We start from the raw sequence: 69,236 nt of genomic DNA, 5'->3' as shown, positions 1-69,236 counted from the left end.
TGTTCAATTTACCAACATACAGAATAACCCCCAGTGCCCATCACCCATTCACTCCCACCCCCACCCTCCTCCCCTTCTACCACCCCTAGTTCGTTTCCCAGAGTTAGCAGTCTTTACGTTCTGTCTCCCTTTCTGATATTTACCCATTTTGTTAATTCTTTCAAAGAACCAACTCCTGGTTTCATTGATCTGTTCTCTCTTATTTTTAATTTCTGTATCATTGATTTCTGCTCTAATCTTTATTATTTCCCTTCTCTGGCTGGACTTAGGCTCTATTTGCTATTCTTTTTCCAGCTCACCTAGGTGTAAGGTTAGGTTTTTATTTGAAACTTTTCTTGCCTCTTGCAGAAGGCCTGTATTGCTATCTACTTCCCTCTTAAGACTGCCTTTGTTACATCCCAAAGATTTTGGACTGTTTGCTTTTATTTTCATTTACTTCCATACATTTTTTAATTCTTCTTAATTTCCTGGTTAACCCATTCATTCTTTAGTTGAATGTTCTTTAATCTCCATGTATTTTGGTCTTTTCCAATTTTTTTCTTGTGATTGACTTGATGTTTCATAGCATTGTGGTCTGAAAGTATGCATGGTATGATTTCAATCTTTCTGTACCAGTTGAGGCCTGATTTGTGACCCAGTCTGTGATCTATTCTGGATAATTTTCCCTGTGCACTTGAAAAGAAAGATTCTACTGTCTTAAGATGAAAAGCTCTGAATATATCTGTTAAGTCCATCTGGTCTAGTGTGTCATTCAGAGCCCTTGTTTCCTTGTTTATTTTCTGCTTAGATTATACATCCCTTGCTGTGAGTGAGATGTTAAAGTCCCCTAATATTATTGCATTATTATCAATGAATTTCTTTAAGTTTATTATTAATTGATTTATATATTTGGCTGATCCCAAGTTAGGGCCATAAATATTTACAATTGTTAGATCTTCTTCTCAGATAGTAATTCCAGCTTTCTTTTGATGTCCATTAGATGGACATTAAATGGTTCTCCACCCTGTCACTTTCAATGTGGAGGTGTCTTTGGGTCTAAAATGAATCTCTTGTAAGCAGCAGATTGATGGGTCCTTTTATTACCCATTCTGATGCCCTTTGTCTTTTTATTAGAGCATCTAGGCCTTTTATATTCAGAGTAATTATTGAAAAATATGAATTTAGTGTTATTGTATTACCTATAAAGTTACTGTTCCTGTAGATTGTCTGTGTTCCTTTTTAGTCTGTATTGCTTTTGTTCTCTTTTTCCCAGTGTCCCCTTTAATATTTCTTGCAAAGCTGGTTTAACATTCACAAACTCTTATAGTTTCTGCTTGTCTTGGAAACTCTTTATCTCTCCTTGTATTTTGAATGACAGCTTTGCTGGATAAAGTATTCTTGGCTGCATATTGTTCCCATTTAGCACTTTGAATACTTCCATCCACTCCTTTATGGCCTGCCAGGTCTCAGTGGACGTGTCAGCTGCTAACTTTATGTGTCTATTCTTGTAAGTTAAGGACCTTTTGTCCCTAGTGGCTTTCTGAATTCCCTATCTTTGTGTTTTGCAAGTTTTACTATAATATATTATGGTGTTGACCTGTTTTTGTTGATTTTGAGGGGAGTTATTTATGCATCTTGGACTTGAATGCCTATTTTCTTACTCAGATTAGGGAAATCCTCAGCTATAATTTGTTCAAATATACCTTCGGCCCCTTTTTCCTCCTCTTCTTCTAGGACTTCTATGATACAAGTTTTTTGTTTGTTTATGGAATTGCTGAGTTCCCTAAGTCTACCTTCATGATATAATAGTTTCCTTTCCCTCTTCTCAGCTTTATTATTTTCCATAATTTTATCTTCTATATCACCTATTCTCTGCTTCTTCAGTCCTCGTGATTATATCCAGTTGTTTTTGCATCTCAGTTATAGCATTTTTTAATTTCAGCCTATTTTTAGGTCCTTTATCTCTGTAGCAGGGGCTTCCAGAGAAAACAGAGAAATCCCTGGTGTCTTCTGTGCTCTTTTTTCAAGCACATCTAATATTCTTATGGCTGCTGTTCTAAATTCTTATTCAGATATATTGCTTATATCTGTTTTGAGCAAGTTCCCTGCCTCTGATTTCTTCTTTAACTTTCTTTTGAGGAGAGTTCTTCCATCTTGTCATTTTGGCTAAGTTTCTGTCTTTTGCATATTATGGAAGCTTGTTATATTTTCTGCACCAGAGAGTAATACTATATTAAAAAGGGGTCATATACTTTCCAGGGCCTGGCACTTCAGCAAATGCTTTTGGTATATACTCTTTGCACTTTGCTGTTGCATTTTGGGTCTTATTTCCCACGAGTTGTCCTCTGCAGAGTTCCTCCTTGCTTGCAGTGGGGATAGTTTGGGCCTTTAACTAGGTATGCTTTGATTTGTTAAAATAAGCCTAAGAAAAAAGAAATAAGAAAAGAAAACGTCTGATCAAAAAAAGATACAGAAAAGGAAAAGGTAAGATAAAAAACCCAAAGACTATAAGCCTGATTTCAAAGAAAAAAAAAGTAAAAACAAAAGCTTTATTGGAAGGAAAATGGAAAAAGGAATGAAACAAACAAATAATTATAAGCCTGATTCTAAAGGGGAAAAAAAGAAGAAGGAAAAGAAAACAAACATCTGATGGTATTTCCAACAGAACTGAACATGATGCTTTGAAGCACTGTATGATCAGTAGGCTTGGCGCAAGTGGGGTGCTATCTGTGCTGCTGTTTGAGGGAGAGGCCCATTGTACTGGCTCAATCAGTGCTAACCAGGGAATATGCACTTGCGAAGCACGGGGCATGAGGACAGGCTTTGAAGTAAGCAGCTGCTACCTCCATTGGGGCCCACTGCATTGTTCTTTGAAGTCTGACCCTGTTGGTGGTGAGGGGAATATGGGATCACCCCACTCTGTTGTCATTAGACAGGGTGTCTCATATCCCCTGCTGTTCAGGAAGCCCTCACAGAAAACCAAGGACCATCAGCCTCCTACATTTTCTCTTTGGCACGTGGCGGGGATTCAAATCTTCACATCTCCTCTGCATAGATCCACTGCCTCCACTGAAGAAGAGCTCCCTACCAGGCTGTATCTAGCTCCCTCAGTGCCAGAAAAGCAGTCGCATTCCTGCACAGTGTGTGAAATCTGTGAGTAGCAGCTGAAAAAGCATCACCAGGTTATCTACCCTGTGTATACATCTCATCACCAGTGAGAGACAGGCTACTAGCTACCACCTGCAGGATCATTTGTCCTTAGAGAGGCAATATAGCCTCTTTCACATGTATTGCAGAAGGGGACCAAGCCCACTGAGACTCGGGAGATCCCGACAACACTTTAGGCCTCTACAGCTGGTGCCTTCCTTTTCCCCAAAAGGATATGACAAAGATCCAAAAGTAGACTCCCATAACATCGGAGAATGAGATGCACAACTGAAAAACACTGTGACACAAAGAAAACTTGGTTCCGAAAGTTGAGAGTCCACTAAGATTACATCATTTTTTATAGTTAAATCCTATTTATTTATTTGACAGAGAGTAAAAGAAGAAAGAAGAAGGGACAGAGGGAGAGGAGGGCAATAGCAGACTCCCCATAGAGCAAACACTGAGGGAGCCTGATGCTGGCCTCAGCCCCAGACCCCAGAGACATAACCTGAGCCAAATTCAGACTCTGAACAAACTGAGCCACACACGTGCCCCAGGGACTTTTCCTCTTGTGTGCACCCAACACACGACTCTCTCAACCTCTCTCTATTTGTCTACCTTTCCTCTCCCCACAGAAACGGCCCCCCTCCCCTCCGTGGCACAACAGTTTTCCTCTCCCCCAATTCACTTAAACACACCTCATACCTGCAGGGCCATGTGCCCCCAACCACACAGGTCCTTCTTCCCACATTCCTATCAATTTCCTGGGTGTTCCAAGTGACCTGACCTCAACAGAGCTGTGTTGGAGGGATCAGGAAAGCCCATGGCCCCCTCCTTCTCTGCCACTTAACTCCTCCCTCCTAATCCTTGAAGGAATTCTTAAAGTACATCCTAAGGTTCCCATGGTAGAAGTGAGGAAATCAGGACAGAGATAGGTAATGTCAGAGTTTGGTTTTTCCCAGAAGCTACTCTGAAGAACAGCATTCAGGCATGTGGTTTCTTGCGGGAGGGAGGGCAGATCCCACTGGTTGGAAGGTGGGGAAGTGATACAGGATGGAGGCCAGCGTCACAGTTTTCAACTGGCTCAATCCTGAGAAATATATCAGAAAAAAAAAAAAAAGAAAGAAAGAAAGAGCCATGTCAGGATTCTCCTATTTCAGGAGCAAGGACAGCCCTGTAGTCACATAAACCAACTCTGCAGAAGCATTGGTTGAGCGTTTCTGTCAGTGCGGCACACACCCAGGCAACATGACATCCTGCTGTTGCATGAAAACAGCCAGCCCCGAGGCATAGAGATGCGGATCTGCTGCTGCATAGAAATTGTCCTGAACACAGGAAGATCTGAGTTCTATGGCTGGCGTGTGTAAGGCATCATCTACAGTCCACGATTTTCTCCACTCAGACCCCACATTTTCTCCTTCACGATGGCAGGCAGGCAGGCGGGCACAATTTGTGTTAAAGGAAGACAGAGGAGAAAGACGAGGGAAAAGAGGAGGAGAAGGGATGGCACGGGGGGAGGGAGGAAGAGAAAACAGTAACTGTGGAGTCAGTGCCATTAAATATCTCACTCTGCTGGTTAACAAGGTTAGGACTAGGGTCACCGACTCACCCCAAAATGCCCCGCTTATACCCACAGCCTGGGAAAACACTCATTTCTGGGTAAATCAGAGCAGGACTGCTGGTCACTGAGGAAGTATGATCATGGATGCTGGTTTAGTCCTGTTTCTATCCACCTGCTCGATTCGGCCTTGACATATGGAAGACATGATGCCAGATGTCCTCCACCCAAGTTTCTTTGAATGCACTGCCCTATGCAAACGAGGTAGGGTGCTCCAAGAGACAGATGCCTGCGGGCCTCTGGAATGAGGCACTTTGGGGAAACAGACTCGGGCTCCAGCATGATTGCAATTCATCACTATGAACATATAACCATCAAGCTCCCTTCACCTCAGGGATACTCCCAGTCTGCATGCAGCCAAACTACCAATGCTGGGCAAGGAGCACGAAACTGACTCACCAACCACTTCCCAGGAACTGCATCACGTGATCCCACGGCCCCGGAAGCAAGAACGAGGCTGCTAACGTGACCACCTTGCTTCCCTCTGACAATCTTCCTATGAGTTACTCTCAATTAAAACATGTTAAGCACCCATTCTCTAGGGATTCCTAACACTTAGGGAACTTCCTCTTCTACCAGCCGCCAGTGACTATGGAAAACGGTATAAACAAGGGAAGTCCTGCCCATTGGTCCATACGTTGGGGGTGAGGGGGTCCAGTGTATAAAAGCCCCAGAATGGAAGGAGGCATCAGTCAGAATCTGAGAACGTCACCTCAGAACAGAAGCCCACGCCTCCACCTGCGACACCATGAGTGAATCGTGCTGCTCCCCGTGCTGCCAGCCCACGTGCTGCAGGACCACCTGCTGCGAACCCAGCTGCTGTGGATCCAGCTGCTGCGAGCCTTGCTGCTGCCGCCCAACGTGCTGTCACACCACCTGCTGCAGGACCACGTGCTGCAAGCCCGCATGCTCTGTGTCCAGCTGCTGCCAACCCAGCTGCTGTGGGTCCAGCGGCTGCGGGTCCAGCTGCTGCCAGCCTTGCTGCTGCCGCCCAACGTGCTGTCAGACCACCTGCTGTAGGACCACGTGCTGCAAGCCCGCATGCTGTGTGTCCAGCTGCTGCCAGCCTTGCTGCTGCCGCCCAACGTGCTGTCAGACCACCTGCTGTAGGACCACGTGCTGCAAGCCCGCATGCTGTGTGTCCAGCTGCTGCCAGCCTTGCTGCTGCCGCCCAACGTGCTGTCAGACCACCTGCTGTAGGACCACCTGCTGCAAGCCCGCATGCTGTGTGTCCAGCTGCTGCCAGCCCAGCTGCTGTGGGTCCAGTGGCTGCGGGTCCAGCTGCTGCCAGCCTTGCTGCTGCCGCCCAACTTGCTGTCAAACCACCTGCTGTAGGACCACCTGCTGCAAGCCCACATGCTGTGTGTCCAGCTGCTGCCAGCCTTGCTGCCACCCCAGTTGCTGCTGCACTCCCTGCTCCCAGCCAGCTTGCTGCACCCCCGTTATCTGCAGGAGAACCTGCTACCAGCCCACCTGCTGCTGCCTGCCCGGGTGCCTAGCCCAGGGCTGTGGATCCAGCTGCTGCCAGCCTTGCTGCTGCTGAGCAACTTGCTATAGACTCAGCACTCACCGGAATATATATCCTACGCCATTTTGCCAAAGTTCCTGTCTTACAAGAAGTTGCTCCCTCGGCTTTCCTGGGAACACATGCTTACACTGCCCCTGTCATCTTTCTCAGCAATGCTTATGAGTCTATGGAGGGAATGCAATCTACTTCAATTTGATTGTATTCTAGTGTCTCTGGCTTACTGTAGCAATTGCTGAGCCACAACATTTGGTCAACCCCAGATGCTGGTCAACATCCACTGATTCACACTCTCAGTCTCCGAAAAGTGATCATCACCTTTCACTTCTACGGCATAGAAACACATTCTTATGAGTGCATAGTTAGCTCTCCGCAGTGATCAGTACTGATCATCTTTTTAGATAGATGCATTATAGTTAGTAAGTCCTGCCAGGTTACTAAGCCCTTTGCAATGGCTTTGAACTTTCTTCCTTCCGTTCTTTCCTAATAAAATCTGTGTCATCCTGCATCCAATGTTTGTATGTTCATGTCGTTTTTCCTGTCTGTGTGTGTGTGTGTGTGTGTACGTGTGTGTGTGTTATTACAGCACTTCCTTTATGAAGTCCTTCTTGAAGTTTTACTTTAAGTATATGTATATGTATATATACATATATATGTGTATATATATATATGTATACGTAGATATGACGCCCAAAAGTAAATTGTAGCTTCAATATATTTATTATCTCATTCAGTCATCACAATTGTCCCACAAATCAGGCAGAGCCAAGATTATCATTCCATTTTCATTCTCACTTAGAGAGCAGGAAATGCTTGACCATACAGCAAATAATTGACAGAAGCAGGTCCTTTGATTTCAGGTCAAGGACATTTTTAGTTACATCTTTCTAAAAATAGAAATAATCCTGGTGATGGGGCATACATTTTGAGTTGTTTCAATAACAAAGGAAATTATTATATCTTTCCTATAGAGAACCATTTCAGTCTACAAACGTCTTCCTAAACATTCTTCTCAGCTTTATGACCAATATGCCTTTAAGAGTTCTGGCTAATGAAAAGGGGCTTTGCATCTTCTCTGACATGAGGTTCATTGGCACATATAGTGTTCCTGGCCCCATTCTTGCCGAGGGGAACCTGTTCTTTGTTGTCATGGATTGGCGTACTGGTATCATTGCATTTATCTCTTTTTTTAAGAGTTATTTATTTATTTTTTTATTCATTCATTCATTCATTCATTTATTCATTTATATTTTGAGAGAGAGCATGAGTGGGAAAGGCAGAGGGAGCTGGAGAGAGAATCTCAAACAGACTTCCCCCATGAGCATAGAGCCTGACCCAGGACTCAGTCTCACAACCCTGAGATCATGATCGGAGCCAAAACCAAGAGTGGATGCTTCACTGACTGCGCCACCCAAGTGCCCCTCATTTCATTCATCTTAAAGAAATTGGTAGGAAGAATCGGCCTTGCAAGCACACAAGCTCAGGCCACAATCCAAGGCTCTCAAACGTTGAGGCAATTTGATCTCCTGACCTGGACATTGTTCAGAGAAGAGAAGTTTGTAGAGTCCTGATAGTTGAGGTACCTATGCAGTAGGCATAGACAGCTTTGACCAATCACAGTCCTCAGGCTGTAAACAAAAAGAGAACGATTTCCTGTGTTCCTTTCTTTTAAGATTTTCTGTCTTTCTTCGTGAGAGACACCGGGAGAGAGGCTGAGACATAGGCAGAGGGAGCACAGGCTCCCTGTTGGGGGGTCGATGTGGGACTCCATTCCAGGACCCCAGGATCACCACCTGAGCTGAAGGCAGATGCTCAACCACTGAGCCACCAGGCTTCCCCAACTTCCTGTGTTCTGTCAGATAAAGACACATAGGCTACAGGAAATTCACATCCGAATTTTCAAGAAAAGGAGGATAAAGGAGAATGAAAACAAAAACGGAGCAGAAAGGATGCACTCTTCCAAATCAAGACGGATGTTAGTTAGGTGACCTCCCCAAAGGTTGAAACCTTGATCTTTGGGTGAAAAGCTGAATAATAAAGACAACTGCCAAGGCACCCAGCAGGACAAGGATTAGGAAGGCTCTGGGCAGAAAATAAGAGGTTTTGATCATGGCCACCTTCTCAAGAGATATAAAAATGCTTTGGAATAGTTAACACACTACATGTGACAGAGAGTATCCTCTTCCTAGAGGACGTATCTGGAATTCTCTGCCAGAGTACTTAAGTTTCCAAGGCAGAGAACGTATGGGAAGAATTCCTGACATTTCCTGAGGACCTGCCACACACTGGGCACTCAGAGAGATGCTTTACCTGCACAGTCTTTATTTGTCATACAATCCTGGAAAGTGAGCATCACTACTTCCATATTGGAGCTGAGGAAACCAGTGTTGAGGAAAGTAACTTGTTCAAAATTGCATGTGCACTGAAACTCCATCTTGGTTTCAAAAACAGAGCTGTTTGGTGGGCTACACATGAAATGATGAACATAGAAATCAGTGCAACAAAACCGAGAGTCCACAAATAGACACACGTTGATTAGGCATTGAATTTTGCAGAAAGGTGCCAAGTTTATAGGCAGAGAAAGTGTAGTCTTTTAAACAGATGGTGTTGGAACAATTAAACAGACATGTCCCCCCACTCCTCAAAATAAACTTCAACCCAACCCTCATATCATATACAACATCCGACTCAAATAGATTATAGCCCCAAATGTAAAGCCTAAACCTATAAAACTTGCAGACAGAAATCTAGGGAAAGGTTCTATAGAGCTTCTAGCTTCCACCCCCACCCCATTTTGGGGCCTACGTCTGTTTGTGCCAACTTCAGAGGATGATGCTAGCTTGCATTATCCGTTTTCTGTACTACTCTCCTTCAATAATTGTGCAACTCTTCATCTCCAATTTTATGTTCAATCATTAGTTTCTCTATCAGAGATTACGGTAGATCTTGGTTATGAGAATTGGAATCGTTAAGAACACTATTCAAATTCCTCTTCTGCTACTCACTAGCTACATGTGTTGGGCAAAACATAAGCTGTATTTACGTTGCCTCATGAAAATCTCTCCTACATTTTGTGTCATCCATCTATTTTTTTTTTTTGAGAGACAGAGAGACAGAGAAAGAGAGAGAAAGCGAGCATTGCAGGGGTGTGGGACAAAGAAGGAAGGGACGAGAGGTCTCTCACTGAGCTCCCACTGAGAGAGCCTGATGCTGGCCTCAGCCCCAGGACCCAGAGATCATGACCTGAGCCAAAGTCAGACTCTGAACAAACTGAGCCACACACGTGCCCCAGGGACTTTTCCTCTTGTGTGCACCCAACACTGGACTCTCTCAACCCCTCTCTCTTTGTCTCCCTTTTCTCCCCCCACAGAAACGGCCCCCCTCCCCTCCGTGGCACAACAGTTTTCCTCTCCCCCAATTCACTTAAACACACCTCATACCTGCAGGGGCCATGTGCCCCCAACCACACAGGTCCTTCTTCCCACATTCCTATCAATTTCCTGGGTGTTCCAAGTGACCTGACCTCAACAGAGCTGTGTTGGAGGGATCAGGAAAGCCCATGGCCCCCTCCTTCTCTGCCACTTAACTCCTCCCTCCTAATCCTTGAAGGAATTCTTAAAGTACATCCTAAGGTTCCCATGGTAGAAGTGAGGAAATCAGGACAGAGATAGGTAATGTCAGAGTTTGGTTTTTCCCAGAAGCTACTCTGAAGAACAGCATTCAGGCATGTGGTTTCTTGCGGGAGGGAGGGCAGATCCCACTGGTTGGAAGGTGGGGAAGTGATACAGGATGGAGGCCAGCGTCACAGTTTTCAACTGGCTCAATCCTGAGAAATATATCAGAAAAAAAAAAAAAAGAAAGAAAGAAAGAGCCATGTCAGGATTCTCCTATTTCAGGAGCAAGGACAGCCCTGTAGTCACATAAACCAACTCTGCAGAAGCATTGGTTGAGCGTTTCTGTCAGTGCGGCACACACCCAGGCAACATGACATCCTGCTGTTGCATGAAAACAGCCAGCCCCGAGGCATAGAGATGCGGATCTGCTGCTGCATAGAAATTGTCCTGAACACAGGAAGATCTGAGTTCTATGGCTGGCGTGTGTAAGGCATCATCTACAGTCCACGATTTTCTCCACTCAGACCCCACATTTTCTCCTTCACGATGGCAGGCAGGCAGGCGGGCACAATTTGTGTTAAAGGAAGACAGAGGAGAAAGACGAGGGAAAAGAGGAGGAGAAGGGATGGCACGGGGGGAGGGAGGAAGAGAAAACAGTAACTGTGGAGTCAGTGCCATTAAATATCTCACTCTGCTGGTTAACAAGGTTAGGACTAGGGTCACCGACTCACCCCAAAATGCCCCGCTTATACCCACAGCCTGGGAAAACACTCATTTCTGGGTAAATCAGAGCAGGACTGCTGGTCACTGAGGAAGTATGATCATGGATGCTGGTTTAGTCCTGTTTCTATCCACCTGCTCGATTCGGCCTTGACATATGGAAGACATGATGCCAGATGTCCTCCACCCAAGTTTCTTTGAATGCACTGCCCTATGCAAACGAGGTAGGGTGCTCCAAGAGACAGATGCCTGCGGGCCTCTGGAATGAGGCACTTTGGGGAAACAGACTCGGGCTCCAGCATGATTGCAATTCATCACTATGAACATATAACCATCAAGCTCCCTTCACCTCAGGGATACTCCCAGTCTGCATGCAGCCAAACTACCAATGCTGGGCAAGGAGCACGAAACTGACTCACCAACCACTTCCCAGGAACTGCATCACGTGATCCCACGGCCCCGGAAGCAAGAACGAGGCTGCTAACGTGACCACCTTGCTTCCCTCTGACAATCTTCCTATGAGTTACTCTCAATTAAAACATGTTAAGCACCCATTCTCTAGGGATTCCTAACACTTAGGGAACTTCCTCTTCTACCAGCCGCCAGTGACTATGGAAAACGGTATAAACAAGGGAAGTCCTGCCCATTGGTCCATACGTTGGGGGTGAGGGGGTCCAGTGTATAAAAGCCCCAGAATGGAAGGAGGCATCAGTCAGAATCTGAGAACGTCACCTCAGAACAGAAGCCCACGCCTCCACCTGCGACACCATGAGTGAATCGTGCTGCTCCCCGTGCTGCCAGCCCACGTGCTGCAGGACCACCTGCTGCGAACCCAGCTGCTGTGGATCCAGCTGCTGCGAGCCTTGCTGCTGCCGCCCAACGTGCTGTCACACCACCTGCTGCAGGACCACGTGCTGCAAGCCCGCATGCTCTGTGTCCAGCTGCTGCCAACCCAGCTGCTGTGGGTCCAGCGGCTGCGGGTCCAGCTGCTGCCAGCCTTGCTGCTGCCGCCCAACGTGCTGTCAGACCACCTGCTGTAGGACCACGTGCTGCAAGCCCGCATGCTGTGTGTCCAGCTGCTGCCAGCCTTGCTGCTGCCGCCCAACGTGCTGTCAGACCACCTGCTGTAGGACCACGTGCTGCAAGCCCGCATGCTGTGTGTCCAGCTGCTGCCAGCCTTGCTGCTGCCGCCCAACGTGCTGTCAGACCACCTGCTGTAGGACCACCTGCTGCAAGCCCGCATGCTGTGTGTCCAGCTGCTGCCAGCCCAGCTGCTGTGGGTCCAGTGGCTGCGGGTCCAGCTGCTGCCAGCCTTGCTGCTGCCGCCCAACTTGCTGTCAAACCACCTGCTGTAGGACCACCTGCTGCAAGCCCGCATGCTGTGTGTCCAGCTGCTGCCAGCCTTGCTGCCACCCCAGTTGCTGCTGCACTCCCTGCTCCCAGCCAGCTTGCTGCACCCCCGTTATCTGCAGGAGAACCTGCTACCAGCCCACCTGCTGCTGCCTGCCCGGGTGCCTAGCCCAGGGCTGTGGATCCAGCTGCTGCCAGCCTTGCTGCTGCTGAGCAACTTGCTATAGACTCAGCACTCACCGGAATATATATCCTACGCCATTTTGCCAAAGTTCCTGTCTTACAAGAAGTTGCTCCCTCGGCTTTCCTGGGAACACATGCTTACACTGCCCCTGTCATCTTTCTCAGCAATGCTTATGAGTCTATGGAGGGAATGCAATCTACTTCAATTTGATTGTATTCTAGTGTCTCTGGTTTACTGTAGCAATTGCTGAGCCACAACATTTGGTCAACCCCAGATGCTGGTCAACATCCACTGATTCACACTCTCAGTCTCCGAAAAGTGATCATCACCTTTCACTTCTACGGCATAGAAACACATTCTTATGAGTGCATAGTTAGCTCTCCGCAGTGATCAGTACTGATCATCTTTTTAGATAGATGCATTATAGTTAGTAAGTCCTGCCAGGTTACTAAGCCCTTTGCAATGGCTTTGAACTTTCTTCCTTCCGTTCTTTCCTAATAAAATCTGTGTCATCCTGCATCCAATGTTTGTATGTTCATGTCGTTTTTCCTGTCTGTGTGTGTGTGTGTGTGTGTACGTGTGTGTGTGTTATTACAGCACTTCCTTTATGAAGTCCTTCTTGAAGTTTTACTTTAAGTATATGTATATATGTATATATACATATATATGTGTATATATATATATGTATACGTAGATATGACGCCCAAAAGTAAATTGTAGCTTCAATATATTTATTATCTCATTCAGTCATCACAATTGTCCCACAAATCAGGCAGAGCCAAGATTATCATTCCATTTTCATTCTCACTTAGAGAGCAGGAAATGCTTGACCATACAGCAAATAATTGACAGAAGCAGGTCCTTTGATTTCAGGTCAAGGACATTTTTAGTTACATCTTTCTAAAAATAGAAATAATCCTGGTGATGGGGCATACATTTTGAGTTGTTTCAATAACAAAGGAAATTATTATATCTTTCCTATAGAGAACCATTTCAGTCTACAAACGTCTTCCTAAACATTCTTCTCAGCTTTATGACCAATATGCCTTTAAGAGTTCTGGCTAATGAAAAGGGGCTTTGCATCTTCTCTGACATGAGGTTCATTGGCACATATAGTGTTCCTGGCCCCATTCTTGCCGAGGGGAACCTGTTCTTTGTTGTCATGGATTGGCGTACTGGTATCATTGCATTTATCTCTTTTTTTAAGAGTTATTTATTTATTTATTCATTCATTCATTCATTCATTTATTCATTTATATTTTGAGAGAGAGCATGAGTGGGAAAGGCAGAGGGAGCTGGAGAGAGAATCTCAAACAGACTTCCCCCATGAGCATAGAGCCTGACCCAGGACTCAGTCTCACAACCCTGAGATCATGATCGGAGCCAAAACCAAGAGTGGATGCTTCACTGACTGCGCCACCCAAGTGCCCCTCATTTCATTCATCTTAAAGAAATTGGTAGGAAGAATCGGCCTTGCAAGCACACAAGCTCAGGCCACAATCCAAGGCTCTCAAACGTTGAGGCAATTTGATCTCCTGACCTGGACATTGTTCAGAGAAGAGAAGTTTGTAGAGTCCTGATAGTTGAGGTACCTATGCAGTAGGCATAGACAGCTTTGACCAATCACAGTCCTCAGGCTGTAAACAAAAAGAGAACGATTTCCTGTGTTCCTTTCTTTTAAGATTTTCTGTCTTTCTTCGTGAGAGACACCGGGAGAGAGGCTGAGACATAGGCAGAGGGAGCACAGGCTCCCTGTTGGGGGGTCGATGTGGGACTCCATTCCAGGACCCCAGGATCACCACCTGAGCTGAAGGCAGATGCTCAACCACTGAGCCACCAGGCTTCCCCAACTTCCTGTGTTCTGTGAGATAAAGACACATAGGCTACAGGAAATTCACATCCGAATTTTCAAGAAAAGGAGGATAAAGGAGAATGAAAACAAAAACGGAGCAGAAAGGATGCACTCTTCCAAATCAAGACGGATGTTAGTTAGGTGACCTCCCCAAAGGTTGAAACCTTGATCTTTGGGTGAAAAGCTGAATAATAAAGACAACTGCCAAGGCACCCAGCAGGACAAGGATTAGGAAGGCTCTGGGCAGAAAATAAGAGGTTTTGATCATGGCCACCTTCTCAAGAGATATAAAAATGCTTTGGAATAGTTAACACACTACATGTGACAGAGAGTATCCTCTTCCTAGAGGACGTATCTGGAATTCTCTGCCAGAGTACTTAAGTTTCCAAGGCAGAGAACGTATGGGAAGAATTCCTGACATTTCCTGAGGACCTGCCACACACTGGGCACTCAGAGAGATGCTTTACCTGCACAGTCTTTATTTGTCATACAATCCTGGAAAGTGAGCATCACTACTTCCATATTGGAGCTGAGGAAACCAGTGTTGAGGAAAGTAACTTGTTCAAAATTGCATGTGCACTGAAACTCCATCTTGGTTTCAAAAACAGAGCTGTTTGGTGGGCTACACATGAAATGATGAACATAGAAATCAGTGCAACAAAACCGAGAGTCCACAAATAGACACACGTTGATTAGGCATTGAATTTTGCAGAAAGGTGCCAAGTTTATAGGCAGAGAAAGTGTAGTCTTTTAAACAGATGGTGTTGGAACAATTAAACAGACATGTCCCCCCACTCCTCAAAATAAACTTCAACCCAACCCTCATATCATATACAACATCCGACTCAAATAGATTATAGCCCCAAATGTAAAGCCTAAACCTATAAAACTTCCAGACAGAAATCTAGGGAAAGGTTCTATAGAGCTTCTAGCTTCCACCCCCACCCCATTTTGGGGCCTACGTCTGTTTGTGCCAACTTCAGAGGATGATGCTAGCTTGCATTATCCGTTTTCTGTACTACTCTCCTTCAATAATTGTGCAACTCTTCATCTCCAATTTTATGTTCAATCATTAGTTTCTCTATCAGAGATTACGGTAGATCTTGGTTATGAGAATTGGAATCGTTAAGAACACTATTCAAATTCCTCTTCTGCTACTCACTAGCTACATGTGTTGGGCAAAACATAAGCTGTATTTACGTTGCCTCATGAAAATCTCTCCTACATTTTGTGTCATCCATCTATTTTTTTTTTTTGAGAGACAGAGAGACAGAGAAAGAGAGAGAAAGCGAGCATTGCAGGGGTGTGGGACAAAGAAGGAAGGGACGAGAGGTCTCTCACTGAGCTCCCACTGAGAGAGCCTGATGCTGGCCTCAGCCCCAGGACCCAGAGATCATGACCTGAGCCAAAGTCAGACTCTGAACAAACTGAGCCACACACGTGCCCCAGGGACTTTTCCTCTTGTGTGCACCCAACACTGGACTCTCTCAACCCCTCTCTCTTTGTCTCCCTTTTCTCCCCCCACAGAAACGGCCCCCCTCCCCTCCGTGGCACAACAGTTTTCCTCTCCCCCAATTCACTTAAACACACCTCATACCTGCAGGGGCCATGTGCCCCCAACCACACAGGTCCTTCTTCCCACATTCCTATCAATTTCCTGGGTGTTCCAAGTGACCTGACCTCAACAGAGCTGTGTTGGAGGGATCAGGAAAGCCCATGGCCCCCTCCTTCTCTGCCACTTAACTCCTCCCTCCTAATCCTTGAAGGAATTCTTAAAGTACATCCTAAGGTTCCCATGGTAGAAGTGAGGAAATCAGGACAGAGATAGGTAATGTCAGAGTTTGGTTTTTCCCAGAAGCTACTCTGAAGAACAGCATTCAGGCATGTGGTTTCTTGCGGGAGGGAGGGCAGATCCCACTGGTTGGAAGGTGGGGAAGTGATACAGGATGGAGGCCAGCGTCACAGTTTTCAACTGGCTCAATCCTGAGAAATATATCAGAAAAAAAAAAAAAAGAAAGAAAGAAAGAGCCATGTCAGGATTCTCCTATTTCAGGAGCAAGGACAGCCCTGTAGTCACATAAACCAACTCTGCAGAAGCATTGGTTGAGCGTTTCTGTCAGTGCGGCACACACCCAGGCAACATGACATCCTGCTGTTGCATGAAAACAGCCAGCCCCGAGGCATAGAGATGCGGATCTGCTGCTGCATAGAAATTGTCCTGAACACAGGAAGATCTGAGTTCTATGGCTGGCGTGTGTAAGGCATCATCTACAGTCCACGATTTTCTCCACTCAGACCCCACATTTTCTCCTTCACGATGGCAGGCAGGCAGGCGGGCACAATTTGTGTTAAAGGAAGACAGAGGAGAAAGACGAGGGAAAAGAGGAGGAGAAGGGATGGCACGGGGGGAGGGAGGAAGAGAAAACAGTAACTGTGGAGTCAGTGCCATTAAATATCTCACTCTGCTGGTTAACAAGGTTAGGACTAGGGTCACCGACTCACCCCAAAATGCCCCGCTTATACCCACAGCCTGGGAAAACACTCATTTCTGGGTAAATCAGAGCAGGACTGCTGGTCACTGAGGAAGTATGATCATGGATGCTGGTTTAGTCCTGTTTCTATCCACCTGCTCGATTCGGCCTTGACATATGGAAGACATGATGCCAGATGTCCTCCACCCAAGTTTCTTTGAATGCACTGCCCTATGCAAACGAGGTAGGGTGCTCCAAGAGACAGATGCCTGCGGGCCTCTGGAATGAGGCACTTTGGGGAAACAGACTCGGGCTCCAGCATGATTGCAATTCATCACTATGAACATATAACCATCAAGCTCCCTTCACCTCAGGGATACTCCCAGTCTGCATGCAGCCAAACTACCAATGCTGGGCAAGGAGCACGAAACTGACTCACCAACCACTTCCCAGGAACTGCATCACGTGATCCCACGGCCCCGGAAGCAAGAACGAGGCTGCTAACGTGACCACCTTGCTTCCCTCTGACAATCTTCCTATGAGTTACTCTCAATTAAAACATGTTAAGCACCCATTCTCTAGGGATTCCTAACACTTAGGGAACTTCCTCTTCTACCAGCCGCCAGTGACTATGGAAAACGGTATAAACAAGGGAAGTCCTGCCCATTGGTCCATACGTTGGGGGTGAGGGGGTCCAGTGTATAAAAGCCCCAGAATGGAAGGAGGCATCAGTCAGAATCTGAGAACGTCACCTCAGAACAGAAGCCCACGCCTCCACCTGCGACACCATGAGTGAATCGTGCTGCTCCCCGTGCTGCCAGCCCACGTGCTGCAGGACCACCTGCTGCGAACCCAGCTGCTGTGGATCCAGCTGCTGCGAGCCTTGCTGCTGCCGCCCAACGTGCTGTCACACCACCTGCTGCAGGACCACGTGCTGCAAGCCCGCATGCTCTGTGTCCAGCTGCTGCCAACCCAGCTGCTGTGGGTCCAGCGGCTGCGGGTCCAGCTGCTGCCAGCCTTGCTGCTGCCGCCCAACGTGCTGTCAGACCACCTGCTGTAGGACCACGTGCTGCAAGCCCGCATGCTGTGTGTCCAGCTGCTGCCAGCCTTGCTGCTGCCGCCCAACGTGCTGTCAGACCACCTGCTGTAGGACCACGTGCTGCAAGCCCGCATGCTGTGTGTCCAGCTGCTGCCAGCCTTGCTGCTGCCGCCCAACGTACTGTCAGACCACCTGCTGTAGGACCACCTGCTGCAAGCCCGCATGCTGTGTGTCCAGCTGCTGCCAGCCCAGCTGCTGTGGGTCCAGTGGCTGCGGGTCCAGCTGCTGCCAGCCTTGCTGCTGCCGCCCAACTTGCTGTCAAACCACCTGCTGTAGGACCACCTGCTGCAAGCCCACATGCTGTGTGTCCAGCTGCTGCCAGCCTTGCTGCCACCCCAGTTGCTGCTGCACTCCCTGCTCCCAGCCAGCTTGCTGCACCCCCGTTATCTGCAGGAGAACCTGCTACCAGCCCACCTGCTGCTGCCTGCCCGGGTGCCTAGCCCAGGGCTGTGGATCCAGCTGCTGCCAGCCTTGCTGCTGCTGAGCAACTTGCTATAGACTCAGCACTCACCGGAATATATATCCTACGCCATTTTGCCAAAGTTCCTGTCTTACAAGAAGTTGCTCCCTCGGCTTTCCTGGGAACACATGCTTACACTGCCCCTGTCATCTTTCTCAGCAATGCTTATGAGTCTATGGAGGGAATGCAATCTACTTCAATTTGATTGTATTCTAGTGTCTCTGGCTTACTGTAGCAATTGCTGAGCCACAACATTTGGTCAACCCCAGATGCTGGTCAACATCCACTGATTCACACTCTCAGTCTCCGAAAAGTGATCATCACCTTTCACTTCTACGGCATAGAAACACATTCTTATGAGTGCATAGTTAGCTCTCCGCAGTGATCAGTACTGATCATCTTTTTAGATAGATGCATTATAGTTAGTAAGTCCTGCCAGGTTACTAAGCCCTTTGCAATGGCTTTGAACTTTCTTCCTTCCGTTCTTTCCTAATAAAATCTGTGTCATCCTGCATCCAATGTTTGTATGTTCATGTCGTTTTTCCTGTCTGTGTGTGTGTGTGTGTGTGTACGTGTGTGTGTGTTATTACAGCACTTCCTTTATGAAGTCCTTCTTGAAGTTTTACTTTAAGTATATGTATATATGTATATATACATATATATGTGTATATATATATATGTATACGTAGATATGACGCCCAAAAGTAAATTGTAGCTTCAATATATTTATTATCTCATTCAGTCATCACAATTGTCCCACAAATCAGGCAGAGCCAAGATTATCATTCCATTTTCATTCTCACTTAGAGAGCAGGAAATGCTTGACCATACAGCAAATAATTGACAGAAGCAGGTCCTTTGATTTCAGGTCAAGGACATTTTTAGTTACATCTTTCTAAAAATAGAAATAATCCTGGTGATGGGGCATACATTTTGAGTTGTTTCAATAACAAAGGAAATTATTATATCTTTCCTATAGAGAACCATTTCAGTCTACAAACGTCTTCCTAAACATTCTTCTCAGCTTTATGACCAATATGCCTTTAAGAGTTCTGGCTAATGAAAAGGGGCTTTGCATCTTCTCTGACATGAGGTTCATTGGCACATATAGTGTTCCTGGCCCCATTCTTGCCGAGGGGAACCTGTTCTTTGTGGTCATGGATTGGCGTACTGGTATCATTGCATTTATCTCTTTTTTTAAGAGTTATTTATTTATTTATTATTCATTCATTCATTCATTCATTCATTTATTCATTTATATTTTGAGAGAGAGCATGAGTGGGAAAGGCAGAGGGAGCTGGAGAGAGAATCTCAAACAGACTTCCCCCATGAGCATAGAGCCTGACCCAGGACTCAGTCTCACAACCCTGAGATCATGATCGGAGCCAAAACCAAGAGTGGATGCTTCACTGACTGCGCCACCCAAGTGCCCCTCATTTCATTCATCTTAAAGAAATTGGTAGGAAGAATCGGCCTTGCAAGCACACAAGCTCAGGCCACAATCCAAGGCTCTCAAACTTTGAGGCAATTTGATCTCCTGACCTGGACATTGTTCAGAGAAGAGAAGTTTGTAGAGTCCTGATAGTTGAGGTACCTATGCAGTAGGCATAGACAGCTTTGACCAATCACAGTCCTCAGGCTGTAAACAAAAAGAGAACGATTTCCTGTGTTCCTTTCTTTTAAGATTTTCTGTCTTTCTTCGTGAGAGACACCGGGAGAGAGGCTGAGACATAGGCAGAGGGAGCACAGGCTCCCTGTTGGGGGGTCGATGTGGGACTCCATTCCAGGACCCCAGGATCACCACCTGAGCTGAAGGCAGATGCTCAACCACTGAGCCACCAGGCTTCCCCAACTTCCTGTGTTCTGTCAGATAAAGACACATAGGCTACAGGAAATTCACATCCGAATTTTCAAGAAAAGGAGGATAAAGGAGAATGAAAACAAAAACGGAGCAGAAAGGATGCACTCTTCCAAATCAAGACGGATGTTAGTTAGGTGACCTCCCCAAAGGTTGAAACCTTGATCTTTGGGTGAAAAGCTGAATAATAAAGACAACTGCCAAGGCACCCAGCAGGACAAGGATTAGGAAGGCTCTGGGCAGAAAATAAGAGGTTTTGATCATGGCCACCTTCTCAAGAGATATAAAAATGCTTTGGAATAGTTAACACACTACATGTGACAGAGAGTATCCTCTTCCTAGAGGACGTATCTGGAATTCTCTGCCAGAGTACTTAAGTTTCCAAGGCAGAGAACGTATGGGAAGAATTCCTGACATTTCCTGAGGACCTGCCACACACTGGGCACTCAGAGAGATGCTTTACCTGCACAGTCTTTATTTGTCATACAATCCTGGAAAGTGAGCATCACTACTTCCATATTGGAGCTGAGGAAACCAGTGTTGAGGAAAGTAACTTGTTCAAAATTGCATGTGCACTGAAACTCCATCTTGGTTTCAAAAACAGAGCTGTTTGGTGGGCTACACATGAAATGATGAACATAGAAATCAGTGCAACAAAACCGAGAGTCCACAAATAGACACACGTTGATTAGGCATTGAATTTTGCAGAAAGGTGCCAAGTTTATAGGCAGAGAAAGTGTAGTCTTTTAAACAGATGGTGTTGGAACAATTAAACAGACATGTCCCCCCACTCCTCAAAATAAACTTCAACCCAACCCTCATATCATATACAACATCCGACTCAAATAGATTATAGCCCCAAATGTAAAGCCTAAACCTATAAAACTTGCAGACAGAAATCTAGGGAAAGGTTCTATAGAGCTTCTAGCTTCCACCCCCACCCCATTTTGGGGCCTACGTCTGTTTGTGCCAACTTCAGAGGATGATGCTAGCTTGCATTATCCGTTTTCTGTACTACTCTCCTTCAATAATTGTGCAACTCTTCATCTCCAATTTTATGTTCAATCATTAGTTTCTCTATCAGAGATTACGGTAGATCTTGGTTATGAGAATTGGAATCGTTAAGAACACTATTCAAATTCCTCTTCTGCTACTCACTAGCTACATGTGTTGGGCAAAACATAAGCTGTATTTACGTTGCCTCATGAAAATCTCTCCTACATTTTGTGTCATCCATCTATTTTTTTTTTTGAGAGACAGAGAGACAGAGAAAGAGAGAGAAAGCGAGCATTGCAGGGGTGTGGGACAAAGAAGGAAGGGACGAGAGGTCTCTCACTGAGCTCCCACTGAGAGAGCCTGATGCTGGCCTCAGCCCCAGGACCCAGAGATCATGACCTGAGCCAAAGTCAGACTCTGAACAAACTGAGCCACACACGTGCCCCAGGGACTTTTCCTCTTGTGTGCACCCAACACTGGACTCTCTCAACCCCTCTCTCTTTGTCTCCCTTTTCTCCCCCCACAGAAACGGCCCCCCTCCCCTCCGTGGCACAACAGTTTTCCTCTCCCCCAATTCACTTAAACACACCTCATACCTGCAGGGGCCATGTGCCCCCAACCACACAGGTCCTTCTTCCCACATTCCTATCAATTTCCTGGGTGTTCCAAGTGACCTGACCTCAACAGAGCTGTGTTGGAGGGATCAGGAAAGCCCATGGCCCCCTCCTTCTCTGCCACTTAACTCCTCCCTCCTAATCCTTGAAGGAATTCTTAAAGTACATCCTAAGGTTCCCATGGTAGAAGTGAGGAAATCAGGACAGAGATAGGTAATGTCAGAGTTTGGTTTTTCCCAGAAGCTACTCTGAAGAACAGCATTCAGGCATGTGGTTTCTTGCGGGAGGGAGGGCAGATCCCACTGGTTGGAAGGTGGGGAAGTGATACAGGATGGAGGCCAGCGTCACAGTTTTCAACTGGCTCAATCCTGAGAAATATATCAGAAAAAAAAAAAAAAGAAAGAAAGAAAGAGCCATGTCAGGATTCTCCTATTTCAGGAGCAAGGACAGCCCTGTAGTCACATAAACCAACTCTGCAGAAGCATTGGTTGAGCGTTTCTGTCAGTGCGGCACACACCCAGGCAACATGACATCCTGCTGTTGCATGAAAACAGCCAGCCCCGAGGCATAGAGATGCGGATCTGCTGCTGCATAGAAATTGTCCTGAACACAGGAAGATCTGAGTTCTATGGCTGGCGTGTGTAAGGCATCATCTACAGTCCACGATTTTCTCCACTCAGACCCCACATTTTCTCCTTCACGATGGCAGGCAGGCAGGCGGGCACAATTTGTGTTAAAGGAAGACAGAGGAGAAAGACGAGGGAAAAGAGGAGGAGAAGGGATGGCACGGGGGGAGGGAGGAAGAGAAAACAGTAACTGTGGAGTCAGTGCCATTAAATATCTCACTCTGCTGGTTAACAAGGTTAGGACTAGGGTCACCGACTCACCCCAAAATGCCCCGCTTATACCCACAGCCTGGGAAAACACTCATTTCTGGGTAAATCAGAGCAGGACTGCTGGTCACTGAGGAAGTATGATCATGGATGCTGGTTTAGTCCTGTTTCTATCCACCTGCTCGATTCGGCCTTGACATATGGAAGACATGATGCCAGATGTCCTCCACCCAAGTTTCTTTGAATGCACTGCCCTATGCAAACGAGGTAGGGTGCTCCAAGAGACAGATGCCTGCGGGCCTCTGGAATGAGGCACTTTGGGGAAACAGACTCGGGCTCCAGCATGATTGCAATTCATCACTATGAACATATAACCATCAAGCTCCCTTCACCTCAGGGATACTCCCAGTCTGCATGCAGCCAAACTACCAATGCTGGGCAAGGAGCACGAAACTGACTCACCAACCACTTCCCAGGAACTGCATCACGTGATCCCACGGCCCCGGAAGCAAGAACGAGGCTGCTAACGTGACCACCTTGCTTCCCTCTGACAATCTTCCTATGAGTTACTCTCAATTAAAACATGTTAAGCACCCATTCTCTAGGGATTCCTAACACTTAGGGAACTTCCTCTTCTACCAGCCGCCAGTGACTATGGAAAACGGTATAAACAAGGGAAGTCCTGCCCATTGGTCCATACGTTGGGGGTGAGGGGGTCCAGTGTATAAAAGCCCCAGAATGGAAGGAGGCATCAGTCAGAATCTGAGAACGTCACCTCAGAACAGAAGCCCACGCCTCCACCTGCGACACCATGAGTGAATCGTGCTGCTCCCCGTGCTGCCAGCCCACGTGCTGCAGGACCACCTGCTGCGAACCCAGCTGCTGTGGATCCAGCTGCTGCGAGCCTTGCTGCTGCCGCCCAACGTGCTGTCACACCACCTGCTGCAGGACCACGTGCTGCAAGCCCGCATGCTCTGTGTCCAGCTGCTGCCAACCCAGCTGCTGTGGGTCCAGCGGCTGCGGGTCCAGCTGCTGCCAGCCTTGCTGCTGCCGCCCAACGTGCTGTCAGACCACCTGCTGTAGGACCACGTGCTGCAAGCCCGCATGCTGTGTGTCCAGCTGCTGCCAGCCTTGCTGCTGCCGCCCAACGTGCTGTCAGACCACCTGCTGTAGGACCACGTGCTGCAAGCCCGCATGCTGTGTGTCCAGCTGCTGCCAGCCTTGCTGCTGCCGCCCAACGTGCTGTCAGACCACCTGCTGTAGGACCACCTGCTGCAAGCCCGCATGCTGTGTGTCCAGCTGCTGCCAGCCCAGCTGCTGTGGGTCCAGTGGCTGCGGGTCCAGCTGCTGCCAGCCTTGCTGCTGCCGCCCAACTTGCTGTCAAACCACCTGCTGTAGGACCACCTGCTGCAAGCCCGCATGCTGTGTGTCCAGCTGCTGCCAGCCTTGCTGCCACCCCAGTTGCTGCTGCACTCCCTGCTCCCAGCCAGCTTGCTGCACCCCCGTTATCTGCAGGAGAACCTGCTACCAGCCCACCTGCTGCTGCCTGCCCGGGTGCCTAGCCCAGGGCTGTGGATCCAGCTGCTGCCAGCCTTGCTGCTGCTGAGCAACTTGCTATAGACTCAGCACTCACCGGAATATATATCCTACGCCATTTTGCCAAAGTTCCTGTCTTACAAGAAGTTGCTCCCTCGGCTTTCCTGGGAACACATGCTTACACTGCCCCTGTCATCTTTCTCAGCAATGCTTATGAGTCTATGGAGGGAATGCAATCTACTTCAATTTGATTGTATTCTAGTGTCTCTGGTTTACTGTAGCAATTGCTGAGCCACAACATTTGGTCAACCCCAGATGCTGGTCAACATCCACTGATTCACACTCTCAGTCTCCGAAAAGTGATCATCACCTTTCACTTCTACGGCATAGAAACACATTCTTATGAGTGCATAGTTAGCTCTCCGCAGTGATCAGTACTGATCATCTTTTTAGATAGATGCATTATAGTTAGTAAGTCCTGCCAGGTTACTAAGCCCTTTGCAATGGCTTTGAACTTTCTTCCTTCCGTTCTTTCCTAATAAAATCTGTGTCATCCTGCATCCAATGTTTGTATGTTCATGTCGTTTTTCCTGTCTGTGTGTGTGTGTGTGTGTGTACGTGTGTGTGTGTTATTACAGCACTTCCTTTATGAAGTCCTTCTTGAAGTTTTACTTTAAGTATATGTATATATGTATATATACATATATATGTGTATATATATATATGTATACGTAGATATGACGCCCAAAAGTAAATTGTAGCTTCAATATATTTATTATCTCATTCAGTCATCACAATTGTCCCACAAATCAGGCAGAGCCAAGATTATCATTCCATTTTCATTCTCACTTAGAGAGCAGGAAATGCTTGACCATACAGCAAATAATTGACAGAAGCAGGTCCTTTGATTTCAGGTCAAGGACATTTTTAGTTACATCTTTCTAAAAATAGAAATAATCCTGGTGATGGGGCATACATTTTGAGTTGTTTCAATAACAAAGGAAATTATGATATCTTTCCTATAGAGAACCATTTCAGTCTACAAACGTCTTCCTAAACATTCTTCTCAGCTTTATGACCAATATGCCTTTAAGAGTTCTGGCTAATGAAAAGGGGCTTTGCATCTTCTCTGACATGAGGTTCATTGGCACATATAGTGTTCCTGGCCCCATTCTTGCCGAGGGGAACCTGTTCTTTGTTGTCATGGATTGGCGTACTGGTATCATTGCATTTATCTCTTTTTTTAAGAGTTATTTATTTATTTATTCATTCATTCATTCATTCATTCATTCATTTATTCATTTATATTTTGAGAGAGAGCATGAGTGGGAAAGGCAGAGGGAGCTGGAGAGAGAATCTCAAACAGACTTCCCCCATGAGCATAGAGCCTGACCCAGGACTCAGTCTCACAACCCTGAGATCATGATCGGAGCCAAAACCAAGAGTGGATGCTTCACTGACTGCGCCACCCAAGTGCCCCTCATTTCATTCATCTTAAAGAAATTGGTAGGAAGAATCGGCCTTGCAAGCACACAAGCTCAGGCCACAATCCAAGGCTCTCAAACTTTGAGGCAATTTGATCTCCTGACCTGGACATTGTTCAGAGAAGAGAAGTTTGTAGAGTCCTGATAGTTGAGGTACCTATGCAGTAGGCATAGACAGCTTTGACCAATCACAGTCCTCAGGCTGTAAACAAAAACAGAACGATTTCCTGTGTTCCTTTCTTTTAAGATTTTCTGTCTTTCTTCGTGAGAGACACCGGGAGAGAGGCTGAGACATAGGCAGAGGGAGCACAGGCTCCCTGTTGGGGGGTCGATGTGGGACTCCATTCCAGGACCCCAGGATCACCACCTGAGCTGAAGGCAGATGCTCAACCACTGAGCCACCAGGCTTCCCCAACTTCCTGTGTTCTGTCAGATAAAGACACATAGGCTACAGGAAATTCACATCCGAATTTTCAAGAAAAGGAGGATAAAGGAGAATGAAAACAAAAACGGAGCAGAAAGGATGCACTCTTCCAAATCAAGACGGATGTTAGTTAGGTGACCTCCCCAAAGGTTGAAACCTTGATCTTTGGGTGAAAAGCTGAATAATAAAGACAACTGCCAAGGCACCCAGCAGGACAAGGATTAGGAAGGCTCTGGGCAGAAAATAAGAGGTTTTGATCATGGCCACCTTCTCAAGAGATATAAAAATGCTTTGGAATAGTTAACACACTACATGTGACAGAGAGTATCCTCTTCCTAGAGGACGTATCTGGAATTCTCTGCCAGAGTACTTCCGTTTCCAAGGCAGAGAACGTATGGGAAGAATTCCTGACATTTCCTGAGGACCTGCCACACACTGGGCACTCAGAGAGATGCTTTACCTGCACAGTCTTTATTTGTCATACAATCCTGGAAAGTGAGCATCACTACTTCCATATTGGAGCTGAGGAAACCAGTGTTGAGGAAAGTAACTTGTTCAAAATTGCATGTGCACTGAAACTCCATCTTGGTTTCAAAAACAGAGCTGTTTGGTGGGCTACACATGAAATGATGAACATAGAAATCAGTGCAACAAAACCGAGAGTCCACAAATAGACACACGTTGATTAGGCATTGAATTTTGCAGAAAGGTGCCAAGTTTATAGGCAGAGAAAGTGTAGTCTTTTAAACAGATGGTGTTGGAACAATTAAACAGACATGTCCCCCCACTCCTCAAAATAAACTTCAACCCAACCCTCATATCATATACAACATCCGACTCAAATAGATTATAGCCCCAAATGTAAAGCCTAAACCTATAAAACTTCCAGACAGAAATCTAGGGAAAGGTTCTATAGAGCTTCTAGCTTCCACCCCCACCCCATTTTGGGGCCTACGTCTGTTTGTGCCAACTTCAGAGGATGATGCTAGCTTGCATTATCCGTTTTCTGTACTACTCTCCTTCAATAATTGTGCAACTCTTCATCTCCAATTTTATGTTCAATCATTAGTTTCTCTATCAGAGATTACGGTAGATCTTGGTTATGAGAATTGGAATCGTTAAGAACACTATTCAAATTCCTCTTCTGCTACTCACTAGCTACATGTGTTGGGCAAAACATAAGCTGTATTTACGTTGCCTCATGAAAATCTCTCCTACATTTTGTGTCATCCATCTATTTTTTTTTTTTGAGAGACAGAGAGACAGAGAAAGAGAGAGAAAGCGAGCATTGCAGGGGTGTGGGACAAAGAAGGAAGGGACGAGAGGTCTCTCACTGAGCTCCCACTGAGAGAGCCTGATGCTGGCCTCAGCCCCAGGACCCAGAGATCATGACCTGAGCCAAAGTCAGACTCTGAACAAACTGAGCCACACACGTGCCCCAGGGACTTTTCCTCTTGTGTGCACCCAACACTGGACTCTCTCAACCCCTCTCTCTTTGTCTCCCTTTTCTCCCCCCACAGAAACGGCCCCCCTCCCCTCCGTGGCACAACAGTTTTCCTCTCCCCCAATTCACTTAAACACACCTCATACCTGCAGGGGCCATGTGCCCCCAACCACACAGGTCCTTCTTCCCACATTCCTATCAATTTCCTGGGTGTTCCAAGTGACCTGACCTCAACAGAGCTGTGTTGGAGGGATCAGGAAAGCCCATGGCCCCCTCCTTCTCTGCCACTTAACTCCTCCCTCCTAATCCTTGAAGGAATTCTTAAAGTACATCCTAAGGTTCCCATGGTAGAAGTGAGGAAATCAGGACAGAGATAGGTAATGTCAGAGTTTGGTTTTTCCCAGAAGCTACTCTGAAGAACAGCATTCAGGCATGTGGTTTCTTGCGGGAGGGAGGGCAGATCCCACTGGTTGGAAGGTGGGGAAGTGATACAGGATGGAGGCCAGCGTCACAGTTTTCAACTGGCTCAATCCTGAGAAATATATCAGAAAAAAAAAAAAAAGAAAGAAAGAAAGAGCCATGTCAGGATTCTCCTATTTCAGGAGCAAGGACAGCCCTGTAGTCACATAAACCAACTCTCCAGAAGCATTGGTTGAGCGTTTCTGTCAGTGCGGCACACACCCAGGCAACATGACATCCTGCTGTTGCATGAAAACAGCCAGCCCCGAGGCATAGAGATGCGGATCTGCTGCTGCATAGAAATTGTCCTGAACACAGGAAGATCTGAGTTCTATGGCTGGCGTGTGTAAGGCATCATCTACAGTCCACGATTTTCTCCACTCAGACCCCACATTTTCTCCTTCACGATGGCAGGCAGGCAGGCGGGCACAATTTGTGTTAAAGGAAGACAGAGGAGAAAGACGAGGGAAAAGAGGAGGAGAAGGGATGGCACGGGGGGAGGGAGGAAGAGAAAACAGTAACTGTGGAGTCAGTGCCATTAAATATCTCACTCTGCTGGTTAACAAGGTTAGGACTAGGGTCACCGACTCACCCCAAAATGCCCCGCTTATACCCACAGCCTGGGAAAACACTCATTTCTGGGTAAATCAGAGCAGGACTGCTGGTCACTGAGGAAGTATGATCATGGATGCTGGTTTAGTCCTGTTTCTATCCACCTGCTCGATTCGGCCTTGACATATGGAAGACATGATGCCAGATGTCCTCCACCCAAGTTTCTTTGAATGCACTGCCCTATGCAAACGAGGTAGGGTGCTCCAAGAGACAGATGCCTGCGGGCCTCTGGAATGAGGCACTTTGGGGAAACAGACTCGGGCTCCAGCATGATTGCAATTCATCACTATGAACATATAACCATCAAGCTCCCTTCACCTCAGGGATACTCCCAGTCTGCATGCAGCCAAACTACCAATGCTGGGCAAGGAGCACGAAACTGACTCACCAACCACTTCCCAGGAACTGCATCACGTGATCCCACGGCCCCGGAAGCAAGAACGAGGCTGCTAACGTGACCACCTTGCTTCCCTCTGACAATCTTCCTATGAGTTACTCTCAATTAAAACATGTTAAGCACCCATTCTCTAGGGATTCCTAACACTTAGGGAACTTCCTCTTCTACCAGCCGCCAGTGACTATGGAAAACGGTATAAACAAGGGAAGTCCTGCCCATTGGTCCATACGTTGGGGGTGAGGGGGTCCAGTGTATAAAAGCCCCAGAATGGAAGGAGGCATCAGTCAGAATCTGAGAACGTCACCTCAGAACAGAAGCCCACGCCTCCACCTGCGACACCATGAGTGAATCGTGCTGCTCCCCGTGCTGCCAGCCCACGTGCTGCAGGACCACCTGCTGCGAACCCAGCTGCTGTGGATCCAGCTGCTGCGAGCCTTGCTGCTGCCGCCCAACGTGCTGTCACACCACCTGCTGCAGGACCACGTGCTGCAAGCCCGCATGCTCTGTGTCCAGCTGCTGCCAACCCAGCTGCTGTGGGTCCAGCGGCTGCGGGTCCAGCTGCTGCCAGCCTTGCTGCTGCCGCCCAACGTGCTGTCAGACCACCTGCTGTAGGACCACGTGCTGCAAGCCCGCATGCTGTGTGTCCAGCTGCTGCCAGCCTTGCTGCTGCCGCCCAACGTGCTGTCAGACCACCTGCTGTAGGACCACGTGCTGCAAGCCCGCATGCTGTGTGTCCAGCTGCTGCCAGCCTTGCTGCTGCCGCCCAACGTGCTGTCAGACCACCTGCTGTAGGACCACCTGCTGCAAGCCCGCATGCTGTGTGTCCAGCTGCTGCCAGCCCAGCTGCTGTGGGTCCAGTGGCTGCGGGTCCAGCTGCTGCCAGCCTTGCTGCTGCCGCCCAACTTGCTGTCAAACCACCTGCTGTAGGACCACCTGCTGCAAGCCCACATGCTGTGTGTCCAGCTGCTGCCAGCCTTGCTGCCACCCCAGTTGCTGCTGCACTCCCTGCTCCCAGCCAGCTTGCTGCACCCCCGTTATCTGCAGGAGAACCTGCTACCAGCCCACCTGCTGCTGCCTGCCCGGGTGCCTAGCCCAGGGCTGTGGATCCAGCTGCTGCCAGCCTTGCTGCTGCTGAGCAACTTGCTATAGACTCAGCACTCACCGGAATATATATCCTACGCCATTTTGCCAAAGTTCCTGTCTTACAAGAAGTTGCTCCCTCGGCTTTCCTGGGAACACATGCTTACACTGCCCCTGTCATCTTTCTCAGCAATGCTTATGAGTCTATGGAGGGAATGCAATCTACTTCAATTTGATTGTATTCTAGTGTCTCTGGTTTACTGTAGCAATTGCTGAGCCACAACATTTGGTCAACCCCAGATGCTGGTCAACATCCACTGATTCACACTCTCAGTCTCCGAAAAGTGATCATCACCTTTCACTTCTACGGCATAGAAACACATTCTTATGAGTGCATAGTTAGCTCTCCGCAGTGATCAGTACTGATCATCTTTTTAGATAGATGCATTATAGTTAGTAAGTCCTGCCAGGTTACTAAGCCCTTTGCAATGGCTTTGAACTTTCTTCCTTCCGTTCTTTCCTAATAAAATCTGTGTCATCCTGCATCCAATGTTTGTATGTTCATGTCGTTTTTCCTGTCTGTGTGTGTGTGTGTGTGTGTGTGTGTGTACGTGTGTGTGTGTTATTACAGCACTTCCTTTATGAAGTCCTTCTTGAAGTTTTACTTTAAGTATATGTATATATGTATATATACATATATATGTGTATATATATATATGTATACGTAGATATGACGCCCAAAAGTAAATTGTAGCTTCAATATATTTATTATCTCATTCAGTCATCACAATTGTCCCACAAATCAGGCAGAGCCAAGATTATCATTCCATTTTCATTCTCACTTAGAGAGCAGGAAATGCTTGACCATACAGCAAATAATTGACAGAAGCAGGTCCTTTGATTTCAGGTCAAGGACATTTTTAGTTACATCTTTCTAAAAATAGAAATAATCCTGGTGATGGGGCATACATTTTGAGTTGTTTCAATAACAAAGGAAATTATTATATCTTTCCTATAGAGAACCATTTCAGTCTACAAACGTCTTCCTAAACATTCTTCTCAGCTTTATGACCAATATGCCTTTAAGAGTTCTGGCTAATGAAAAGGGGCTTTGCATCTTCTCTGACATGAGGTTCATTGGCACATATAGTGTTCCTGGCCCCATTCTTGCCGAGGGGAACCTGTTCTTTGTGGTCATGGATTGGCGTACTGGTATCACTGCATTTATCTCTTTTTTTAAGAGTTATTTATTTATTTATTTATTCATTCATTCATTCATTTATTCATTTATTCATTTATATTTTGAGAGAGAGCATGAGTGGGAAAGGCAGAGGGAGCTGGAGAGAGAATCTCAAACAGACTCCCCCCATGAGCATAGAGCCTGACCCAGGACTCAGTCTCACAACCCTGAGATCATGATCGGAGCCAAAACCAAGAGTGGATGCTTCACTGACTGCGCCACCCAAGTGCCCCTCATTTCATTCATCTTAAAGAAATTGGTAGGAAGAATCGGCCTTGCAAGCACACAAGCTCAGGCCACAATCCAAGGCTCTCAAACGTTGAGGCAATTTGATCTCCTGACCTGGACATTGTTCAGAGAAGAGAAGTTTGTAGAGTCCTGATAGTTGAGGTACCTATGCAGTAGGCATAGACAGCTTTGACCAATCACAGTCCTCAGGCTGTAAACAAAAAGAGAACGATTTCCTGTGTTCCTTTCTTTTAAGATTTTCTGTCTTTTTTCGTGAGAGACACCGGGAGAGAGGCTGAGACATAGGCAGAGGGAGCACAGGCTCCCTGTTGGGGGGTCGATGTGGGACTCCATTCCAGGACCCCGGGATCACCACCTGAGCTGAAGGCAGATGCTCAACCACTGAGCCACCAGGCTTCCCCAACTTCCTGTGTTCTGTCAGATAAAGACACATAGGCTACAGGAAATTCACATCCGAATTTTCAAGAAAAGGAGGATAAAGGAGAATGAAAACAAAAACGGAGCAGAAAGGATGCACTCTTCCAAATCAAGACGGATGTTAGTTAGGTGACCTCCCCAAAGGTTGAAACCTTGATCTTTGGGTGAAAAGCTGAATAATAAAGACAACTGCCAAGGCACCCAGCAGGACAAGGATTAGGAAGGCTCTGGGCAGAAAATAAGAGGTTTTGATCATGGCCACCTTCTCAAGAGATATAAAAATGCTTTGGAATAGTTAACACACTACATGTGACAGAGAGTATCCTCTTCCTAGAGGACGTATCTGGAATTCTCTGCCAGAGTACTTCCGTTTCCAAGGCAGAGAACGTATGGGAAGAATTCCTGACATTTCCTGAGGACCTGCCACACACTGGGCACTCAGAGAGATGCTTTACCTGCACAGTCTTTATTTGTCATACAATCCTGGAAAGTGAGCATCACTACTTCCATATTGGAGCTGAGGAAACCAGTGTTGAGGAAAGTAACTTGTTCAAAATTGCATGTGCACTGAAACTCCATCTTGGTTTCAAAAACAGAGCTGTTTGGTGGGCTACACATGAAATGATGAACATAGAAATCAGTGCAACAAAACCGAGAGTCCACAAATAGACACACGTTGATTAGGCATTGAATTTTGCAGAAAGGTGCCAAGTTTATAGGCAGAGAAAGTGTAGTCTTTTAAACAGATGGTGTTGGAACAATTAAACAGACATGTCCCCCCACTCCTCAAAATAAACTTCAACCCAACCCTCATATCATATACAACATCCGACTCAAATAGATTATAGCCCCAAATGTAAAGCCTAAACCTATAAAACTTCCAGACAGAAATCTAGGGAAAGGTTCTATAGAGCTTCTAGCTTCCACCCCCACCCCATTTTGGGGCCTACGTCTGTTTGTGCCAACTTCAGAGGATGATGCTAGCTTGCATTATCCGTTTTCTGTACTACTCTCCTTCAATAATTGTGCAACTCTTCATCTCCAATTTTATGTTCAATCATTAGTTTCTCTATCAGAGAAGACGATAGATCTTGGTTATGAGAATTGGAATCGTTAAGAACACTATTCAAATTCCTCTTCTGCTACTCACTAGCTACATGTGTTGGGCAAAACATAAGCTGTATTTACGTTGCCTCATGAAAATCTCTCCTACATTTTGTGTCATCCATCTATTTTTTTTTTGAGAGACAGAGAGACAGAGAAAGAGAGAGAAAGCGAGCATTGCCGGAGTGTGGGACAAAGAAGGAAGGGACGAGAGGTCTCTCACTGAGCTCCCACTGAGAGAGCCTGATGCTGGCCTCAGCCCCAGGACCCAGAGATCATGACCGGAGCCAAAGTCAGACTCTGAACAAACTGAGCCACACACGTGCCCCAGGGACTTTTCCTCTTGTCACTGAGCTACACCCCCACCCGGGACTTTTCCTCTTGTGTGCACCCAACACCGGACTCTCTCAACCCCTCTCTCTTTGTCTCCCTTTCCTCTCCCCACAGAAACGGCCCCCCTCCCCTCCGTGGCACAACAGTTTTCCTCTCCCCCAATTCACTTAAACACACCTCATACCTGCAGGGGCCATGTGCCCCCAACCACACAGGTCCTTCTTCCCACATTCCTATCAATTTCCTGGGTGTTCCAAGTGACCTGACCTCAACAGAGCTGTGTTGGAGGGATCAGGAAAGCCCATGGCCCCCTCCTTCTCTGCCACTTAACTCCTCCCTCCTAATCCTTGAAGGAATTCTTAAAGTACATCCTAAGGTTCCCATGGTAGAAGTGAGGAAATCAGGACAGAGATAGGTAATGTCAGAGTTTGGTTTTTCCCAGAAGCTACTCTGAAGAACAGCATTCAGGCATGTGGTTTCTTGCGGGAGGGAGGGCAGATCCCACTGGTTGGAAGGTGGGGAAGTGATACAGGATGGAGGCCAGCGTCACAGTTTTCAACTGGCTCAATCCTGAGAAATATATCAGAAAAAAAAAAAAAAGAAAGAAAGAAAGAGCCATGTCAGGATTCTCCTATTTCAGGAGCAAGGACAGCCCTGTAGTCACATAAACCAACTCTCCAGAAGCATTGGTTGAGCGTTTCTGTCAGTGCGGCACACACCCAGGCAACATGACATCCTGCTGTTGCATGAAAACAGCCAGCCCCGAGGCATAGAGATGCGGATCTGCTGCTGCATAGAAATTGTCCTGAACACAGGAAGATCTGAGTTCTATGGCTGGCGTGTGTAAGGCATCATCTACAGTCCACGATTTTCTCCACTCAGACCCCACATTTTCTCCTTCACGATGGCAGGCAGGCAGGCGGGCACAATTTGTGTTAAAGGAAGACAGAGGAGAAAGACGAGGGAAAAGAGGAGGAGAAGGGATGGCACGGGGGGAGGGAGGAAGAGAAAACAGTAACTGTGGAGTCAGTGCCATTAAATATCTCACTCTGCTGGTTAACAAGGTTAGGACGAGGGTCACCGACTCACCCCAAAATGCCCCGCTTATACCCACAGCCTGGGAAAACACTCATTTCTGGGTAAATCAGAGCAGGACTGCTGGTCACTCAGGAAGTATGTTCATGGATGCTGGTTTAGTCCTGTTTCTATCCACCTGCTTGATTCGGCCTTGACATATGGAAGACATGATGCCAGATGTCCTCCACCCAAGTGTCTTTGAATGCACTGCCCTATGCAAACGGGGTAGGGTGCTCCAAGAGACAGATGCCTGCGGGCGTCTGGAATGAGGCACTTTGGGGAAACAGACTCGGGCTCCAGCATGATTGCAATTCATCACTATGAACATATAACCATCAAGCTCCCTTCACCTCAGGGATACTCCCAGTCTGCATGCAACCAAACTACCAATGCTGGGCAAGGAGCACGAAACTGACTCACCAACCACTTCCCAGGAACTGCATCACGTGATCCCACGGCCCCGGAAGCAAGAACGAGGCTGCTAACTGACCACCTTGCTTCCCTCTGACAATCTTCCTATGAGTTACTCTCAATTAAAACATGTTAAGCACCCATTCTCTAGGGATTCCTAACACTTAGGGAACTTCCTCTTCTACCAGCCGCCAGTGACTATGGAAAACGGTATAAACAAGGGAAGTCCTGCCCATTGGTCCATACGTTGGGGTTGAGGGGGTCCAGTGTATAAAAGCCCCAGAATGGAAGGAGGCATCAGTCAGAATCTGAGAACGTCACCTCAGAACAGAAGCCCACGCCTCCACCTGCGACACCATGAGTGAATCGTGCTGCTCCCCGTGCTGCCAGCCCACGTGCTGCAGGACCACCTGCTGCGAGCCCAGCTGCTGTGGATCCAGCTGCTGCGAGCCTTGCTGCTGCCGCCCAACGTGCTGTCACACCACCTGCTGCAGGACCACGTGCTGCAAGCCCGCATGCTCTGTGTCCAGCTGCTGCCAGCCCGGCTGCTGTGGGTCCAGCGGCTGCGGGTCCAGCTGCTGCCAGCCTTGCTGCTGCCGCCCAACGTGCTGTCAGACCACCTGCTGTAGGACCACCTGCTGCAAGCCCGCATGCTGTGTGTCCAGCTGCTGCCAGCCTTGCTGCTGCCGCCCAACGTGCTGTCAGACCACCTGCTGTAGGACCACCTGCTGCAAGCCCGCATGCTGTGTGTCCAGCTGCTGCCAGCCCAGCTGCTGTGGGTCCAGTGGCTGCGGGTCCAGCTGCTGCCAGCCTTGCTGCTGCCGCCCAACTTGCTGTCAAACCACCTGCTGTAGGACCACCTGCTGCAAGCCCACATGCTGTGTGTCCAGCTGCTGCCAGCCTTGCTGCCACCCCAGTTGCTGCTGCACTCCCTGCTCCCAGCCAGCTTGCTGCACCCCCGTTATCTGCAGGAGAACCTGCTACCAGCCCACCTGCTGCTGCCTGCCCGGGTGCCTAGCCCAGGGCTGTGGATCCAGCTGCTGCCAGCCTTGCTGCTGCTGAGCAACTTGCTATAGACTCAGCACTCACCGGAATATATATCCTACGCCATTTTGCCAAAGTTCCTGTCTTACAAGAAGTTGCTCCCTCGGCTTTCCTGGGAACACATGCTTACACTGCCCCTGTCATCTTTCTCAGCAATGCTTATGAGTCTATGGAGGGAATGCAATCTACTTCAATTTGATTGTATTCTAGTGTCTCTGGTTTACTGTAGCAATTGCTGAGCCACAACATTTGGTCAACCCCAGATGCTGGTCAACATCCACTGATTCACACTCTCAGTCTCCGAAAAGTGATCATCACCTTTCACTTCTACGGCATAGAAACACATTCTTATGAGTGCATAGTTAGCTCTCCGCAGTGATCAGTACTGATCATCTTTTTAGATAGATGCATTATAGTTAGTAAGTCCTGCCAGGTTACTAAGCCCTTTGCAATGGCTTTGAACTTTCTTCCTTCCGTTCTTTCCTAATAAAATCTGTGTCATCCTGCATCCAATGTTTGTATGTTCATGTCGTTTTTCCTGTCTGTGTGTGTGTGTGTGTGTGTGTGTGTACGTGTGTGTGTGTTATTACAGCACTTCCTTTATGAAGTCCTTCTTGAAGTTTTACTTTAAGTATATGTATATATGTATATATACATATATATGTGTATATATATATATGTATACGTAGATATGACGCCCAAAAGTAAATTGTAGCTTCAATATATTTATTATCTCATTCAGTCATCACAATTGTCCCACAAATCAGGCAGAGCCAAGATTATCATTCCATTTTCATTCTCACTTAGAGAGCAGGAAATGCTTGACCATACAGCAAATAATTGACAGAAGCAGGTCCTTTGATTTCAGGTCAAGGACATTTTTAGTTACATCTTTCTAAAAATAGAAATAATCCTGGTGATGGGGCATACATTTTGAGTTGTTTCAATAACAAAGGAAATTATTATATCTTTCCTATAGAGAACCATTTCAGTCTACAAACCTCTTCCTAAACATTCTTCTCAGCTTTATGACCAATATGCCTTTAAGAGTTCTGGCTAATGAAAAGGGGCTTTGCATCTTCTCTGACATGAGGTTCATTGGCACATATAGTGTTCCTGGCCCCATTCTTGCCGAGGGGAACCTGTTCTTTGTGGTCATGGATTGGCGTACTGGTATCATTGCATTTATCTCTTTTTTTAAGAGTTATTTATTTATTTATTTATTCATTCATTCATTCATTCATTTATTCATTTATTCATTTATATTTTGAGAGAGAGCATGAGTGGGAAAGGCAGAGGGAGCTGGAGAGAGAATCTCAAACAGACTCCCCCCATGAGCATAGAGCCTGACCCAGGACTCAGTCTCACAACCCTGAGATCATGATCGGAGCCAAAACCAAGAGTGGATGCTTCACTGACTGCGCCACCCAAGTGCCCCTCATTTCATTCATCTTAAAGAAATTGGTAGGAAGAATCGGCCTTGCAAGCACACAAGCTCAGGCCACAATCCAAGGCTCTCAAACGTTGAGGCAATTTGATCTCCTGACCTGGACATTGTTCAGAGAAGAGAAGTTTGTAGAGTCCTGATAGTTGAGGTACCTATGCAGTAGGCATAGACAGCTTTGACCAATCACAGTCCTCAGGCTGTAAACAAAAAGAGAACGATTTCCTGTGTTCCTTTCTTTTAAGATTTTCTGTCTTTCTTCGTGAGAGACACCGGGAGAGAGGCTGAGACATAGGCAGAGGGAGCACAGGCTCCCTGTTGGGGGGTCGATGTGGGACTCCATTCCAGGACCCCAGGATCACCACCTGAGCTGAAGGCAGATGCTCAACCACTGAGCCACCAGGCTTCCCCAACTTCCTGTGTTCTGTCAGATAAAGACACATAGGCTACAGGAAATTCAAATCCGAATTTTCAAGAAAAGGAGGATAAAGGAGAATGAAAACAAAAACGGAGCAGAAAGGATGCACTCTTCCAAATCAAGACGGATGTTAGTTAGGTGACCTCCCCAAAGGTTGAAACCTTGATCTTTGGGTGAAAAGCTGAATAATAAAGACAACTGCCAAGGCACCCAGCAGGACAAGGATTAGGAAGGCTCTGGGCAGAAAATAAGAGGTTTTGATCATGGCCACCTTCTCAAGAGATATAAAAATGCTTTGGAATAGTTAACACACTACATGTGACAGAGAGTATCCTCTTCCTAGAGGACGTATCTGGAATTCTCTGCCAGAGTACTTCCGTTTCCAAGGCAGAGAACGTATGGGAAGAATTCCTGACATTTCCTGAGGACCTGCCACACACTGGGCACTCAGAGAGATGCTTTACCTGCACAGTCTTTATTTGTCATACAATCCTGGAAAGTGAGCATCACTACTTCCATATTGGAGCTGAGGAAACCAGTGTTGAGGAAAGTAACTTGTTCAAAATTGCATGTGCACTGAAACTCCATCTTGGTTTCAAAAACAGAGCTGTTTGGTGGGCTACACATGAAATGATGAACATAGAAATCAGTGCAACAAAACCGAGAGTCCACAAATAGACACACGTTGATTAGGCATTGAATTTTGCAGAAAGGTGCCAAGTTTATAGGCAGAGAAAGTGTAGTCTTTTAAACAGATGGTGTTGGAACAATTAAACAGACATGTCCCCCCACTCCTCAAAATAAACTTCAACCCAACCCTCATATCATATACAACATCCGACTCAAATAGATTATAGCCCCAAATGTAAAGCCTAAACCTATAAAACTTGCAGACAGAAATCTAGGGAAAGGTTCTATAGAGCTTCTAGCTTCCACCCCCACCCCATTTTGGGGCCTACGTCTGTTTGTGCCAACTTCAGAGGATGATGCTAGCTTGCATTATCCGTTTTCTGTACTACTCTCCTTCAATAATTGTGCAACTCTTCATCTCCAATTTTATGTTCAATCATTAGTTTCTCTATCAGAGAAGACGGTAGATCTTGGTTATGAGAATTGGAATCGTTAAGAACACTATTCAAATTCCTCTTCTGCTACTCACTAGCTACATGTGTTGGGCAAAACATAAGCTGTATTTACGTTGCCTCATGAAAATCTCTCCTACATTTTGTGTCATCCATCTATTTTTTTTTTGAGAGACAGAGAGACAGAGAAAGAGAGAGAAAGCGAGCATTGCCGGAGTGTGGGACAAAGAAGGAAGGGACGAGAGGTCTCTCACTGAGCTCCCACTGAGAGAGCCTGATGCTGGCCTCAGCCCCAGGACCCAGAGATCATGACCGGAGCCAAAGTCAGACTCTGAACAAACTGAGCCACACACGTGCCCCAGGGACTTTTCCTCTTGTCACTGAGCTACACCCCCACCCGGGACTTTTCCTCTTGTGTGCACCCAACACCGGACTCTCTCAACCCCTCTCTCTTTGTCTCCCTTTCCTCTCCCCACAGAAACGGCCCCCCTCCCCTCCGTGGCACAACAGTTTTCCTCTCCCCCAATTCACTTAAACACACCTCATACCTGCAGGGGCCATGTGCCCCCAACCACACAGGTCCTTCTTCCCACATTCCTATCAATTTCCTGGGTGTTCCAAGTGACCTGACCTCAACAGAGCTGTGTTGGAGGGATCAGGAAAGCCCATGGCCCCCTCCTTCTCTGCCACTTAACTCCTCCCTCCTAATCCTTGAAGGAATTCTTAAAGTACATCCTAAGGTTCCCATGGTAGAAGTGAGGAAATCAGGACAGAGATAGGTAATGTCAGAGTTTGGTTTTTCCCAGAAGCTACTCTGAAGAACAGCATTCAGGCATGTGGTTTCTTGCGGGAGGGAGGGCAGATCCCACTGGTTGGAAGGTGGGGAAGTGATACAGGATGGAGGCCAGCGTCACAGTTTTCAACTGGCTCAATCCTGAGAAATATATCAGAAAAAAAAAAAAAAGAAAGAAAGAAAGAGCCATGTCAGGATTCTCCTATTTCAGGAGCAAGGACAGCCCTGTAGTCACATAAACCAACTCTGCAGAAGCATTGGTTGAGCGTTTCTGTCAGTGCGGCACACACCCAGGCAACATGACATCCTGCTGTTGCATGAAAACAGCCAGCCCCGAGGCATAGAGATGCGGATCTGCTGCTGCATAGAAATTGTCCTGAACACAGGAAGATCTGAGTTCTATGGCTGGCGTGTGTAAGGCATCATCTACAGTCCACGATTTTCTCCACTCAGACCCCACATTTTCTCCTTCACGATGGCAGGCAGGCAGGCGGGCACAATTTGTGTTAAAGGAAGACAGAGGAGAAAGACGAGGGAAAAGAGGAGGAGAAGGGATGGCACGGGGGGAGGGAGGAAGAGAAAACAGTAACTGTGGAGTCAGTGCCATTAAATATCTCACTCTGCTGGTTAACAAGGTTAGGACGAGGGTCACCGACTCACCCCAAAATGCCCCGCTTATACCCACAGCCTGGGAAAACACTCATTTCTGGGTAAATCAGAGCAGGACTGCTGGTCACTCAGGAAGTATGTTCATGGATGCTGGTTTAGTCCTGTTTCTATCCACCTGCTTGATTCGGCCTTGACATATGGAAGACATGATGCCAGATGTCCTCCACCCAAGTGTCTTTGAATGCACTGCCCTATGCAAACGGGGTAGGGTGCTCCAAGAGACAGATGCCTGCGGGCGTCTGGAATGAGGCACTTTGGGGAAACAGACTCGGGCTCCAGCATGATTGCAATTCATCACTATGAACATATAACCATCAAGCTCCCTTCACCTCAGGGATACTCCCAGTCTGCATGCAACCAAACTACCAATGCTGGGCAAGGAGCACGAAACTGACTCACCAACCACTTCCCAGGAACTGCATCACGTGATCCCACGGCCCCGGAAGCAAGAACGAGGCTGCTAACGTGACCACCTTGCTTCCCTCTGACAATCTTCCTATGAGTTACTCTCAATTAAAACATGTTAAGCACCCATTCTCTAGGGATTCCTAACACTTAGGGAACTTCCTCTTCTACCAGCCGCCAGTGACTATGGAAAACGGTATAAACAAGGGAAGTCCTGCCCATTGGTCCATACGTTGGGGTTGAGGGGGTCCAGTGTATAAAAGCCCCAGAATGGAAGGAGGCATCAGTCAGAATCTGAGAACGTCACCTCAGAACAGAAGCCCACGCCTCCACCTGCGACACCATGAGTGAATCGTGCTGCTCCCCGTGCTGCCAGCCCACGTGCTGCAGGACCACCTGCTGCGAGCCCAGCTGCTGTGGATCCAGCTGCTGCGAGCCTTGCTGCTGCCGCCCAACGTGCTGTCACACCACCTGCTGCAGGACCACGTGCTGCAAGCCCGCATGCTCTGTGTCCAGCTGCTGCCAGCCCGGCTGCTGTGGGTCCAGCGGCTGCGGGTCCAGCTGCTGCCAGCCTTGCTGCTGCCGCCCAACGTGCTGTCAGACCACCTGCTGTAGGACCACCTGCTGCAAGCCCGCATGCTGTGTGTCCAGCTGCTGCCAGCCTTGCTGCTGCCGCCCAACGTGCTGTCAGACCACCTGCTGTAGGACCACCTGCTGCAAGCCCGCATGCTGTGTGTCCAGCTGCTGCCAGCCCAGCTGCTGTGGGTCCAGTGGCTGCGGGTCCAGCTGCTGCCAGCCTTGCTGCTGCCGCCCAACTTGCTGTCAAACCACCTGCTGTAGGACCACCTGCTGCAAGCCCACATGCTGTGTGTCCAGCTGCTGCCAGCCTTGCTGCCACCCCAGTTGCTGCTGCACTCCCTGCTCCCAGCCAGCTTGCTGCACCCCCGTTATCTGCAGGAGAACCTGCTACCAGCCCACCTGCTGCTGCCTGCCCGGGTGCCTAGCCCAGGGCTGTGGATCCAGCTGCTGCCAGCCTTGCTGCTGCTGAGCAACTTGCTATAGACTCAGCACTCACCGGAATATATATCCTACGCCATTTTGCCAAAGTTCCTGTCTTACAAGAAGTTGCTCCCTCGGCTTTCCTGGGAACACATGCTTACACTGCCCCTGTCATCTTTCTCAGCAATGCTTATGAGTCTATGGAGGGAATGCAATCTACTTCAATTTGATTGTATTCTAGTGTCTCTGGTTTACTGTAGCAATTGCTGAGCCACAACATTTGGTCAACCCCAGATGCTGGTCAACATCCACTGATTCACACTCTCAGTCTCCGAAAAGTGATCATCACCTTTCACTTCTACGGCATAGAAACACATTCTTATGAGTGCATAGTTAGCTCTCCGCAGTGATCAGTACTGATCATCTTTTTAGATAGATGCATTATAGTTAGTAAGTCCTGCCAGGTTACTAAGCCCTTTGCAATGGCTTTGAACTTTCTTCCTTCCGTTCTTTCCTAATAAAATCTGTGTCATCCTGCATCCAATGTTTGTATGTTCATGTCGTTTTTCCTGTCTGTGTGTGTGTGTGTGTGTGTGTGTGTGTACGTGTGTGTGTGTTATTACAGCACTTCCTTTATGAAGTCCTTCTTGAAGTTTTACTTTAAGTATATGTATATATGTATATATACATATATATGTGTATATATATATGTATACGTAGATATGACGCCCAAAAGTAAATTGTAGCTTCAATATATTTATTATCTCATTCAGTCATCACAATTGTCCCACAAATCAGGCAGAGCCAAGATTATCATTCCATTTTCATTCTCACTTAGAGAGCAGGAAATGCTTGACCATACAGCAAATAATTGACAGAAGCAGGTCCTTTGATTTCAGGTCAAGGACATTTTTAGTTACATCTTTCTAAAAATAGAAATAATCCTGGTGATGGGGCATACATTTTGAGTTGTTTCAATAACAAAGGAAATTATTATATCTTTCCTATAGAGAACCATTTCAGTCTACAAACGTCTTCCTAAACATTCTTCTCAGCTTTATGACCAATATGCCTTTAAGAGTTCTGGCTAATGAAAAGGGGCTTTGCATCTTCTCTGACATGAGGTTCATTGGCACATATAGTGTTCCTGGCCCCATTCTTGCCGAGGGGAACCTGTTCTTTGTGGTCATGGATTGGCGTACTGGTATCACTGCATTTATCTCTTTTTTTAAGAGTTATTTATTTATTTATTTATTCATTCATTCATTCATTTATTCATTTATTCATTTATATTTTGAGAGAGAGCATGAGTGGGAAAGGCAGAGGGAGCTGGAGAGAGAATCTCAAACAGACTCCCCCCATGAGCATAGAGCCTGACCCAGGACTCAGTCTCACAACCCTGAGATCATGATCGGAGCCAAAACCAAGAGTGGATGCTTCACTGACTGCGCCACCCAAGTGCCCCTCATTTCATTCATCTTAAAGAAATTGGTAGGAAGAATCGGCCTTGCAAGCACACAAGCTCAGGCCACAATCCAAGGCTCTCAAACGTTGAGGCAATTTGATCTCCTGACCTGGACATTGTTCAGAGAAGAGAAGTTTGTAGAGTCCTGATAGTTGAGGTACCTATGCAGTAGGCATAGACAGCTTTGACCAATCACAGTCCTCAGGCTGTAAACAAAAAGAGAACGATTTCCTGTGTTCCTTTCTTTTAAGATTTTCTGTCTTTTTTCGTGAGAGACACCGGGAGAGAGGCTGAGACATAGGCAGAGGGAGCACAGGCTCCCTGTTGGGGGGTCGATGTGGGACTCCATTCCAGGACCCCAGGATCACCACCTGAGCTGAAGGCAGATGCTCAACCACTGAGCCACCAGGCTTCCCCAACTTCCTGTGTTCTGTCAGATAAAGACACATAGGCTACAGGAAATTCACATCCGAATTTTCAAGAAAAGGAGGATAAAGGAGAATGAAAACAAAAACGGAGCAGAAAGGATGCACTCTTCCAAATCAAGACGGATGTTAGTTAGGTGACCTCCCCAAAGGTTGAAACCTTGATCTTTGGGTGAAAAGCTGAATAATAAAGACAACTGCCAAGGCACCCAGCAGGACAAGGATTAGGAAGGCTCTGGGCAGAAAATAAGAGGTTTTGATCATGGCCACCTTCTCAAGAGATATAAAAATGCTTTGGAATAGTTAACACACTACATGTGACAGAGAGTATCCTCTTCCTAGAGGACGTATCTGGAATTCTCTGCCAGAGTACTTCCGTTTCCAAGGCAGAGAACGTATGGGAAGAATTCCTGACATTTCCTGAGGACCTGCCACACACTGGGCACTCAGAGAGATGCTTTACCTGCACAGTCTTTATTTGTCATACAATCCTGGAAAGTGAGCATCACTACTTCCATATTGGAGCTGAGGAAACCAGTGTTGAGGAAAGTAACTTGTTCAAAATTGCATGTGCACTGAAACTCCATCTTGGTTTCAAAAACAGAGCTGTTTGGTGGGCTACACATGAAATGATGAACATAGAAATCAGTGCAACAAAACCGAGAGTCCACAAATAGACACACGTTGATTAGGCATTGAATTTTGCAGAAAGGTGCCAAGTTTATAGGCAGAGAAAGTGTAGTCTTTTAAACAGATGGTGTTGGAACAATTAAACAGACATGTCCCCCCACTCCTCAAAATAAACTTCAACCCAACCCTCATATCATATACAACATCCGACTCAAATAGATTATAGCCCCAAATGTAAAGCCTAAACCTATAAAACTTGCAGACAGAAATCTAGGGAAAGGTTCTATAGAGCTTCTAGCTTCCACCCCCACCCCATTTTGGGGCCTACGTCTGTTTGTGCCAACTTCAGAGGATGATGCTAGCTTGCATTATCCGTTTTCTGTACTACTCTCCTTCAATAATTGTGCAACTCTTCATCTCCAATTTTATGTTCAATCATTAGTTTCTCTATCAGAGAAGACGGTAGATCTTGGTTATGAGAATTGGAATCGTTAAGAACACTATTCAAATTCCTCTTCTGCTACTCACTAGCTACATGTGTTGGGCAAAACATAAGCTGTATTTACGTTGCCTCATGAAAATCTCTCCTACATTTTGTGTCATCCATCTATTTTTTTTTGAGAGACAGAGAGACAGAGAAAGAGAGAGAAAGGGAGCATTGCAGGGGTGTGGGACAAAGAAGGAAGGGACGAGAGGTCTCTCACTGAGCTCCCACTGAGAGAGCCTGATGCTGGCCTCAGCCCCAGGACCCAGAGATCATGACCGGAGCCAAAGTCAGACTCTGAACAAACTGAGCCACACACGTGCCCCAGGGACTTTTCCTCTTGTGTGCACCCAACACCGGACTCTCTCAACCCCTCTCTCTTTGTCTCCCTTTCCTCTCCCCACAGAAACGGCCCCCCTCCCCTCCGTGGCACAACAGTTTTCCTCTCCCCCAATTCACTTAAACACACCTCATACCTGCAGGGGCCATGTGCCCCCAACCACACAGGTCCTTCTTCCCACATTCCTATCAATTTCCTGGGTGTTCCAAGTGACCTGACCTCAACAGAGCTGTGTTGGAGGGATCAGGAAAGCCCATGGCCCCCTCCTTCTCTGCCACTTAACTCCTCCCTCCTAATCCTTGAAGGAATTCTTAAAGTACATCCTAAGGTTCCCATGGTAGAAGTGAGGAAATCAGGACAGAGATAGGTAATGTCAGAGTTTGGTTTTTCCCAGAAGCTACTCTGAAGAACAGCATTCAGGCATGTGGTTTCTTGCGGGAGGGAGGGCAGATCCCACTGGTTGGAAGGTGGGGAAGTGATACAGGATGGAGGCCAGCGTCACAGTTTTCAACTGGCTCAATCCTGAGAAATATATCAGAAAAAAAAAAAAAAAAAAAAAAGAAACAGCCATGTCAGGATTCTCCTATTTCAGGAGCAAGGACAGCCCTGTAGTCACATAAACCAACTCTGCAGAAGCATTGGTTGAGCGTTTCTGTCAGTGCGGCACACACCCAGGCAACATGACATCCTGCTGTTGCATGAAAACAGCCAGCCCCGAGGCATAGAGATGCGGATCTGCTGCTGCATAGAAATTGTCCTGAACACAGGAAGATCTGAGTTCTATGGCTGGCGTGTGTAAGGCATCATCTACAGTCCACGATTTTCTCCACTCAGACCCCACATTTTCTCCTTCACGATGGCAGGCAGGCAGGCGGGCACAATTTGTGTTAAAGGAAGACAGAGGAGAAAGACGAGGGAAAAGAGGAGGAGAAGGGATGGCACGGGGGGAGGGAGGAAGAGAAAACAGTAACTGTGGAGTCAGTGCCATTAAATATCTCACTCTGCTGGTTAACAAGGTTAGGACGAGGGTCACCGACTCACCCCAAAATGCCCCGCTTATACCCACAGCCTGGGAAAACACTCATTTCTGGGTAAATCAGAGCAGGACTGCTGGTCACTCAGGAAGTATGTTCATGGATGCTGGTTTAGTCCTGTTTCTATCCACCTGCTCGATTCGGCCTTGACATATGGAAGACATGATGCCAGATGTCCTCCACCCAAGTGTCTTTGAATGCACTGCCCTATGCAAACGGGGTAGGGTGCTCCAAGAGACAGATGCCTGCGGGCGTCTGGAATGAGGCACTTTGGGGAAACAGACTCGGGCTCCAGCATGATTGCAATTCATCACTATGAACATATAACCATCAAGCTCCCTTCACCTCAGGGATACTCCCAGTCTGCATGCAACCAAACTACCAATGCTGGGCAAGGAGCACGAAACTGACTCACCAACCACTTCCCAGGAACTGCATCACGTGATCCCACGGCCCCGGAAGCAAGAACGAGGCTGCTAACGTGACCACCTTGCTTCCCTCTGACAATCTTCCTATGAGTTACTCTCAATTAAAACATGTTAAGCACCCATTCTCTAGGGATTCCTAACACTTAGGGAACTTCCTCTTCTACCAGCCGCCAGTGACTATGGAAAACGGTATAAACAAGGGAAGTCCTGCCCATTGGTCCATACGTTGGGGTTGAGGGGGTCCAGTGTATAAAAGCCCCAGAATGGAAGGAGGCATCAGTCAGAATCTGAGAACGTCACCTCAGAACAGAAGCCCACGCCTCCACCTGCGACACCATGAGTGAATCGTGCTGCTCCCCGTGCTGCCAGCCCACGTGCTGCAGGACCACCTGCTGCGAGCCCAGCTGCTGTGGATCCAGCTGCTGCGAGCCTTGCTGCTGCCGCCCAACGTGCTGTCACACCACCTGCTGCAGGACCACGTGCTGCAAGCCCGCATGCTCTGTGTCCAGCTGCTGCCAGCCCGGCTGCTGTGGGTCCAGCGGCTGCGGGTCCAGCTGCTGCCAGCCTTGCTGCTGCCGCCCAACGTGCTGTCAGACCACCTGCTGTAGGACCACCTGCTGCAAGCCCGCATGCTGTGTGTCCAGCTGCTGCCAGCCTTGCTGCTGCCGCCCAACGTGCTGTCAGACCACCTGCTGTAGGACCACCTGCTGCAAGCCCACATGCTGTGTGTCCAGCTGCTGCCAGCCCAGCTGCTGTGGGTCCAGTGGCTGCGGGTCCAGCTGCTGCCAGCCTTGCTGCTGCCGCCCAACTTGCTGTCAAACCACCTGCTGTAGGACCACCTGCTGCAAGCCCACATGCTGTGTGTCCAGCTGCTGCCAGCCTTGCTGCCACCCCAGTTGCTGCTGCACTCCCTGCTCCCAGCCAGCTTGCTGCACCCCCGTTATCTGCAGGAGAACCTGCTACCAGCCCACCTGCTGCTGCCTGCCCGGGTGCCTAGCCCAGGGCTGTGGATCCAGCTGCTGCCAGCCTTGCTGCTGCTGAGCAACTTGCTATAGACTCAGCACTCACCGGAATATATATCCTACGCCACTTTGCCAAAGTTCCTGTCTTACAAGAAGTTGCTCCCTCGGCTTTCCTGGGAACACATGCTTACACTGCCCCTGTCATCTTTCTCAGCAATGCTTATGAGTCTATGGAGGGAATGCAATCTACTTCAATTTGATTGTATTCTAGTGCCTCTGGTTTACTGTAGCAATTGCTGAGCCACAACATTTGGTCAACCCCAGATGCTGGTCAACATCCACTGATTCACACTCTCAGTCTCCGAAAAGTGATCATCACCTTTCACTTCTACGGCATAGAAACACATTCTTATGAGTGCATAGTTAGCTCTCCGCAGTGATCAGTACTGATCATCTTTTTAGATAGATGCATTATAGTTAGTAAGTCCTGCCAGGTTACTAAGCCCTTTGCAATGGCTTTGAACTTTCTTCCTTCCGTTCTTTCCTAATAAAATCTGTGTCATCCTGCATCCAATGTTTGTATGTTCATGTCGTTTTTCCTGTCTGTGTGTGTGTGTGTGTGTGTGTACGTGTGTGTGTGTTATTACAGCACTTCCTTTATGAAGTCCTTCTTGAAGTTTTACTTTAAGTATATGTATATATGTATATATACATATATATGTGTATATATATATGTATACGTAGATATGACGCCCAAAAGTAAATTGTAGCTTCAATATATTTATTATCTCATTCAGTCATCACAATTGTCCCACAAATCAGGCAGAGCCAAGATTATCATTCCATTTTCATTCTCACTTAGAGAGCAGGAAATGCTTGACCATACAGCAAATAATTGACAGAAGCAGGTCCTTTGATTTCAGGTCAAGGACATTTTTAGTTACATCTTTCTAAAAATAGAAATAATCCTGGTGATGGGGCATACATTTTGAGTTGTTTCAATAACAAAGGAAATTATTATATCTTTCCTATAGAGAACCATTTCAGTCTACAAACGTCTTCCTAAACGTTCTTCTCAGCTTTATGACCAATATGCCTTTAAGAGTTCTGGCTAATGAAAAGGGGCTTTGCATCTTCTCTGACATGAGGTTCATTGGCACATATAGTGTTCCTGGCCCCATTCTTGCCGAGGGGAACCTGTTCTTTGTTGTCATGGATTGGCGTACTGGTATCATTGCATTTATCTCTTTTTTTAAGAGTTATTTATTTATTTATTTATTTATTTATTTATTTATTTATTCATTCATTCATTCATTCATTTATTCATTTATTCATTTATATTTTGAGAGAGAGCATGAGTGGGAAAGGCAGAGGGAGCTGGAGAGAGAATCTCAAACAGACTCCCCCCATGAGCATAGAGCCTGACCCAGGACTCAGTCTCACAACCCTGAGATCATGATCGGAGCCAAAACCAAGAGTGGATGCTTCACTGACTGCGCCACCCAAGTGCCCCTCATTTCATTCATCTTAAAGAAATTGGTAGGAAGAATCGGCCTTGCAAGCACACAAGCTCAGGCCACAATCCAAGGCTCTCAAACTTTGAGGCAATTTGATCTCCTGACCTGGACATTGTTCAGAGAAGAGAAGTTTGTAGAGTCCTGATAGTTGAGGTACCTATGCAGTAGGCATAGACAGCTTTGACCAATCACAGTCCTCAGGCTGTAAACAAAAAGAGAACGATTTCCTGTGTTCCTTTCTTTTAAGATTTTCTGTCTTTCTTCGTGAGAGACACCGGGAGAGAGGCTGAGACATAGGCAGAGGGAGCACAGGCTCCCTGTTGGGGGGTCGATGTGGGACTCCATTCCAGGACCCCAGGATCACCACCTGAGCTGAAGGCAGATGCTCAACCACTGAGCCACCAGGCTTCCCCAACTTCCTGTGTTCTGTCAGATAAAGACACATAGGCTACAGGAAATTCACATCCGAATTTTCAAGAAAAGGAGGATAAAGGAGAATGAAAACAAAAACGGAGCAGAAAGGATGCACTCTTCCAAATCAAGACGGATGTTAGTTAGGTGACCTCCCCAAAGGTTGAAACCTTGATCTTTGGGTGAAAAGCTGAATAATAAAGACAACTGCCAAGGCACCCAGCAGGACAAGGATTAGGAAGGCTCTGGGCAGAAAATAAGAGGTTTTGATCATGGCCACCTTCTCAAGAGATATAAAAATGCTTTGGAATAGTTAACACACTACATGTGACAGAGAGTATCCTCTTCCTAGAGGACGTATCTGGAATTCTCTGCCAGAGTACTTCCGTTTCCAAGGCAGAGAACGTATGGGAAGAATTCCTGACATTTCCTGAGGACCTGCCACACACTGGGCACTCAGAGAGATGCTTTACCTGCACAGTCTTTATTTGTCATACAATCCTGGAAAGTGAGCATCACTACTTCCATATTGGAGCTGAGGAAACCAGTGTTGAGGAAAGTAACTTGTTCAAAATTGCATGTGCACTGAAACTCCATCTTGGTTTCAAAAACAGAGCTGTTTGGTGGGCTACACATGAAATGATGAACATAGAAATCAGTGCAACAAAACCGAGAGTCCACAAATAGACACACGTTGATTAGGCATTGAATTTTGCAGAAAGGTGCCAAGTTTATAGGCAGAGAAAGTGTAGTCTTTTAAACAGATGGTGTTGGAACAATTAAACAGACATGTCCCCCCACTCCTCAAAATAAACTTCAACCCAACCCTCATATCGTATACAACATCCGACTCAAATAGATTATAGCCCCAAATGTAAAGCCTAAACCTATAAAACTTCCAGACAGAAATCTAGGGAAAGGTTCTATAGAGCTTCTAGCTTCCACCCCCACCCCATTTTGGGGCCTACGTCTGTTTGTGCCAACTTCAGAGGATGATGCTAGCTTGCATTATCCGTTTTCTGTACTACTCTCCTTCAATAATTGTGCAACTCTTCATCTCCAATTTTATGTTCAATCATTAGTTTCTCTATCAGAGAAGACGGTAGATCTTGGTTATGAGAATTGGAATCGTTAAGAACACTATTCAAATTCCTCTTCTGCTACTCACTAGCTACATGTGTTGGGCAAAACATAAGCTGTATTTACGTTGCCTCATGAAAATCTCTCCTACATTTTGTGTCATCCATCTATTTTTTTTTTGAGAGACAGAGAGACAGAGAAAGAGAGAGAAAGGGAGCATTGCAGGGGTGTGGGACAAAGAAGGAAGGGACGAGAGGTCTCTCACTGAGCTCCCACTGAGAGAGCCTGATGCTGGCCTCAGCCCCAGGACCCAGAGATCATGACCGGAGCCAAAGTCAGACTCTGAACAAACTGAGCCACACACGTGCCCCAGGGACTTTTCCTCTTGTGTGCACCCAACACCGGACTCTCTCAACCCCTCTCTCTTTGTCTCCCTTTCCTCTCCCTACAGAAACGGCCCCCCTCCCCTCCGTGGCACAACAGTTTTCCTCTCCCCCAATTCACTTAAACACACCTCATACCTGCAGGGGCCATGTGCCCCCAACCACACAGGTCCTTCTTCCCACATTCCTATCAATTTCCTGGGTGTTCCAAGTGACCTGACCTCAACAGAGCTGTGTTGGAGGGATCAGGAAAGCCCATGGCCCCCTCCTTCTCTGCCACTTAACTCCTCCCTCCTAATCCTTGAAGGAATTCTTAAAGTACATCCTAAGGTTCCCATGGTAGAAGTGAGGAAATCAGGACAGAGATAGGTAATGTCAGAGTTTGGTTTTTCCCAGAAGCTACTCAAGAACAGCATTCAGGCATGTGGTTTCTTGCGGGAGGGAGGGCAGATCCCACTGGTTGGAAGGTGGGGAAGTGATACAGGATGGAGGCCAGCGTCACAGTTTTCAACTGGCTCAATCCTGAGAAATACATCAGAAAAAAAAAGAAACAGCCATGTCAGGATTCTCCTATTTCAGGAGCAAGGACAGCCCTGTAGTCACATAAACCAACTCTCCAGAAGCATTGGTTGAGCGTTTCAGTCAGTGCGGCACCCAGGCAACATGATATCCTGCTGTTGCATGAAAACAGCCACCCTGAGGCATAGAGATGCAGATCGGCTGCTGCATAGAAATTGTCCTGAGCACAGGAAGATCTCAGATGTATGGCTGGCATGTGTAAGCATCATCTACAGTACGATTTTCTCAACTCAGACCCCACATTTTCTCCTTCTCGATGGCAGGCAGGCAGGCAGGCACAATTTGTGTAAAAGGAAGACAGAGGAGAAAGACAAGGGAAAAGAGGAGGAGAAGGGAATGCACGGGGGGAGGGGAAGGGAGGAAGAGAAAACAGTAACTGTGGAGTCAGTGTCATTAAATAACTCACTCTGCTGGTTAACAAGGTTAGGACGAGAGTCACCGACTCATCCCAAACTGCCCCACTTATACCACTGAACGGCCCACGGCCTGGGAAAACACCCATTTCTGGGTAAATCAGAGCAGGACTGCTGGTCACTCAGGAAGTATGTTCATGGATGCTGGTTTAGTCCTGTTTCTATCCACCTGCTCGATTCGGCCTTGACATATGGAAGACATGATGCCAGATGTCCTCCACCCAAGTTTCTTTGAATGCACTGCCCTATGCAAACGAGGTAGGGTGCTCCAAGAGACAGATGCCTGCGGGCGTCTGGAATGAGGCACTTTGGGGAAACAGACTCGGGCTCCAGCATGGTTGCAATTCATCACTATGAACATATCACCATCAAGCTCCCTTCACCTCAGGGATATTCCCAGTCTGCATGCAACCAAACTAACTGGGCTAGGACCACGAAACTGACTCACCAACCACTTCCCAGGAACTGCATCACGTGATCCCACGGCCCCGGAAGCAAGAACGAGGCTGCTAACGTGACCACCTTGCTTCCCTCTGACAATCTTCCTATGAGTTACTCTCAATTAAAAACTGTTAAGCACCTATTCTCTAGGGATTCCTAACATTTAGGGAACTTCCTCTTCTACCAGCCGCCAGTGACTATGGAAAACGGTATAAACAAGGGAAGTCCTGCCCATTGGTCCATACGTTGGGGTTGAGGGGGTCCAGTGTATAAAAGCGCCAGAATGGAAGGAGGCATCAGTCAGAATCTGAGAACGTCACCTCAGAACAGAAGCCCACGCCTCCCCCGGCGACACCATGAGTGAATCGTGCTGCTCCCCGTGCTGCCAGCCCACGTGCTGCAAGACCACCTGCTACAGGACCACCTGCTGCGAGCCCAGATGCTGTGGATCCAGCTGCTGTGAGCCTTGCTGCTGCCTCCCAACGTGCTGTCACACCACCTCCTGCAGGACCTCGAGCTGTAAGCCCACATGCTGTGGGTCCAGCTGCTGCCAGCCTTGCTGCCGCCCAACATGCTGTCATACCACCTGCTGCAGGACCACCTGCTGCAAGCCCACATGCTGTGTGTCCAGCTGCTGCCAGCCAAGCTGCTGTGGGTCCAGTGGCTGCGGGTCCAGCTGCTGCCAGCCTTGCTGCTGCCTCCCAACGTGCTGTCACACCACCTGCTGCAGGACCACGTGCTGCAAGCCCACATGCTGTGTGTCCAGCTGCTGCCAGCCCAGCTGCTGTGGGTCCAGTGGCTGCGGGTCCAGCTGCTGCCAGCCTTGCTGCTGCCGCCCAACGTGCTGTCACACCACCTGCTGCAGGACCACCTGCTGCAAGCCCACATGCTGTGTGTCTAGCTGCTGCCAGCCTTGCTGCTGCTGAGCAACTTGCCATAGACTCAGCACTCACTGGAGTATATATCCTACGCCATTTTCCCAAAGTTCCTGTCTTACAAGAAGTTACTCCCTCAGCTTTCCTGGGAACACATGCTTACACTGCCCCTGTCATCTTTCTCAACAATGCTCATGAGTCTACGGAGGAAATGCAATCTACTTCAATTTGATTGTATTCTAGTATCTCTGGTTTACTATAGCAATTGCTGAGCCACAACATTTGGTCAACCCCAGATGCTGGTCAACATCCACTGATTCACACTCTCAGTCTCCAAAAAGTGATCATCACCTTCACTTCTTTCTACAGCATATAAACACATTCTTATGAGTGCATAGTTAGCTCTCCGCAGTGACCAGTACTGATCATCTTTTTAGATAGATGCATTATAGTTAGTAAGTCCTGCCAGGTTACTAAGCCCTTTGCAATGGCTTTGAACTTTCTTCCTTCCGTTCTTTCCTAATAAAATCTGTGTCATCCTGCATCCAATGTTTGTATGTTCATGTCGTTTTTCCTGTCTGTGTGTGTGTATGTGTGTGTGTGTGTGTGTGTGTGTTATTACAGCACTTCCTTTATGAAGTCCTTCTTCACCTTTTACTTTAAGTACATGTATATACATCCGTAGGTATGATGCCCAAAAGTAAATGGAAGCTTCAATATATTTATTGTCTCATTCAGTTATCGCAATTGTCCCACAAATCAGGCAGAGCCAAGATTATCATTCCATTTTCATTCTCAGAGAGCAGGAAATGTTTGACCATACAGCAAATAATTGACAGAAGCAGGTCCTTTGATTTCAGGTCAAGGACATTTTTAGTTACATCTTTCTAAAAATAGAAATAATCCTGGTGATGGGGCATAAGGGAGGTAGACATTTTGAGTTGATTCAATAACAAAGGAAAGTATTATATGTTTCCTATAGAGAACCATTTCAGTCTACAAACCTCTTCCTAAATATTCTTCGACCTTTATGACCAATATGCCTTTAAGAGTTTATGGTTAATGAGAAGGGGCTTTAAATCTTCTCTGACATGAGGTTCATTGGCACATATAGTGTTCCTGGCCCTATTCTTGACGAGAAGAACCTGTTCTTTGTTGTCATGGATTGGCATGCTGGTATCATTACATTTATCTCTTTTTTTTAAGAGTTATTTATTTTTTCATTCATTTATTTATTTATTTATTTATTCACTTGAGAGAGTGCATGAGTGGGATTGGCAGATGGAGGTGGAGAGAGAATCTCAAACAGACTCCCCCCATGAGCATAGAGCCTGACCCAGGGCTCAGTCTCACAACTATGAGATCATGATCTGAGCCAAAACCAAGAGTGGATGCTTCTCTGAATGTGCCACCCCAGTGCCCCTCATTTCATTTCTCTTAAAGAAATTGGTGGGAAGAATCAGCCTTGCAAGCACATAAGCTCAGGCCACAATTCCTGGGCTCTCAAACTTTGAGGCAATTTGATCTCCTGACCTGGACATTGTTCAGAGAAGAGAAGTTTGTAGAGTCCTGATAGTTGAGGTATCCATGCAGTAGGCATAGACTGCTTTGATCCAATCACAGTCTTTAGGCGCTAAACAAAAAGAGAACGATTTCCTGTGTTCTTTTCTTTTAAGATTCTTTCTCTCTTTCTCTTTCTTCTTTCTTTCTTTCTTTCTTTCTTTCTTTCTTTCTTTCTTTCCTTTCTTTCTTCGTGAGAGACACCGGGAGAGAGGCTGAGACATAGGCAGAGGGAGAACAGGCTCCCTGTTAGGGGGCCGATGTGGGACTCCATTAAAGGACTCCAGGATCACCACCTGAGCTGAAGGCAGATGCTCAACCACTGAGCCACCAGGCTTCCCCAACTTCCTGTGTTCTGTGAGATAAAGACACATAGGCTACAGGAAATTCACATCCGAATTTTCAAGAAAAGGAGGATAAAGGAGAATGAAAACAAAAACGGAGCAGAAAGGATGCACTCTTCCAAATCAAGACGGATGTTAGTTAGGTGACCTCCCCAAAGGTTGAAACCTTGATCTTTGGGTGAAAAGCTGAATAATAAAGACAACTGCCAAGGCACCCAGCAGGACAAGGATTAGGAAGGCTCTGGGCAGAAATTAAGAGGTTTTGATCATGGCCACCTTCTCAAGAGATATAAAAATGCTTTGGAATAGTTAACACACTACATGTGACAGAGAGTATCCTCTTCCTAGAGGACGTATCTGGAATTCTCTGCCAGAGTACTTCCGTTTCCAAGGCAGAGAACGTATGGGAAGAATTCCTGACATTTCCTGAGGACCTGCCACACACTGGGCACTCAGAGAGATGCTTTACCTGCACAGTCTTTATTTGTCATACAATCCTGGAAAGTGAGCATCACTACTTCCATACTGGAGCTGAGGAAACCAGTGTTGAGGAAAGTAACTTGTTCAAAATAGCATGTGCACTGAAACTCCATCTTGGTTTCAAAAACAGAGCTGTTTGGTGGGCTACACATGAAATGATGAACATAGAAATCAGTGCAACAAAACCGAGAGTCCACAAATAGACACACGTTGATTAGGCATTGAATTTTGCAGAAAGGTGCCAAGTTTATAGGCAGAGAAAGTGTAGTCTTTTAAACAGATGGTGTTGGTACAATTAAACAGACATGTCCCCCCACACCTCAAAATAAACTTCAACCCATACCTCATCTCATAGAGAACATCCGACTCAAATAGATTATAGCCCCAAATGTAAAGCCCAAAACTACAAAACTTCCAGACAGAAATCTAGGGAAAGATTCTACAGAGCTCCTAGCTTCCACCCCCACCCCATTATGGGGCCTACGTCTGTTTGTGCCAACTTCGGAGGATGCTGCGAGCTTGCATTATCCGTTTTCTGTACTACTCCCCTTCAGTGATTGTGCAACTCTTCATCTGCAATTTTATCTTCAATCACTAGGTTCTCTATCCTAGACGACGATAGATCTTGGTTATGAGAATTGGAATCGTTTAGAAGACTATTTAAATACCTGTTCTGCTACTTACCAGCTACATGTGTTGGGCAAAATATAAGCTGTATTTACGCTCCCTCATGCAACTTTCTCCTACATTTCGTGTCATCCGTCTTTTTTTTTTTTTCACACAGAGAGAGAGAGAGGGACGGAGAGAGAGAGAGAGAGGGAGAAAGCGAGCATTACAGGTGTCTGGGACAGAGAATGAAGGAGGGGACTAGCGGACTCCCACTGAGCTCCCACTGAGAGGGCCTGATGCTGGCCTCAGCCCCAGGACCCAGAGATCATGACCTGAGCCAAAGTCAGACTCTGAACAAACTGAGCCACACACGTGCCCCAGGGACTTTTCCTCTTGGGTGTACCCAACACCGGACTCTCTCAACCCCTCTCTCTTTGTCTCCCTTTTCTCTCCCCACAGAAACGGCCCCCCTCCCCTCTGTGGCACAACAGTTTTCCTCTCCCCCAATTCACTTAAACACACTTCATACCTGCAGGGGCCATGTGTCCCCAAACACACAGATCCTTCTTCCCACATTCCTATCAATTTCCTGGGTGTTCCAAGTGACCTGACCTCAACAGAGCTGTGTTGGAGGGATCAGGAAAGCCCATGGCCCCCTCCTTCTCTGCCACTTAACTCCTCCCTCCTAATCCTTGAAGGAATTCTTAAAGTACATCCTAAGGTTCCCATGGTAGAAGTGAGGAAATCAGGACAGAGATAGGTAAAGTCTGAGTTTGGTTTTGCCCAGAAGCTACTCTGAAGAACAGCATTCAGGCATGTGGTTTCTTGCGGGAGGGAGGGCAGATCCCACTGGTTGGAAGGTGGGGAAGTGATACAGGATGGAGGCCAGCGTCACAGTTTTCAACTGGCTCAATCCTGAGAAATATATCAGAAAAAAAAAGAAACAGCCATGTCAGGATTCTCCTATTTCAGGAGCAAGGACAGCCCTGTAGTCACATAAACCAACTCTCCAGAAGCATTGGTTGAGCGTTTCAGTCAGTGCGGCACACACCAAGGCAACATGATATCCTGCTGTTGCATGAAAACAGCCACCCTGAGGCATAGAGATGCAGATCTGCTGCTGCATAGAAATTGTCCTGAACACAGGAAGATCTCAGATGTATGGCTGGCATGTGTAAGCATCATCTACAGTACGATTTTCTCAACTCAGACCCCACATTTTCTCCTTCTCGATGGCAGGCAGGCAGGCAGGCACAATTTGTGTTAAAGGAAGACAGAGGAGAAAGACGAGGGAAAAGAGGAGGAGAAGGGATGGCACGGGGGGCGGGGGGGAGGGAGGAAGAGAAAACAGTAACTGTGGAGTCAGTGTCATTAAATAACTCACTCTGCTGGTTAACAAGGTTAGGACGAGGGTCACCGACTCATCCCAAACTGCCCCACTTATACCACTGAACGGCCCACGGCCTGGGAAAACACCCATTTCTGGGTAAATCAGAGCAGGACTGCTGGTCACTCAGGAAGTATGTTCATGGATGCTGGTTTAGTCCTGTTTCTATCCACCTGCTCGATTCGGCCTTGACATATGGAAGACATGATGCCAGATGTCCTCCACCCAAGTGTCTTTGAATGCACTGCCCTATGCAAACGAGGTAGGGTGCTCCAAGAGACAGATGCCTGCGGGCGTCTGGAATGAGGCACTTTGGGGAAACAGACTCGGGCTCCAGCATGATTGCAATTCATCACTATGAACATATCACCATCAAGCTCCCTTCACCTCAGGGATACTCCTAGTCTGCATGCAACCAAACTAACTGGGCAAGGAGCACGAAACTGACTCACCAACCACTTCCCAGGAACTGCATCACGTGATCCCATGGCCCCGGAAGCAAGAGCGAGGCTGCTAATGTGACCATCTTGCTTCCCTCTGACAATGTTCCTATGAGTTACTCTCAATTAAAACCTGTTAAGCACCTATTCTCTAGGGATTCCTAACACTTAGGGAACTTCCTCTTCTACCAGCCGCCAGTGACTATGGAAAACGGTATAAACAAGGGAAGTCCTGCCCATTGGTCCATACGTTGGGGTTGAGGGGGTCCAGTGTATAAAAGCCCCAGAATGGAAGGAGGCATCAGTCAGAATCTGAGAACGTCACCTCAGAACAGAAGCCCACGCCTCCCCCGGCGACACCATGAGTGAATCGTGCTGCTCCCCGTGCTGCCAGCCCACGTGCTGCAGGACCACGTGCTGCAGGACCACCTTCTGCGAGCCCAGCTGCTGTGGATCCAGCTGCTGTGAGCCTTGCTGCTGCCTCCCAACGTGCTGTCACACCACCTGCTGCAGGACCACATGCTGCAAGCCCACATGCTGTGTGTCCAGCTGCTGCCAGCCCAGCTGCTGTGGGTCCAGTGGCTGCGGGTCCAGCTGCTGCCAGCCTTGCTGCTGCCGCCCAACGTGCTGTCACACCACCTGCTGCAGGACCACGTGCTGCAAGCCCACATGCTGTGTGTCCAGCTGCTGCCAGCCCAGCTGCTGTGGGTCCAGTGGCTGCGGGTCCAGCTGCTGCCAGCCTTGCTGCTGCCGCCCAACGTGCTGTCACACCACCTGCTGCAGGACCACCTGCTGCAAGCCCACATGCTGTGTGTCTAGCTGCTGCCAGCCTTGCTGCTGCTGAGCAACTTGCCATAGACTCAGCACTCACTGGAGTATATATCCTACGCCATTTTCCCAAAGTTCCTGTCTTACAAGAAGTTACTCCCTCAGCTTTCCTGGGAACACATGCTTACACTGCCCCTGTCATCTTTCTCAACAATGCTCATGAGTCTACGGAGGAAATGCAATCTACTTCAATTTGATTGTATTCTAGTGTCTCTGGTTTACTATAGCAATTGCTGAGCCACAACATTTGGTCAACCCCAGATGCTGGTCAACATCCACTGATTCACACTCTCAGTCTCCAAAAAGTGATCATCACCTTCACTTCTTTCTACAGCATATAAACACATTCTTATGAGTGCATAGTTAGCTCTCCGCAGTGACCAGTACTGATCATCTGTTTAGATAGATGCATTAGAGTTAGTAAGTCCTGCCAGGTTACTAAACTCCTTGCAATGGCTTTGAACTTTCTTCCTTCCGTTCTTTCCTAATAAAATCTGTGTCATCCTGCATCCAATGTTTGTATGTTCACGTCGTTTTTCCTGTCTGTGTGTGTGTATGTGTGTGTGTGTGTGTGTTATTACAGCACTTCCTTTATGAAGTCCTTCTTCACCTTTTACTTTAAGTACATGTATATACATCCGTAGATATGACGCCCAAAAGTAAAGGGAAGCTTCAATATATTTATTGTCTCATTCAGTTATCGCAATTGTCCCACAAATCAGGCAGAGCCAAGATTATCATTCCATTTTCATTCTCAGAGAGCAGGAAATGTTTGACCATACAGCAAATAATTGACAGAAGCAGGTCCTTTGATTTCAGGTCAAGGACATTTTTAGTTACATCTTTCTAAAAATAGAAATAATCCTGGTGATGGGGCATAAGGGAGGTAGACATTTTGAGTTGATTCAATAACAAAGGAAATAATTATATCTTTCCTATAAAGAACCATTTCAGTCTACAAACTTCTTCCTTAATATTCTTCCTATCTTTATGACCAATATGCCTTTAAGAGTTCTAGTTAATGAAAGGAGGCTTTAAATCTTCTCTGACATGAGGGTCATTGGCACATATAGTGTTCCTGGCCCTATTCTTGTCTAGAGGAACCTGTTCTTTGTTTTTATGGATTGACATGCTGGTATCATTGCATTTATCTTTTTTTTAAAGAGTTATTTATTTATTTATTTACTTACTTACTTATTTATTTAAGATAGAACATGAATGGGAGTGGTAGAGGGAGGTGGAGAGAGAATATCAAGCAGACTCTCCGCTGAACATGGTGTCTGACTCAGGGCTCAGTCTCAGAATCTTGTGATAATGACCTGATCCAAGACCAAGAGTCGGATGCTTAACTGCCTGTCCCAACCCAATGTAGAGGGATAGAAAAAAAGCAGCTGACACGGACTCCATGGGGAGCAAGACTGGATGGAGGGCCCAATCTCATTTTTTTTAAATCATTACTCAATCAGAAATAAGAATCAGATTCTTAACCATCTAAACCATCTAGGAACTTTATCATCCCTCCTTTCGTATGTATCTTTCTTTTTCCCACTTACATCCTAAATAGTATTCCACCTATGGATTAATTTGGAATGATTTATTTTTCCCTTTTTTTCCCTCTCATTGTTTCAGCCAATCTTTAGCAGATACCTCTGTAGCAGGTCACAGTTCTTCTATTTAGAGAATTATAGCAGAAATACATCTTTTTTTGTTGTTGTTGTTGTTTGTTTTTTTTTTTTTGCAGAAATACATCTTATTTAAAATCCTTAATAGTGTAAAATAGATTTTGTCCCTCTATAGCCTTAACAGCGTTAAGAATGTAAAAAGTTTACTAGGAAATAATGCGAATGAAAGAGTTAAAAGGGGGAGTAAAGGCAGCCCAGGTGGCTCAGCAGTTTAGCACCAACCTTCAGCCCAGGGCCTGATCCTGGAGACCCAGGATCGAGTCCCACGTCGGGCTCCCTGCATGGAGCCTGCTTCTCCCTCTGCCTGTGTCTCTGCCTCTCTCTCTCTCTCTCTCTTTCTCTCTAATGAATAAATAAATAAATAAATAAATAAATAAATAAATAAATAAATAAAATCTTTAAAAAGGTGGGGGAGTAAGGGAGAGTAGGTGGCAAAAGCCTACAGACTGCAATGTAGGTATGACATCTTTCCCAAAAATGTCTGAAATAGACAACATTAGGCAAAGAGAGCATAAGCCTACCATGCGGGCTTGACAAAACATTGGTCAACCCAATGGAGATATCCAGAGCAAAGACGGCCATTAATAAGTTCCCATGTTGGGAAGAAAATGCTAGGCCCTAGTACTTTTATGGTGTGTAATTATGAGCCATGGGTTTACAGAAAAAACATGGCCTTAGCTCTAAAGGTGATGAAGATCCTGAAGTTGCTAACAGTTGGAATCTATCAGCTACCTGCACTCTTTACAACAGAAGTGCAAATATCTCCAGACATATGAAGTAAAAACCACAATAGAAACAAAGACCGAATAAGAGCCCCTAAACACTCCTCTCTTCCTAACCAATATATTAACCAGAAGCAGTAGCAATCCATGTGGACCAGCAGAATTTAGGGCTCCCTCAAAGACTTAAAGAATGCAGGTATGGTAGTTCCCAGCAAACTTCATTTGATTGACAAACTGGCTCCTCCAAAAACCTAATGGATCACGGTATATAATTATGGAATATCTTAAACTTAAATCAATTTATAGACCCATTAACAGCTATAACATTTCAGTACCATTTAAGTTTAAAGGCTGTAGAAAGAAGAAATACTCCCAGTGAGCATAGCCATGAGTACACATGGTCATAAGTTTCTTTTGTAGAAAAAGTGGCCTATTCCATCCTAAAGCAAGAGAAAACCCATTCTTGGGCAGCCCAGGTGGCCCAGCAGTTTAGTGCCACCTTCGGCCCGGGGTGTGATCCTGGAGACCTGAGATTGAGCCCCATGTCGGGCTCCCTGGATGGAGCCTGCTTCTCCCTCTGCCTGTGTCTCTGCCTCTCTCTTTCTCTCTGTGTCTTCATGAATAAATAAATAAAATCTTTATATAAAAAAAAGAATACCCATTCTTCTCCAGTGCACATGGAACATCCTCCAGAATAGATCACATACTGCGTCACAAATCAGGTCTCAACTGATACCAAAAGACTGGTATTATTCCCTGCATATTTTCAGACCACAATGCTTTGAATTTTGAACTTAATCACAAGAAGAAATTTGGAAGAAACTCAAATACTTGGAGGTTAAAGAGCATCCTACTAAAGAATGAATGGGTCAACCAGGAAATTAAGAATTAAAAAAATCATGGAAGCAAATGAAAATGAAAACACAACAGTTCAGAACCTTTGGGATGTAACAAAGATGGTCCTAAGATGGAAGTATATAGCAATAGAGGCCTTTCTCAATAAATAAGTCTCAAACACACAAGCTAACCTTACATCTAAAGGAGCTGGAAAAAGAATTGCAAATAAAGGCTAAACCTAGCAGAAGAGAAATAATAAAGATTAGAGCAGAAATCAATGAAATTGAAACCAAATAACAGTGGAACAATCAATGACACTAGGTTCTTTGAAAGAATTAATAAGATTGATAAACCGCTAGCCAGCCTTATGAAGAAGAAGGAGGAGGAGGAGGAAGAGGAGGAGGAGAAAAAAGAAGAAAAAAGAAAAGAAAAGAAAAGAGAAGAGAAGAGAAGAGAAGAGAAGAGAAGAGAAGAGAAGAGAAGAGAAGAAAAGAAGGCCCAGATAAATAAAATCACAAATGAAAGAGGATAGATCACAATCAACACTCAAGAAATACAAACAATTATAAGAACATATTATGAGCAACTATATGCCAACAAATTGGGCAATCTGGAAGAAATGGATGCATTCCTAGAAACATATAAACTACCAAAATAGAAAACCTGAACAGACCCATAGCCAGCAAGGAAATTGAAGCAGTAATCAAAAGACTCTGAACAAACAAGAGTTCAGGACCAGAACAAACAAGAGTTCAGTCTTCCCAGGGGAATTCAACCAAACATTTAATGAAGAATGAATACCTATTCTTCTAAAGCTGTTTCAAAAAGTAGAAACAGAAGGAAAACTTCTAAACTCATTCTATGAGACCAATATTACCTTGATCCCAAAACTAGGCAAAGACCCATTAAAAAGGAAAATTACAGAGCAGTATCCCTGATGAACATGGATGCCAATATTCTCACCAAAATACTAGCCAATAGGATCCAATAGTACATTAAGAGGATTATTTACCACAACCAAATGGGATTTATCCCTGGGATGCAAGAATGGTTCAACATCTACAAATCAATCAATGTGATAAATCACATTAATAAAAGAAAGGACAAGAACCATATGATCCTCTCAATTGATGCAGGAAAAGCATTTGACAAAGTGCAGCTTACTTTCTTAATTAAAACTCTCCACAGTGTAGGGATGGAGGGAACATTCCCCAATATCATAAAAAACATATATGAAGATCCCATAGCAAATCTCATTCTCAATGGGGAAAAACAAATGTCTATATGAGGGACATTTCAGCCAGAGGACAAGATCTAATGAAAAACTGTCACCTAGTCATTTTGTACTCCTCATGTTAGTAGACGAGCATGTAGAGAAAAGGGTCACTGTTCGGTGATGGATAATTATCATAAAAAGGTAGACTGCAGAGAGAAAGGTATCTGGAACTCAGGAGATTTCACTGGAATATCTATGGGTCTGTCCATCCCTGTATCAGTAATCAGACACTCAGATCCATTGGACAGGATTATCTGGGTTACTCCATTGGGACATTATCCAAAATAATAGAAATATCCAAAATAATAGAAGCATTGGCTAAGATAAAGGAAATATAGGACTACTAGCAAAAGATGGAGACGATGAGTATTCGTTGCACGCTACTACAGTGCCAGTAGCTGCCGCTTCTTCCATTAGACTTCCTGTTATACACCCCTTTATTTTCCTCCCCACCTTCTTCTCTGCCAACATTCCTTTCTTATTTCCTTCCTTCTTTCCTTTTTTATTCCCTCCTTCCTATGATTTCTTCTTCTCTATAATTCTCTTCTTTTTCTCCTCCTCCTTCTTTTCCTTATTCATCTTTTTCTAGAAATTGTGGGTCTCCATCACCTTGAAAAAACAGAGATTAGTCTGAGAGGAACAAAGATGATGTATTCATTGTAGATGATATATTCAATACCTCACTTCTATGTGCTGAGTATTAGTGTCTTTTCAAATCCATCTGCTGAAGACTTAATCCCCAATGAGATGACATTTAGAGATGGGATCTTTAAGAGGTAATTATATTTGGATGAGGTTATGAGGATGAACCCCCTATAATAGGATTGATGTTCTTATAATGAGAGACAGAGACCAAAGCTCTCTCACTTTCTCTCTGCCATTTGAAGATACAACCAAAACGCAGCCATCAGCAAACCAGGAAGAGGATTCAAGCAGACACTTAAACAGCCAGCACCTTGATCTTTGACTTCCCAGCCTCCAGAACTGTGGCATATAAAATTTATTGTGTGAGCCACCCAGTCTGTGGAAGTTCATTATAGCACTCTAAACTGTCTGACACAACCATTCACATATCTTGGATCTCAGTGCGCTCAGGCCAGCTTCCAATAGCCATATGTACTTCTCTGTGTCTAAGGGTTCTCTTCATGCAACAGCAGAAAGTCATTAAGTCTATGCATGTCATACTGTGAAAAACACACAACCAATGATTCTGGAGAGTTGTCTATAAAGATTCCAGCTCCATTTCATCAAGTAGGATAGTTCTAAAGTGTATATTTTTACACTGTTTCTGATCATTTTCCATCAGGCTTAAGCTTCAGTTGCAGACAGTGATGCTAAATTCATATATATTCTTACCTGTCTCATTTCTTCAATTCTCTGCGAGTTTGCTATGCACATCCTAAAAAATGTCCACTTGGTTCTTTTTCTTGGGATAGTGTTTCTGAGGAAACAAACTATGAATTCACCTCTCTGGGTCTTAATTTCTTCTTTTCTAAAATGGGAATATTTATATTTCCTTGAAACTTTCTTCAGAATTAAAGGTAATGTATATGAAGCATTTGGTCCCTACCTAGCAACCCAGGTCAGATCCGTTCCTCACCTCTGAATGCAAACCCCCATCTCTGAATGACCAGCAGGAGGCACAACTGGTCTTGGCAGCCTGTCCAGAGCCTCCCATAGAGCTAGTCTCCAATGTTGGTGCGTGCCCCAGGCAGGAACCTTCCTAGCTCATCAGAGGTCCCTCCACTGCTCCCAGGAGGTGACCCAGAGCCTAGGTCTCCTCTTCCTCTCAGAGCCCAAATCAGGCCTCACATCCTTGAGCACCCAGGCAGCATTGTTAATATGTTGGGGACTGGAAGCACCAGCCTTCTATCTATGGCGGCTCCTAATGAATACCCATGGTTTTGTTTTGGTTTTTTTTCTCCTCTTTCTTCTTCCTCACATTCGTCTCACCCCCCTGGAACATGCTCTTAATTCACCTCAAGTTCTTCATAGTTGGCCTCAGAAAATACAAGAGGTTGTTTAGTTTCTTGGATGGTTCATAGGTCATGTGTTACTCAAAGTCATACATGCCCATTACATAGTCTCTGAGTCTTCAACTTTGTCTTAACTTGAATTTCTTAATAGCATTTTGGTGAGCAATTTCCATAACTTTAGGGGAATACAATATATAGTCCACTTCTTATTGCAGAGAATTATTTATTTTCTTACTATATTGAGAGAGATTTAGTAGAAGGAGGCTATTCAGAATTGGATTTACACAATACAGAGAAAGTCAGTTTAGATAAGAGTCTCTCTTGTGAGGACACAGTGGATGCTAACTATTTCATGAGGATGAATTGCATGTGTGACTGAACATGTGGAAACAGGAAAGGCTATGTGTTTTCTTGAGAGCTCCAAAAGGCAGCTCCCACCTGCCCTTCCATGTATATACTGCTTGCTGTGTTGTGAGAAACTGATTTTTTAACAGTTTCTGCATATATGAGGGATTGTTTCTTCCATTTGTAAAGAATAAATACATTTGCATAGCTTACTAGTGTTCAGTACTAAATATTATTGCTACTTCTATTGACATGTCAATGTGTTGCCTTTGAGCAGGAACAAATGATCCAATCCTGTATCTAAGTTTATCATTATTAACTACATTAAATTACACAGTGAAATATTATCACTTTAAAATGTAGAATATAATTCATGACAGGCTGTTGTGTAGCTCAGGTCAGATAATGCATATTGTACCCAATATGTATATAAGTTCCTATATTGGGAATATTGTACAGTAAAATAAAACACAATATAGGGTGAATTATGATATAGCCTTTATTAAGAAACATATAAGTAAGATACTTGCATCTAAAGATGAAAGCAGGAGAAAGAACCACGAGCACGTTGAAAAATATATATAATTATGAAGTTTATTAATCAGTTTCAGGAACCTATGAAAAAGTTTTGGAGACTTATTTTCCTAACCTACTTAGAGGGAACAGATGATCCTGACTTCAGAAACCAAGACGATAACTTAGTATCAAGGATTTATGAAACTGACACAAGATCCACATACTTGAAAGGAAGAGAATTGGAGGAAGTCCTCTGTACAACATCAAACTGATTCACAAGCTTATAAAAACACATATGAGAAAAAAAATTTGATGGTTGCATGGTGACTTTCAGCAAAATCAAGCAAGGAAATTTGTCCTAAATGGCAAGTCAGTTAACAGGAAGGTGTGCAGATGGTGTTTCTTTGGTCACGTGATGAGCAACAGGAAGGCTAACAGCAGCTGGATCCACAGCCTTGGGCTAGGCACCCAGGCAGGCAGCAACAGGTGGGCTGGTAGCAGGTTCTCCTGCAGAAAACGGGGGTGCAGCAAGCTGGCTGGGAGCAGGGTGTGCAGCAGCAACTGGGGCGGCAGCAAGGCTGGCAGCAGCTGGACACACAGCATGTGGGCTTGCAGCAGGTGGTCCTACAGCAGGTGGTTTGACAGCACGTTGGGCGGCAGCAGCAAGGCTGGCAGCAGCTGGACCCGCAGCCACTGGACCCACAGTAGCTGGGCTGGCAGCAGCTGGACACACAGCATGTGGGCTTGCAGCAGGTGGTCCTGCAGCAGGTGGTTTGACAGCACGTTGGGCGGCAGCAAGGCTGGCAGCAGCTGGACCCGCAGCCACTGGACCCACAGTAGCTGGGCTGGCAGCAGCTGGACACACAGCATGTGGGCTTGCAGCAGGTGGTCCTACAGCAGGTGGTTTGACAGCAAGTTGGGCGGTAGCAGCAAGGCTGGCAGCAGCTGGACACACAGCAGCTGGGCTGGCAGCAACTGGACACACAGCATGTGGGCTTGCAGCAGGTGGTCCTGCAGCAGGTGGTTTGACAGCACGTTGGGCGAGAGCAGCAAGGCTGGCAGCAGCTGGACCCGCAGCCACTGGACCCAGAGCAGCTGGGCTGGCAGCAGCTGGACACACAGCATGTGGGCTTGCAGCAGGTGGTCCTGCAGCAGGTGGTCCTGCAGCAGGTGGTCCTGCAGCACGTAGGCTGGCAGCAAGAGGAGCAACACGAGTTGGTCATGGTGTCACGAATTGGGGGGTTGGCTTCAGTTCAGAGGTAAGATTCTCAGATTCTGACTGATGCCTCCTTCTGTTTTGGGGCTTTTATGCACTGAACTCCCCAATGTGGACCAATGGGCAGGACTTTCTTTTTTTGTTGTTTATGCTTTTGTTTTTGTTTTTGTTTTTTTATAGTCACTAACAATTTTCAAGGAAGAAGTTGTTCCCCTAGTGTTTTGAAGGTTCTGTAATTTAGTGTTTGATCATTACCTTAATTGAGAATACTATTTAGGAACCTTTTCCAGAAATGAGAAAATCAAGAATCATCACCAGCTACATTCTGTTATTTGGCATCATCTAATCATGTGATAGTTTTGGCTGTCTTGGCAAAGGTCAGAACAGTTGTTCCTTGTCTGCTATTCCTTTGACCATAGTGAGATTAGGAAGTGCCTTTATTTCTCCTCTGATCTTTATTATTCCCTTCCTTATTGTACCTTATTGTAACTTTGGGCTTTGTTCATTTTTCAAGTTCCTTGAGATGAAAAATTGGTTGTTTACTTGAGATTTTTCTTGTTTCATGATGTAGACATTTATCACTTTTAACTTCCCTCTAAGAACTGCTTTTGCTGCATCACGTAATTTTTGGTATGTTGTATTTCCATTTCCATTTGTCTCAATGTATTTTTTTATTTCACTTTTGAATCATTCTTTGACCCATTGGTTGTTCATTGCATTGTTGTTTAATTTTCATATATTTGTGAATTTTGCAGGTTTTTTCTAATTGACTTATGGATTCATACTATTGCTGTCACAAAAGACGCCTGATATATTTTAATCTTATTAAATTTATTAAGACTTATTTTGTGACCTAACATATGATCTATTCTGGAAGTTTACCATGTGCATATGAGAAGAATGCAGATGTATTCTGTTGTTTTTGAATGGAATGTTCTGTATATGTCTCTTAATTCCCTCTATTGTAATATATTGTTTAAGACCCATGCTTGTTTTGATTTTCTGTCTAGATGATCTATACATTGGAGACAATAGAGTATTAAAAGATCTCTATTATTATTATATTGTTATATGTTGTTCTCTTTAGGTCTATTACTGTTCACTTTATATATTTAGGTGCTCCTATAATATAAACATTCTCACAGAGAAATAACATGAACAATCCACCTCATGGTATTATTTCAATAAAAATGTATAGATAAATAAATAAAGTCAAAAGACTTGTACAATAGAATTCATACAAAATTTTGATATTCGTAATAATTTCAAAAGTCCCAAACAGCAACAACCCACTTATATATTAATGGTAGATAGACAAATATATCATTTGTATACATTGGGGAACTATAAAGAAAAGGGATGAATGAAGTGCCTGCGTAAGTCTCACATTCATGATATAAAGTGAAAGTAGCCAATTCTAAAAGCATCTGAAATGAACTATTAACATACACAATGTGTGAGTCACTAGAATACATACATACCTTTGGGAATAATAAGGATTATAATTTGAAGGGGATTAAATTAAGTTCTTTTTGTTAACCTGGTAATAGCGACATGGGGGTTCACTCGGTGATATTCTATCAGATTTGAAATTATCGATTTTAATGTATTATAATTTATAAAAAGGAGCACTATCACCAAGACTACCCCTTCAATTAAAAATAGGAGAAAACAAAACATAGTGCATACGTGAAGTAAACAAATATGTTAAAAATGAGTTAGGGTTGAGTCATGAGGTCATTGTGCTTTGCCCAAATTACCCCAGCATATCAGTGAAAGATCCACATGCTGGGAAAGCCCACAATTCTGACTAAATCAAGACCACTGGTCACACAGGTTGATAATTGCTTTTCCCTGTGTGCTGTTGCAGCTTTTGCCCACCTGCTTCGGTTCTGCCTAGCCATTTGGAAGATAAGATGCCAGACATCGTTGGGCCAAGGTCCTTGATGGAATTGGGATATGCAGATGGGGTAGGGTGCTCCAAGAAGCAGATGCCATCAGGGTGTCTCCCATCAGGCTTTGTGGGGAGACTGACTTGGGCTCAGGCATGGATTCCGGTGCTCCCTGTGAACAGAGGGACCTCATGTCCCCACTCCCCCAGGGACATTTC

The 69,236-nt window shown here is 46.1% G+C and overlaps 12 protein-coding genes across 12 annotated transcripts in view; 11 read left to right on the top strand and 1 right to left on the bottom strand.

Moving 5' to 3' along the window:
* The first annotated feature begins 4,941 nt into the window (after positions 1-4,941).
* On the top strand, positions 4,942-6,777 carry LOC125755726 (keratin-associated protein 4-12-like). Its single transcript, XM_049114048.1, has one exon. It carries the CDS (start codon positions 5,493-5,495, stop codon positions 6,285-6,287), a length of 795 nt encoding a protein of 264 aa, XP_048970005.1. The 5' UTR covers positions 4,942-5,492; the 3' UTR covers positions 6,288-6,777.
* A 3,808-nt stretch (positions 6,778-10,585) lies between these two features.
* On the top strand, positions 10,586-12,656 carry LOC125755725 (keratin-associated protein 4-12-like). The gene has a single exon (XM_049114047.1). It carries the CDS (start codon positions 11,372-11,374, stop codon positions 12,164-12,166), a length of 795 nt encoding a protein of 264 aa, XP_048970004.1. The 5' UTR covers positions 10,586-11,371; the 3' UTR covers positions 12,167-12,656.
* A 4,032-nt stretch (positions 12,657-16,688) lies between these two features.
* On the top strand, positions 16,689-18,533 carry LOC118355827 (keratin-associated protein 4-12-like). Its single transcript, XM_035721382.2, has one exon. It carries the CDS (start codon positions 17,249-17,251, stop codon positions 18,041-18,043), a length of 795 nt encoding a protein of 264 aa, XP_035577275.2. The 5' UTR covers positions 16,689-17,248; the 3' UTR covers positions 18,044-18,533.
* Positions 18,534-22,574: 4,041 nt separating this feature from the next.
* Positions 22,575-24,416, top strand: LOC112655170 (keratin-associated protein 4-12-like). Its single transcript, XM_049114046.1, has one exon. It carries the CDS (start codon positions 23,132-23,134, stop codon positions 23,924-23,926), a length of 795 nt encoding a protein of 264 aa, XP_048970003.1. The 5' UTR covers positions 22,575-23,131; the 3' UTR covers positions 23,927-24,416.
* A 4,067-nt stretch (positions 24,417-28,483) lies between these two features.
* LOC112655168 (keratin-associated protein 4-12-like) lies at positions 28,484-30,301 on the top strand. Its single transcript, XM_049114045.1, has one exon. The coding sequence runs from the start codon at positions 29,017-29,019 to the stop codon at positions 29,809-29,811; it is 795 nt and encodes a 264-aa protein (XP_048970002.1). The 5' UTR covers positions 28,484-29,016; the 3' UTR covers positions 29,812-30,301.
* A 4,422-nt stretch (positions 30,302-34,723) lies between these two features.
* On the top strand, positions 34,724-36,144 carry LOC112655172 (keratin-associated protein 4-12-like). Its single transcript, XM_025440128.3, has one exon. The coding sequence runs from the start codon at positions 34,945-34,947 to the stop codon at positions 35,647-35,649; it is 705 nt and encodes a 234-aa protein (XP_025295913.1). The 5' UTR covers positions 34,724-34,944; the 3' UTR covers positions 35,650-36,144.
* A 4,332-nt stretch (positions 36,145-40,476) lies between these two features.
* Positions 40,477-41,985, top strand: LOC125755683 (keratin-associated protein 4-12-like). Its single transcript, XM_049113770.1, has one exon. The coding sequence runs from the start codon at positions 40,786-40,788 to the stop codon at positions 41,488-41,490; it is 705 nt and encodes a 234-aa protein (XP_048969727.1). The 5' UTR covers positions 40,477-40,785; the 3' UTR covers positions 41,491-41,985.
* Positions 41,986-46,357: 4,372 nt separating this feature from the next.
* Positions 46,358-47,783, top strand: LOC112655173 (keratin-associated protein 4-12-like). Its single transcript, XM_025440129.3, has one exon. The coding sequence runs from the start codon at positions 46,584-46,586 to the stop codon at positions 47,286-47,288; it is 705 nt and encodes a 234-aa protein (XP_025295914.1). The 5' UTR covers positions 46,358-46,583; the 3' UTR covers positions 47,289-47,783.
* Positions 47,784-52,348: 4,565 nt separating this feature from the next.
* On the top strand, positions 52,349-53,441 carry LOC112655174 (keratin-associated protein 4-2-like). Its single transcript, XM_025440130.3, has one exon. It carries the CDS (start codon positions 52,390-52,392, stop codon positions 52,957-52,959), a length of 570 nt encoding a protein of 189 aa, XP_025295915.3. The 5' UTR covers positions 52,349-52,389; the 3' UTR covers positions 52,960-53,441.
* A 4,483-nt stretch (positions 53,442-57,924) lies between these two features.
* Positions 57,925-59,028, top strand: LOC112655175 (keratin-associated protein 9-1-like). The gene has a single exon (XM_025440131.3). The coding sequence runs from the start codon at positions 58,090-58,092 to the stop codon at positions 58,570-58,572; it is 483 nt and encodes a 160-aa protein (XP_025295916.1). The 5' UTR covers positions 57,925-58,089; the 3' UTR covers positions 58,573-59,028.
* A 6,847-nt stretch (positions 59,029-65,875) lies between these two features.
* Positions 65,876-67,175, bottom strand: LOC112655171 (keratin-associated protein 9-9-like). Its single transcript, XM_025440126.2, has one exon. The coding sequence runs from the start codon at positions 67,131-67,133 to the stop codon at positions 66,342-66,344; it is 792 nt and encodes a 263-aa protein (XP_025295911.1). The 5' UTR covers positions 67,134-67,175; the 3' UTR covers positions 65,876-66,341.
* Positions 67,176-69,165: 1,990 nt separating this feature from the next.
* LOC112655176 (keratin-associated protein 9-2-like) overlaps positions 69,166-69,236 on the top strand; it is a 1,418-nt gene continuing 1,347 nt past the window's right edge. Inside the window, exon 1 of the mRNA XM_025440132.3 lies at positions 69,166-69,236. This exon is cut by the window's right edge and continues 1,347 nt beyond it. The gene's annotated coding sequence lies outside the window, so the exon portion shown is untranslated.

This window comes from Canis lupus, chromosome 9 (assembly GCF_003254725.2).
Source record: "Canis lupus dingo isolate Sandy chromosome 9, ASM325472v2, whole genome shotgun sequence".
NCBI classification, from domain to species: domain Eukaryota; kingdom Metazoa; phylum Chordata; class Mammalia; order Carnivora; family Canidae; genus Canis; species Canis lupus.
This window is presented reverse-complemented; position numbering and strand designations above follow the sequence as displayed.

What these genes read in the sequence shown, in the direction of transcription:
- LOC125755725 (XM_049114047.1), top strand. Translation starts at nt 11,372, where the DNA reads ATGAGTGAATCGTGCTGCTCCCCGTGCTGCCAGCCCACGTGCTGCAGG.
- LOC112655174 (XM_025440130.3), top strand. Translation starts at nt 52,390, where the DNA reads ATGAGTGAATCGTGCTGCTCCCCGTGCTGCCAGCCCACGTGCTGCAAG.
- LOC125755726 (XM_049114048.1), top strand. Translation starts at nt 5,493, where the DNA reads ATGAGTGAATCGTGCTGCTCCCCGTGCTGCCAGCCCACGTGCTGCAGG.
- LOC125755683 (XM_049113770.1), top strand. Translation starts at nt 40,786, where the DNA reads ATGAGTGAATCGTGCTGCTCCCCGTGCTGCCAGCCCACGTGCTGCAGG.
- LOC112655170 (XM_049114046.1), top strand. Translation starts at nt 23,132, where the DNA reads ATGAGTGAATCGTGCTGCTCCCCGTGCTGCCAGCCCACGTGCTGCAGG.
- LOC112655175 (XM_025440131.3), top strand. Translation starts at nt 58,090, where the DNA reads ATGAGTGAATCGTGCTGCTCCCCGTGCTGCCAGCCCACGTGCTGCAGG.
- LOC118355827 (XM_035721382.2), top strand. Translation starts at nt 17,249, where the DNA reads ATGAGTGAATCGTGCTGCTCCCCGTGCTGCCAGCCCACGTGCTGCAGG.
- LOC112655172 (XM_025440128.3), top strand. Translation starts at nt 34,945, where the DNA reads ATGAGTGAATCGTGCTGCTCCCCGTGCTGCCAGCCCACGTGCTGCAGG.
- LOC112655168 (XM_049114045.1), top strand. Translation starts at nt 29,017, where the DNA reads ATGAGTGAATCGTGCTGCTCCCCGTGCTGCCAGCCCACGTGCTGCAGG.
- LOC112655173 (XM_025440129.3), top strand. Translation starts at nt 46,584, where the DNA reads ATGAGTGAATCGTGCTGCTCCCCGTGCTGCCAGCCCACGTGCTGCAGG.
- LOC112655171 (XM_025440126.2), bottom strand. Translation starts at nt 67,133, where the DNA reads ATGACCAACTCGTGTTGCTCCTCTTGCTGCCAGCCTACGTGCTGCAGG.